This window comes from Barbus barbus (genome assembly GCF_936440315.1).
Source record: "Barbus barbus genome assembly, chromosome: 24".
Classification (NCBI taxonomy): Eukaryota; Metazoa; Chordata; class Actinopteri; order Cypriniformes; family Cyprinidae; genus Barbus; species Barbus barbus.
Genome location: NC_136752.1, coordinates 10,139,626 through 10,211,714, shown reverse-complemented (window position 1 = coordinate 10,211,714; position 72,089 = coordinate 10,139,626). Strand labels below are relative to the sequence as shown.

Here is a 72,089-nt window from a genome sequence, read left to right as displayed (position 1 = left end):
AAATTTAAGCAAAATTTACCTATTATTACTTTTGTGAATGATGCACAAAATATGTTTTATCACATCACTATTATGCATAATATAGATGCACAGCTACTTTCTACACATACATTATGCAAATATAAAATTGGATTGTTAAAAAAAAAAAACATCTGAAAATGTGACAAAAAGCCTTTTGAATAGTAGTGTAAGTACAGCAATGCTGTCATAAATTTAGCTTCTTTATCTTAAAAAACTTTTCATGTGGATTCGTGTATGCAACATTTTAAAGTAAACAAACACAAAAAAGTGATTGATTTTATCTATCTATGCTAAGGGTCTAAAACATCTAACACAATAATGCATTCTTTATTTGCAGTGACTGGCAGCTACACACAACTTACACACTTAAGCACAGAAACCTTTCCAGCCTATCACCTGTCATTTCTAACCCTGCGGCCCGCCATCAAACACAGATTTATGAGCCCAGAGTTATGCAAACTAAGAGCGGCACTCCAGTCACTCAATGCAAACCTGCACAACAACAGCCCAGAGATGGAAAAATCCAACCACTCTTTACTGAGAGATAGTTTGATTGTAGAAGATAAACCTGTTACCTCCCTTGTCCAAAATGTACTTTAGTGCATTTCTAAGGCCCAGACAGACCTTACAGGCCCTTTATACATTTTCCCACACTCAAATTCAAACAAAATGCAGCTGAAAAGATATAAAATCTGGTAAAATCTGATGTAAACCGAGATATAAGTACAAAGCTCTATGTTGAAAGCAATATCAAATGATCGGAAATATTTAATAAACAAACACACAGTGTAGGATGAATCTCAAATTTAGCAAAAAAAAAAAAAAAATCAGCAGTGCTTCAATGCCATGTGGGCCTCCTCATTAGTCTGAACAGTATATTCAATATTGTATCCCCTTCCAGAAAGAGTCTAAGTTGACATGTTTTTAATCAGCTATACAGTATGTGAACATTAAAGGCACACACACAACAACAATGCAATTTCTATTTCCAGCTGCTCTGCCAAGCCGCAGACAGGCTGGTTAATGCTGAGCCCGGCTGCATGGGGCCCACAGCGGCATCAGAGCCGAGAGAGAGAAGAGATCACATCACTAATGCACCACTTAATACAGTCTTAGAATAACACATATGTATCCAAATGCCAAGCACAGCACCAAACACATAGCCTGTCTTCCAGCTGAATGCACACTCAAGCCTTTAATGCCCAAGGGTGATGCCAGGGGCCACTGCAGAGCCACACCTGTCCCTCTCGGCCCCTTATCTATTGTGTTCAGATTAACCCAGACAGACGGCAGACGGACGGTCGGCACATACCGTACACGCACATATACCGCTGTGTTTGTTTGAATTTTGACTTCTATAATGACCAAAAGACTTAGTTGGATTTAGTTGTTTACAATCATTTTCTGAAATTATACAGGTTGTTGCTCCTGTGCCTTTAAGACTTCTAACACACTAAAAATGTTTAAGACTTTAACATTTTAAGACGTGAGACTTAACACAAGTTATATCAAAATTTATAGCTTTGTTCCAATAACAGTGAGATGCTTAAATCCTAAGGACTAAAATAATATACAAGTTTTAAAATAAAAATGTGGTTTATTAAATGAAGTGCTTTGATCAAATTTTAAGATTCACATTTCTGCACACAAATTATGATTACAGGGCATTATTATTGATTAATAAAGACTTATTTTTTATGTGGTTCCTTGCACAATACTAGTCCATGATTTTTAAATAAACACTAGTGCTGGGCAGTGATTAAAAATTTTTATTGCATGATTTTTCTGCGAGTAATCGCATTGTTATGCACTAAATTGGTCCAGGACAAGACTGGATTGGACCCCATTGACTGTCATTCTATGGAGAAAACTATGTTTTAGTAAGTAAGGTTTGGAACAACATGAGGTGAATAAATTATGAAAGGATGCTCATTTTGGGATGAACTATACATTTAGTTCACCCCAAAATAAAAATCTGCTGAAAATGTACCCTCAGGCCATCCAAGATGTAGAGTTTGTTTCTTCATCTGAACAGATTTGGAGAAATTTAGCATTATGTCTGCAGTGTCTCTGCAGTGTATGGGTGCCATCAGAATGAGAGTCCAAACAGCTGATAAAAACATCACAATAATCCACATGACATCAGTCCATCATTTAACATCTTGTGAAGAATCCTATATCTATAATGTTGCTTTCTACAGTAAAAATGTGTTTCGTATGAATCAAGAGAGAAATATGCACAGATCAAACATTGTTTACAAGTGAAAACAATCCAAAATAGATATGGACTATCTGTCGGTGGAATTTGATCTAAGACAACAGTCCTGAATGATGGATTTGTTTCTTAAAAACATGCAGGTTTTCAATTCACAAAATGTAATCTGATGGACTGGAGTCATGTGGATTATTGTGATGTTTTTATCAGCTGTTTGGACTCTCATTCTGACGGCACCCATACACTTCAGAGGATCCATTAGTGAGCAACTGACTAATGTTAAATTTCGCCAGATCTGTTTGATGAAGAAACAAACTCTACATCTTGAATGACCTGAGGGTGAGTAAATTTTAATTGTGCTGAATACAGAATAGACACTGATATGTAAAAGTAAGCAGTCATATGATAACATGTTCAACATGTTGCGATTACTGAAGAGGTCTGTTTCTGCAGTCAGTTTCCATAAATGGTCAAGAGAGGAAGCGTGTTGAATGTGTAAATATGTCTAAATAGTACATATATCATATGGCAAGGGTGTGTAGATGTATTTCTGTGTATGTCTGAGCTTGAACTAACTGACAATAGTTACATAATGTCCAATAAGCCAGCCAACATCACTCCTGTGCAACACACAATAGATGGAATGCATCCAGATCAGGTCTCCGCTAGGTTTCATTGGGTTTCCAAGACACAATTAACAGCACATACAGTAACAACACTGATGAAGTCGAATTCTATAAAAAATAAAATGAAATAAACATTAATATTGTGAAATATTATTATAATTTAAAATAACTGCTTTATATATTAATATATTTTAAAATGTAATTTATTTCTGTGGTGACAAAACTGAATCTCCCATATCATGTGATCCTTTAGAAATCATTCTGATATGCAGAAAACTGTTCAGTTGCTTAATATTTTTGTGGTAACTGTAATACTTTTTCAGGATTATTTGATGAATAGAAAGTTCAAAAGAACAGAATGTATTTGAAATCGTTTTTTTTGTTATAAAAAGTTATAAATGTCTTTATAAATGTCATTTATATATATATTTTATTTTTAATTTATTGAAAATATTATTTATTGAACTTTATTTATGTATTATTTTTTTATTAATTAATTTAGTTTTGTTTTCATTTTTATTTATTTGTATATTTTTATTGTATTTGATTTTTTTGTTTGTTTGTTATTTTTCTGTGGTTACCATTGTAAACAAGATACCAAAATGTATAGGCCTATCTTTCTGTTTATCCCTGTTGCCTACATACAGAAGGACAAAGCTAAGGATTGTTCTTCTGAGAAAGAGGTGAGAGGAGATCATTGTACAAGACTGAGAACTCTCTCAGCGTTTATAGGGACGTCCTCAGCCAGTATGTGTGTCTGTGTGTTGAATAAACGTGTGCTCCTCACCTCAACACTGTTTTCAAGTTCACTTCCACGAGACAAAGACACAATTCTGCCGAGGAGAAGAAAAGAAGGGGGAGTGGAGGAAAGAGGGGCTGAAGAGAAAGACAGTGGAACTTTCCAAATCATTTGAGTTTGGAATTTTGTTAGAAGGTGCTACATAGCTCCAAATATTTGTTGTTTCAGTCAGCATGGCAACCAGTACACAGCCCAGCAGTTTGATAATGAGACTTAACATTGAAACGGCTGCCTCAGATTTTTACACGCACACACACAACGTGAGAGGCTTGATTTTGGGAGGTTTCAAGACTCCTCTTGTACTGTTTCTTTTTCTCTTGTTCTCTGGATTGCTCAGATTTCATTAATGGCATGCTCCGGTGACAAATGTTGATTGACAACATCTCTCAGGTGAAACCAGTAACCAGAAATGGTAAAGAGAACAGAACAAACATCCGTCACTCAATTATTAATCTCTCCCTGTCTCTCTCTCTCTCTCTCTCTCTCTCTCTCTCTGCCTCTGGCTGCTCAGGCACACACACACCCAAAAACATCCAACACTAATCTGTGTTTGAGAGTCTGTCCCTGGAAGTCTAAAGCCACTGAACCATATACATTTCAAGCTAATCATTTAAGGGGCAAGCGGGGCAACAGTTACAATATTCTTATGATTTTGCATAAGATTGCTTAATGTATGAGAGGAGTAGTGTTTATGGACTATTCGTTTTATTTGATCCACAAAACCTGCATGATTTCTTCAAAAATTAAACTGATACAATTCTTGAATTTGATTCCCTGACTTATTGATTAAATTGCAGGTTATTGAATAATTGCAGATTATTCAACCCAGGGTCATTGGAAAAATTTACCTGTTGCAAGATTTCTGCAAAATGTTATTAATTTTCCTCTTTGCATGTTTCAGGACACTTTTAAAGAATCTGCCAAATATTTATTACATTGATTGTTGAATGTATCATGGCAGTTCAGAAAGGAAATGTCAGTGGTACCGAAAGGTTAATATTCTATTGACAACATCCACTCTAAACCCTAAAATTAACAAGCAAAAAGTGCATTTGCAAAGCTTGCTTCTACCAGTCTTTTATGTGACTCATACCAGTGTGCAATGCTGTACCAGGTGCGCTATTAAACAAGTTTACCACGTCAGAAAAGCCAGTTCGTCAGAAAATATGTTCATTTACAAACCATGCACTGTGGTAAAAGTGTTTTGAGGTCATAACATAGTATTATGCAAGAAACCATGTGAAAATAAGTCTGTATTAATCTTCCACTGTAATTATAACTTGTGTGAAAACAAATAAAAGTAATTGGTGTTTTACTGCCACTAGTGCTATTTCAGCTAGAAACTGTAGTGAATTGTAAATAGGTGCATCTTTAGAGCTTTGTAAAAACGCAAATAGAGGCACATTTTCCCAATGAGCCTATGTTGCGATTATCAGTGAAGAAAGACTGATTTCTTTACTGAAAGATATTTTCACAATGCTTACGAGTCTTTTTTGAAGCTTGAAAGCTTCATTCCCCATTAATGTAACTTCATGGAAAATAGCAACCAGCGTATTATTCAAAATGTTTCCTTTTCCTCAATAGAAAGACATATGAGCCATGAGGGTGAATAAATGCTAACTAAACATTTGGGTGAAATTTTAAATACAATTATCACACATAAGCATATCTAGCATATGCTTAATTTCACAGAATGAGGAAAGTAGGGGAAAATACACATAAAGAAAAGGAGAGGTTGAGAGAACAAAAAAAAAAGGAGAAATGTAGATTTGGGAGGTTCTTCTGTTGCCATGCGTGTACGTGTTTATGTATGTTAGAAACAGATACAGTGAAACAGGCATGAAATCTGATCACAGATCAATACTCAGCTCTGCTCCACAGAAACCAGAAAACATCAGATAGTGGCTTATGGGGTGGTGTCTTAATGCACTTGGCTTTGGTACATTGCAGGAGGTGCCCACAAAGGCTCATCCAAGTTCTTAAAAGCATGTTTTATGCTTTGGATGATTGCCAAAATGGTGTGGTCTACTTCTGAAAAACATTTTTTGTATTTTTTATTTTAAAAAAGAATCACAAATAAAAGCAAATGAAGAATGAGAGAGAGAAAACACTAAATAAATGTGAAAAGGCCAAGTTAAAGCTTGGCTCCATATGCAACGTGGCTCACGTCAATTCACCCATCATCTATAGCAGATGACGGACCCAACGTTGTGCACAAAGCCATTTGGGCTAATTACGTCATTAATTATTCATCAGTACTTGACCAGATCGAAGGCAAACCAGAGCTGTACACATTAGACAGAAGAGAGGCATGATTAGCTTTAATCATTGAATGCTTAGTGTCACAGTAAGATATGATGGTGGTCTTTTGTACCAGCCCTCTAAACCAAAATCAATTACATAAGTGGGCACACAGCAATAATTGAGTCACAGGATTCGTTAAATGGCCAAAAGTGTGCATGTGTGTGTGTGTGTTATGGATATGGTGGATGGTTGTGTTATCTGATCACTCAAATAGTAATTTGTGAAAGGATACAGCGTAGGAGAATAATAATCGAAAAATGGTTCTGAAAGTGACACTTTGAGAAAAATGGAAAACATTGTTTCTGTTCTTGGCTAGCTGGAAAATAAGACCAGTTGTGATCATTTCTTTCTAAACCTATGAAACTAAACAAATTTCCCTTGCTAGTCTGGGGGAAAACTGCAAACCAGGAACAAGTATCACCACCGTTTCTGCCATTTGGATTTTGGTGACTGAAAGGTGGTTTGTCCCATAAGCGACCATCCATATTGTGTCCTTGAGAAAGGCACTTACTGTAAAACCAAGCTGTTCCAGAGGGACTGTCCCTGTATTAAGTTGCTTTGTCATTTTGGAATGAAACTGACACCCAAATTACTAAGTAATGTTACAATGTAGTTTCGTTTGAAAGTAGCCTATGTATGTTCATAAGTTTGCAAGAATTTTCAAGAAAGTATGAGCACTTTGAAACCCTTCAGTGAATTAGTTGATCTTCTAGATCACAAAACATATGACTGAATAACGTTTACAAATGAGACCGATCCAATTCAAACACTTAAAACGAACTTGAATCAGGGGTGTAGTTCACTTGTGACTTTCACTTTATCTCCACCTTAATATAATACCCAAATATGTTTGGTTATAATAGAGTACATATTTCAATCATTTTCAAATTTAAACAAACTGGTTTCCCAAACACAGTGTGAATGGAATCTGGACTGAAACTAAAGTGGACTAAAAAGAGACAGGAGTCAATGTCCAAGGTAAAGTGTAAAAGCAAAGATGCCTGGGTTCAGTCTGTTCAGTCGGTTTGACTTCAAAGTTCGGTTTGTTTCATGTGAAAGCTGGTTGAGGAACGTAGTTGCAGAACCTTGGTCTTTAAGAAAATGAGATTGTGATGGTTTACAATTGATACAAAAGCAGTTAAAGGAACTCCAGGTTGGTTCTCAAGTCATGTGAAAACAATAAAGCTGCATTTCCTCAAGTTCACATTTCTTGCATATTTTCTCAAACGCTGTTCTGTGCATCACAAGTTTTGGTAGCAAAACCAAAGGGACGAACACATGAGTAAAAACATGAAGTATAATACGCTTCCCATTTCTGGCGCTTTCCCCTCTTGAGTCATTACTTAGCAACAGCGGTAAACAGCTGCCACTAATGCTCACAGTGAAACTCAAATGCAGCATGATTTGGAGCCAAATAAAAACAATGTGAAAAGAAACCTAAGGGGGAAAGCAAAAGGAAGGGTGTAGAATCGAACTTGCGTACCAACCAAGAGATTGAACAAACTGTCATATTTTCAAGTGTGAAAACGCCCTAATAAACAATGACCCTATTTTTAGGCCGTTGGTTTCTGGAAAATTCTTTACTAAACTCTTTGAAGCAACCCTGAAAGTCTCTTCAAACATCTGTCTGTTTCTCCATCTCGTTTGCTCACCGGATTGAGGACATGCACATCCTTGACGCTCTCGAACCACAGAGAGATATAACCGAAACTCTCTCCTTAGGTCATGCACTTACCCCTCACGTCTTAAAGCCTGTAAATGTTCTAGCAAAAACCACTGAAACTGAGAAACACACTCACTGAGACACAAGCGCGCGAGAGAGATTTTCGCTCTGAGGTGGGGGTCTGTCGAAGGTGCCTGCCACCATACGGGGTTAAATGGTGTGGAACGGGTTTGCCGCAGAGCAACACATTGTTGGGCACCTGTGCAAACAGCACAGCCCATCTGAGCTCAGTGACTCGCTACTGCCTAATAGCTATCGATCATTCTCCTTCACCAGACACACAAACACACACACACCTCTGTTAGAGGCTCTGACACAGGGTGGCAGTTAAAAAAAAATCAAACAGGCCCTCTGAATTATACAGGCGGGAGGGGGGACGCCAGTCTGTCAGATGTCAGATTTAGGCCCAAATGAGCGTCTGGATCTCAGCTGGACTTTTCCAGCGCAGTGGGCCTCTAGTCCAAAGAGAAGGAGGTAATGGGACTGGGGGAGGAGGTCAGGTTGAGAGAAAATTCACCTGTAAGCAGACGAACTGGATGGGGGCCAGTCGCAGAGGTCGTCAGATTCGGATTCGAGCGTTTGGCAGCCTCACAAAGCTCCACATTGTGGCCAAAAGAACCCGTTGTGTGTGTGCGCGCATTTTAAATAGAGCCGTTGAAGTTTAACATGCCGCAAACATAAGGGTGTGGTGGATTTCACATAAATACTAGTGGACACATTCGGTTTCATGAACGAAATTAGCGAGACACATAACAGAGCAACATACAGTCATTTACATTTAGACATTACCCACTTTGGAGTAAAGCTACATGGCAAAAAACAGATGAAATCCAAAGATTAGGCCTCTAATGCAAACAGAGATTTCCACTATTCTGGCAGTAACTGACAGGTATACAGGCCACCAAGCAAAACGGTTTTCAAGGATTTGCACATATTTGTTTTATGAAAATACAGTAAAAACAATAAAATTTTAAAATATTATCATGATTTAAAATAACACTTTTCTATTTTAATATATTTAAAAGTTTTATTTATTCTTGTAATGGCAAAGCTGAATTTTCAGGAGTCATGTGTGAAATGATCCCTCAGAAATCATAAAAACAATTTTAGTTATCAGTATAAAAGCAGATTTTTAGCAGATTTTATGCTAAAAAAAAACTTTTTTTTTTATCATCAAATGTTAAAAGTTGTGCTGCTTAATTTTTAAGGAATCTGTTATACATATTTTATTTTATTTTTTATTTTTTTTCTTCACGTTTTTCAGTTACCATGTTCACTTTAAACCTGTATGACTTTGTTTCACAAAAGAAGATACTTTGAAAAATGTTTCAAAAGCCTTTATCCATATAATGAAAGTAAGTGTGGTCTAAAACAATCGACAATCTTTTGTGTTCCACAGAAGAAAGTCAGAATGTCATACAGGTTTGAAACATAATTATAAGCCTTTAATTCAAAACAGATTCTTAAATGTTCTTATCTTTCAATAGTTTTGCTTCTTAAGTGGATTCATTTTAGGGTATTTATTTATTTCATTAATTATTTTTTCCATGAAAACTGAACAAAAACACTGATTAAGAAAACAATTTGTTGCAGTGTTTGACAGTGACAGTGATGGCTCCATTACCCTGAAGTCTAATTGCCTCTCCACATTTCCTTGAGATCCTGATATCGTAAAACACTTCCCAGCATAAGTTACAGCTCAATGAATGTGTCACTGAACCGAAACGATCAACGAGAAACAGAATTCCACAGTGTAAACCTGAGCCTCGTTTAATCAAGATGTTTTAATGACAATTAATTGACAGCACTAATAAACTCGCTCTCGCTCACCTCCTCCACGCCTCCGGGGAGACTTCGGGGAATCACAGCCTGCTTTATTAATTAAAAAAGCCTGCTGAGATAACTCTCAACATGTCATCAAACAGAGATGAATGGCAGCTTGCAGTCGTTTTTTCTCGACCTGATGGAGAAGGGCGCATGCTGATGGATGAAAAGTCCTGCTGTCAGACAAAACTGATAATGTCTGTGGCTGTAAAGAGACATGAAGGTGACAAGCTGTAGCGCATCCATCCTGGCAATCCACACACACGCCAATGGCCAAATGATTTGACATAATATTTCAACCTTTTATGTCGCACAATGAATCAGAGATAAAAGGCTGAGCTGACGTTTAAATCTGCTTTTTACAATATCTCACTGACATTGAGAATTATAAGTAGAAGTCTCAAGAATCCATTTCAAGATCTAAAATATGATCGGGAACACATGTCCGTGTTTAAAACACTTCATATGTCAGATCATATTTTAACCGGTGAAGAGAAGTCTGCGGGGTCTATAAACCATGAAAAGAAATGTACTCTCAGCTCACTTGATTTTCATTTTAGTGCTTCGGAAAAAAGTCACAGTAAAATAACTCACAGAGCAATAAGGTGCAATCCACTGAGGTAATGCTGACCTTTAGATGTGGCGATTCTGTTCCAGATCTTTCTAAAATGGCACCACCATTAACGCACTATAATTGGTCTGTTTTAAAAGGGTCGGGCGACTCGGAGCAGGACCGCTTGTAAGTTATGCTTCAAGGGTATCATCAAACACTGAAATAAAACAAACAACACAAAGAGGGAATTAAAAAGTCATTTATAGCTAATTTGGTACTTTAGCAGAATGGTTGACAACTTGAGCGCAATCAATGGCCAAATAAGAGTCCTGTTGGTTCAAATGGGAATACTATCATACTAGTCGTTATGTTGTTTATGCTAATGAGACAGGTTTGACATAACCAAGGTTTTTCCAGCACCATGGGTCATTATAATCAGTTCAGGGTCATGGCTGAGGTCAACACAAACGGTCGTTTCAACTGGAGGTGGCACTCGTCACTGTGCGATGAGGAACATTTGTCGCATGTAGCGTAAACAATGGAAGTACTTTGACAAATTGAATCAGTGTGAGTTGAGGTGCTAATTTCAGCCACAGGGTATGCTTAATTCAGCTGTTTATTTGTGCCCCCTTTGCTCAAATGAGTCAATCAGTTTGTCACTCTCTGCTAATTAACACGTATAGAGCTGTCTAGGTTTATGTTACTTGAGGTTGGTGACACAGCTCTGACTGAAACACTGTCACTTTAATAAATTGTGCTTTTTGTAAAGTAGAAGAAACAACAGTGTTAACTAATTTTCCAGTCAAAATGCTGATGAAGGGCCGAAATGGTAAATTAGAATATCTACTGCTGAGCCCGATTACTTACCCATAGAGATAATTTCATTGAAACATCTTGTGTTACTGTGCCAAAACTAAAGAAGGTGATGGACTTATCTTCAAATGCCTGTGCTTTTATGGTACTATAAAAGAGACTAGAAATAACCAGGCAGACAGATAACTAATTTTTCTCCAAATTGTCCCCCTTGTTAAAAAGTGACACTGTCATTTCTATTGAAACTTGTATGTCCTCTAAACTTTAAATATAATATCAAATAACATAATAAAATTACTACATTAACAAAACTAAAATCAAGAACTGTGCATGTGCTTTAGTATGTTAGCACTATATGTCTTAAGAAACAATTGCCATGAAAGTCTACATTTTTACAGTGGCCTATTATTCAGTAATGTTATATTATCTAAAAATGCAGTTTAAATATATATATATATATACACACACACTATATTGCCAAAAGTATTGGGTCACCCCCTTCTAATGAACAGGTTTGACTACTTTAGTAATTTCCATGAGTACAAATCTTAATGTTAAAGCATATATAATGATATTCTAGGGAATTGTGTGCTTCTACTTTTATAGCAACAGTTTGGACAGAAGCCTTTTCTATTCTAACATGACAGTGTCTCTGTGTATAAGACACGGTTCAAAAAGACATGATTGTTTCAATCAGTGTAGAAGAACTTGACTGGTCTGCAGAAAGCCAAGTCCTGATCCCAACTGAACACCTCTGGTGTGACTTTATATGCAGACCTTGAGCCAAAAACTCATCACCAAACACCAATGACAAAAGTGTTGGGACACCCCCTTCTTTAGAACAGAAAAAGGCACTAACAAAACTGTGGCAACAAAGATGGAAACATAATTAATGTATTTAAAAACTGTATTTCCATCTCTGTTGCAACAGTTTTGGACGTGTCTAAAATGACAGTACCCTTATGTACAAGTCATTGGTGTTTGGTCATGAGTTTTTGGCTCAAGGTTTTTGAGCAAGCTGGAACAGCAAAATGTGAATATTAAGATTGCAACTTGGTACAATGTTTTCACAACTGCTTTCCTGTTATTATTTTTGAGTTGTTGATAAAAGCTATGAAAAAAACATACCGTCCACAAGGACACAGCTGGTTGAGAAAACAACCCATAAAGGACCCTGCTTTTTTTTTCCTCCGTCAACAGCTGAAACAACAGCAGTTCTTAGAGGGAAAGCCTTTGTGTTATTGGTAATCATTTTGACACCCGGCCAAGCAAAAGAAACTGAGCCATGCGTCATATAGTCCCAACCTCTCAACCTACACACCAGCGGCCCTCTCCCTCGGCACAAGACCATGAGCCCACAAAGACTCGAGAGAATTCACTTGCTTTGACTAAAAAGAGTCATTGTGCAGTCAAAGATGTTGTTTCTTTATAAAGCCAGACATTTCTCAAAGCATAACCATACTTCTGCAGTTGATTGATTATATTAAGAATTGGGAACATGTTTTTCTATTAAAAGTTCTCTGAATTGTTATGTTTAAATATGCAAATGACTCATTATCTATAAGCACACATTTGCATATTATTCCAGAGCAGAAAACTCAAATCAAGTTCAAAATTCTTCTTTTATTTTGTTGAACGTTTTTATAGAGGGGTCTTTGGATATTTCATTTTGTCACTCCATCAAAGAATACTGCAAGTAAATATATAAGTAAATAAATAAATATCACAGTGCGTTTAGAAATACAGATTTGTATAAAATCAGCTAAATGACATATGAACAAACTTCTCTGTAGAAACCTTCAGATATAATTAGGAATAAAACTGTAAATTGTGGTGTATTTAAGTGCTACTGAATTGGAGATTTCTGGCTCTGTATTTTTTTTTGTTTGTTTTTTTAGAGAAAATCACTTTTAAAGATGTGCATTGTAATTGAAAATCACAGATGTAAATAGACAAATGCACGACAAATACTTAACAGTTTCAGATGTTTCCTTTCCATTAGGCCTGAAACAACATGTTATTAAAATCCAAAATGACTATGGGTCCATTTCCCAAATGTAAATATGGTCACAAACACAGTGTTGGTTACGGTTACTATGGAAATGTAACAAATTACAGATTACAAGCTACCTTACTGAAAATGTAATAAATTAATGTATTAAAGTAATGTAACTGATTACTTACATTTGATTACTTTTCTACATTTCAAACAAATGTTTTCAACTGTTAATCATTTTAACCAGGCAGGGTTAACATTACAGTACACAGTGTTCACATACGAGTGGTCCTGGAGAAGTAGGGCTTCCAAACAATGAGTTATAGACAAGTGTGTGCGTTATTGAGCAAAAAAAGAGTTGGGGGTTGGTGGCGTGTCCTCGCTGTGTGACAGAAAATGCTCAGGATGTTCACTCCTCTCACGTGGGCACTGGGTTTTTCTGGAAAGAACAAACCAACACAATAGAGTTCCATTAAAACTGTTTTCAAGGCAGCGGATTTCCTGCCCTGTAGTTGTAGTAAGGATAGCCATACAGAGATTGTATATGAGCGTGAGTGTGTGCGCAAACAGATAATGAAATTGATACAAGGCAAATGGCGAACAACTAAAAAGACAAACACAACATTTTGTCTTATCAGAGTTAGCCTGAGCATAAACAGGCTCTGTTGATAGGAACAAGAACACAGGATGGCGTAGGTGGCAAAAAGAAGAGGAGAGAGAGGAAGAGAGTCCATATTCTGCACAAACACAATGGCATGGGTCACACCCCCACTTGTGCCGGTTTAATTCAGCTGGGCTGCACAGCTGAACATGAACAAGAAGTGAAAAACATTAGAATAACAGCACAGAATGTGTTTCTACAGTATGAAGGTCAATGACAATTAAGAGTGCCCAGGATAAAGAAAAGGACAAATCTAGTATAAAATATGTGTTCCAAGTTACTTTTTGTATTCAGGTTGGTTTCAAAAAGTTAATTAAAAAAAATAAATTTAATGACTCAAACTGTTACGTGGCAAAACCATAAAGTAAAAGTTTTAAAAAGTATTTTCCTTACACCTATTTAAGTGACAAAACAAAAAAGTATGAATGCATACGGTAGTTTAAGCAATCAAATATTTTATATAATTATTAATGTATAAATATTATATTTTGAGGGTTTGCACCATATGACATTCTACAATCTGAAAGTGAAAAATAAAATAAAATAAATAAAGCCAATTTTTTTTTATATGTGGTATTTTATTATGCTTAATTTGATCATAATTTAAATTTTTATTATTTTATTATGTTTTCTTTGTTTATTTTTTTATTTATTTTTTGGCAGCACATGACTTACTAAAATGTTATTAACATGTTGGCTGTTTATTAGTACTTATAAAGAACATATGTGACCCTGGACCACAAAACCAGTCACAAGGGTCTTTTTTTAAAATAAAATAGGCTGAATAAATAAGCTTTCCATTGATGTGCGGTTTGTTAGGATAGGACAATATTTGGCCGAGAATCTGGAATCTGAGGGTGTACAAAATCAAAATATTGAGGAAAATCGCCTTTAAAGTTGTCCAAATGAAGATCTTAGCAATGCATATTACCAGTGTTGGGGGTAACGCATTACAAGTAACGCGAGTTATGTAATAATATTACTTTTTTCAAGTAACTAGTAAAGTAACACATTACTTTTTAATTTACAAGAAAATATCTGAGTTACTTTTTCAAAAAAGTAACGCCAGTTACTTTTTGGCAGCGGCTATTTGCACTAAGTGTAAATAGCCGCTGCCAAAAAGTAACTGGCGTTACCTTTTTTGAAAAAGTAACTCAGATATTTTCTTGTAAATTAAAAAGTAATGTGTTACTTTACTAGTTACTTGAAAAAAGTAATATTATTACGTAACTCGTAATTTATATATTTACACACACACACATTTATATATTTAGGTTCAGGTTTAAGATACTATTTAGGTTTTTCTTCAACTGAATATGTCAGGATAGTACGAACCTGACATTTTTTACTTGAAGGAACTTTAGCAATTTAAAAAAAGTCACTGTATATATGAATTGCATTTTAATTTATTTATTATGCACATTAACACATATGTGAACCATTTTTCTATTTTTTGTTTTTGAATGAAAGTTGGGCAAGGCACAGTGTAAATACAGAGTTTAGGATTCAGACAACCTCAGTGAAACCACAAAAACCTGGACATCACAAAATAACAACCAAACCGCACATGGCAGAAGTAGATGTTATCATACACCACATTAGCTCAGCTAGTGTCTCAAACCACTGCCAACTCTGTGGTGGGCACAACGACTGCTAGAGTTAAGCTGTGGGTCTGTGCGAGTGTTTTGTCAGTCCCTGGTGAAGAAGAACAATAAATAACCCAAACACATCAATCCCAAGATTTCCAACCACTGTCCACCATATGTCCGCCTGCAGAACAATACATTTTATTTTCCGTAAAGACTGTGCTACACTCCAACTCAAAATAAGCAGTAAAAAAATGTGAGAAATATTTAGAGGAGACATTATACATCATCAATTGGTAGTCAAGATGAAATACTTTTAGGAACTGTTACATTTATTTTATTTGAACTTTTATAAATGTAGTTAAAAATAATTTCATTCGACTGCAGGGAAATTTAAACCAGTTAATAACGGATAAAAGGCGATTAAAAGTTGTAAAAAATAATTGTTTCACTTTCACAGCAGCTAAAATAATAAAAAAAATACATTGATAATTTATATTTAAACATATATTAAAATGTTGAATTTAACTTAAAATCTTTGTATTGAAACATAAAGCTTATGGACATGTTATGGATAAATTACATTTTTATTTTCTAGTGGTAACTGAGTAGTCCATGTTTTCGTGCAAGGCTTTATTGTCTGTTTATTGTTTGTTCGGGTTTATCTCCCTCTTCACCTGCTCCAGTTTGTTGCATTTTTTTCCCCCAAGGAAATGGTTATGAATGAAAAGCCACATGCCTTCACAATCAGCTTGCTTTATCAATCTTTCATTCACTGTAATTCAAAATTAGAGGAGTTTATGAATAGATGAATGAGAAGTTATATCAATATTTCAGTTAGTTTAAAGTCACAGTCATGAACAAACATGCATCTCGAAACATCTCTGCCTTTGTCCCAATGGAATGTGTTATGAAACACGAAAAAAAAAAAACTGAATGAGATTGAGGTAAAATTTAGCCCAAAAATCAAGGAGAGGCTCGACAAAGCAACCCTAGGTGAAAAATTGCTTTCCAAAACTGGTTTAGATTATCAGTCTCTTATCAGCTACTAACTTGGAAATATATAGTGCATATTTGCATTTTATAAAAATTGAGTTTTCAGGTCTCTTGTGATTTGTTCTGTGATAGACAGGTTTGGCTCAAATTTGCTCAGATTCAGAGAAATGGAGTGTGAAAATTGGTATCAAATCAATAACAAACTCAATTAAAAAACTTTTAAAGGCGTCATATGACGTTGCTAAAAAGAACATCATTTGTGTATTTGGTGTAATGCAATGTGTTTATGCGGTTTAAGGTTCAAAAAACACATTATTTTCCACATACTGTACATTATTGTTGCTCCTCTATGCCCCACCTTTCTGAAACGTCACGGTTTTTACAAAGCTCATCGTTCTGAGAATCGAGGTGTGTTCGGATTGGCCAGCTATCCAGTGCATTGTGATTGGCTCAATACTTCAAGTGTGAGACGGAAATGTTACGCCCCTCACCATATTGTGATGCCATGTCCTGGAGCGACGACACAATATAATGTAATATAATAATTACTGATTATAATGACTCATACAGTCTTTTTACGCGTCGCAAACATTACCATGTCTGCATTTGTGATCGGAGAAATGACAAACAACAAGCACTCCTCTACACAGCTCAAAACTCGCGTTTGAATCGTCAGTAGCAGAAACATACTTACAGGTTGTGAGTCAGAAGCGCCAGACTGTCCTTGTAAAGTTGAAATTGCTCCACTTTATAGAAACAGTCTTTGTGCAAGCCAGCATTGTAGGCTACTCTTCCAGGTTCAGGAAATAGTCCTCCATAAAATGCGCTGCACACACTCTAATATTTGGGTTGAACTGTTCTGGAACACTGTTGTAAATACAAATGAACCACTGATTTCTAGTTGTGTCCTCTTTTGGAAGCCCAAACGAAGTAGTTTCGCTTTCACAACGAAACATAGCGTCTCCAGGACATGGCGCCACATACTACAGCGAGAATAATAATCTCAATCAAACTTCAGTTTGGTTATTTTGTGATTAGGTAAAAAAAAAAAACCCTACAAAATACAGCTAACTAAGACAATGAAGCACAATAAAAACATGATAACATAATAAAGTTGTCTGTTTTTGTTAATAAACATTTTTTAGTTGAAAATAATAGGATTGAGGTTGGAAAAATGTGAAAGACCAAAATCACAGGTCCATCCTAAAATGTCCATTATATCATTTTATCATGAAACGTGAAAATCAAAAGTCTTAAATGTAATAGCAAATTTCCACTCAACAAGCTGCAAAATTTAAAGCATCATTCATGTCTGTAGTGCTATCAATTTAGAACAAACCCCTGACCCTAATCATGGGCAATAATGAGGCAAGCATCCCTAAAAATTAGGTTATTACTGAGCTATAATCCATAAAACAGCCTATTCTCTTCCACAAACAACCCTACGACCCCCACAGGCTTACCTGTCCAGTGTGCTCTTTGAATCTGTCCAGCTAGCGCCAGTACTCTGATTTAGTCTCACTCTGAGGCAGGAGACGCCGTTAAGATGGCTGTGGACTCCCGACAATGGCTTGAATATGACAGGATTACTCTGTGACCTTTGCCCAGCCCTCCATTAGGACCCTAGTGATTTCTGACCATGGGCTCGAGGGCAATGAACTACAGAACACTAATTACAGACACATAGTGACAGGCCTGGGACCACAATGGTCTTTTATGAGGGATTGGACAGACTGGCATTAAAACAGAGCAGGGCGCAGCGGGGCGGAGGACATGACCGGGTTAACATGAACTAATAGTTAACATGAACTAATGAACAATACTTCTACAGCATTTATTAGACATAACGTTAATTTAAATATTTACTAATGCATTTTTTTTAATTAAAAGTTGTATTTGTTAACATTAGTTAATGCACCGTGAACTAACATGAATAAAAATGAAAAAATGTATTAACTAACATTGACAAAAGACTATATATATATACATACTGCACAGTGACAAATGGGAAGTCACCAGTTTCTTTTGTAAAACAATATCATATTTCTAAGTAAAAAGTCAATTTAAAAAATGAAGACAATGGATTAAAATACATATATAAAAAATAAAGTGTGCAAATAAAACATTATATCAAGAATGCACTAAGCATTTAATTGCAATACTTTTAATTACAATACTTTAATTACAATAATTGTATTTCCTTAGGCGTGACCAAGAACAGAATGTAACTGGATGTTATATATGGACAAACAAGTTCTAGTAAAACAAAACTTTCCCATTCTACTAATGGTAATGGAAAACACGGCTGATTTAGAAAGTGAAGCGAACACACCCTTTAACAAAACTAAACTCTTTTTAACCTGATTAACAACACAGCAAATTACAGCTGAGAGAACATGTATGTTTGTATGAATCCAGCGCTGTGTGTTCAGTTTTCACAAATTCAGCATGTGGTGGAGGGCAATTACTACAGCACCGTCTCAGAGGAGGGTGACAGGGCCATATTTACACAAGACCCTCCTCATAGACGGACGGACCACTGCTGAGACGACTGGGCGGCCAGAGGCTAAGTTACTGCAAATAACGACAGGACGCATGTCAAAGAAAACACACCATGCACAGTCCATGGATATCTGATATTAACCCAACAGCCTTATTAAAGAGTATATACACTGATGTATGAATAATTGCTTTTTCCATGGGTGCAAGGGTACCCTGTCCACGTACCAGCCTCTACCTGGGTGGCTCAGACACTGAAAGATATAAGTAGTAATAACATAAACATTAAGATTCTTGTAAAATAAAGAAAATTTATATTAGAGTCACTGTCATACACTACAGATGTAACTGCTCTACACTGCAGCCTTAGTACAGTTTATCTTCGGTAAAGCAGGTGATAGTGACAACCTGTCACTTTAAGATGAACAGTATAGACTGGATGACACCGCACTCTTAAAAAGGAAATGTACACCTGGATTTCATAACATACCCTAACACAGAGGTCTTCAACCCTGCTCCTGGGGACCCACTCTCCTCGAAAGTTTATTTCCAACCGGCTTCAGCACACCTGCCTGCAATTTTCAAGCAGTCTTGAGGAGCTGATTAGCCGCTTCAAGTGTGTTTGATTAGGGTTGTATCTAAACTCTTCAGGATAGTGGATCCCCAGGAACAGGGTTGAAGACCTCTGCCCTAACACGTAACAAAGTACACCAGTAAGAAAGGTGACAAGGAAAGCTAAAAAGGGAAAGAAGCAAGCAGAGAGGAACTGGTTTCACAGGCAAGCTGCCGTTTTCTACATTTGGTCTGGGTTGTGCTGCCCAAACAAGTTTCTGTGTAGCACAAAAACAAAGATGACTTCTCTCTGCCGTAACTCTGGACATCCCCTGTTGCCTGCATTAGTGATGCAGACATGTGTGGTGATCAGAAAGAGGATGCAGGATGCTCCGATCTGGTCGTGACCTTTAATTTACAATAAAACCCTCATCTGACCTTTGTGCACTTGAACTATGAATGATAAAAGATTTTTAAAAACCCAATAGAAATTCCAATAAATCTAACAGTAAATATTGCACAATCTATCCAAAAGTCACATATAATTCCTTTGATTCATGAAAACTGAAGTACAAATTGAGATGAGATGTAAATGAAATAAAATAAAAAATCTAAACATTAAATTGAAAAGTATAAATTGGCTCTTTCTTCACTTTGAAATATTGGTTAGTTCATATATTTTGTAATTATTGTATTTATTTATTATATTAGTAGTACAGCAATCATCGTGATCATCATGCATTGCATATTGTTATGACTATACTAATGTTATTTGTATCTTAGATTTGACTGTGGGTATGTTCACTAAAATAAATAATTATATTCTAACTAAAACAAAACAAAACGGATGGTTCCTAAATTGTTTTAATGTTGAATTTGAACAGAAATAATATCAGAGCAATTTAACACTGATGTAACACTGAACGTCATATATTTGGACAAAATAAATATAGCGAGTGTTAAACTAAAGAGAACAAGAATAGTCTGTGTATTAAAGTCCATCATTTGTACCGAGTGACGCTTAATGTCATGTTTACGTGCTCGACCACTTGATCTGTCGCAACGAAGTGAAACGTGCCAGAGACCATCGTCAAGTCCCGGTGATCAATAAAAACGATCTTATCCCTGTTTTATACATGCACTGTTGCTCAGATTGCTTTTGTTATTCGTGGTTTTCCCACATTAAATTGTAGAATCAGAGATACTTTTATGTAACAAAATTATAGCCACAAACATACTAGCAACTACATCTCATTACTAAATGCAAATAAACATCTTTACATAGGCTTAAAACTCATGAAAACCATTTGAAAATATCCCAAAGTTAAATTAATCATTCTTTAATGTCACTTAGCAAATGTCACGTTGAATTCGATTAGTTTGCAGTTGTGGTTTGAACAGTGACGTTTAAGACGGGTGTATGTACTTTTGAGAGGATCTCTAGGGACTGTCACGGCACGCTGTCACTCCACAATAAGACACGCCCCTTTTCAGAACCATTGGCTGACGGAGCAAATGCACTTTGCCATCAAACACCAGACCATTGCCCTGTTTCTTCGCGCCACATGATCGTGTATCTTAACCTATCTAAACAAGTCCCATTTATATCAAAGCTGACAGTTCACGTGGACGGCTGAGTCTTGTGAAACTCACGAGCGAAATTGGCCAACTCTCAAACGCACGCACTCACTTCTTCTCAAACGAGACCTCGTGACATCTATTAAAGTGAAAGTTTGCTTTATAAATGCAGCACGCTATACAGAACTCGGCTTCTTTGTATCCCGCCACTGACACGGTCTAAAACAGCTAAGCGGGTAACCAGATATTCAAAAACAATACGTAATCCCACAATGCACCACTTACAGCATTACCTCATCCCATCAGCCACCGCGAGAAGAAGAATCTTCTGGGTGGTCGTCTAGGCAACGCGCCTTATCTGAAATTGTGGAACGCCCAGTAAATCGCCTCCAGCCAATAAGATACGGCGCGCATGACATCATTGCTATTTTTAGTGGGGCAGCGGTAGCAGATAAGGTTTGCCTCCACGCTGGAGAAGCTCAGAGTATACAGATCTCGCCACAGTGAAACATCTAGGCATTACAGCGTGAGCTAAAATAAACAAGAAAACGTTTCGGCTCAGCGCTGTTTGTCCACTGGCATCTTTGAGCCGCGCGGCGGTGGAAGAAGAAGAAGAAGAAGAGTTCGGACGCTGCGCGATAACTTTTACGCAGTAAGTTTCTCGCGGGACGGGGGAGTTTACGAACTTTGCGATTCTTCTCGCTTTTGTCTCTGAGAGCGCGGCGCTCGTTTCTGAAAGCGGACACTGCTTGAGTTTTTGAAAGACTACTTTTGAACTAAAAAGTTTCGTTTTCTCTTCTATGTCTACCAAGATGGAAACTACTTTCTACGATGACTCTCTAAACAGCGCTTTCTCTCAGAATGACAGCGCTACTTTTGGATACAGCCACAAGGCTCTGAAACACAACATGACGCTGAATCTGACCGACCCAGCCGGCAACCTGAAGCCCCACCTGAGGGCCAAAGCCAACGACATCCTCACCTCCCCTGACGTGGGGCTGCTCAAACTGGCTTCGCCGGAGCTGGAGCGGCTCATCATCCAGTCCAGCAACGGCCTGATCACCACGACGCCGACCCCGACCCAGTTTCTGTGTCCCAAGAACGTGACGGACGAGCAGGAGGGCTTCGCGGAGGGCTTCGTGAGGGCACTGGCCGAGCTGCATCACCAGCACTTGCCCAACGTCACCTCGGCTCCCCAAGCGACCATCAACAACAGCATGGCACCCGTTTCGTCCATGGCAAGCGGCGCGGTGTACAGTTCCTCCATGCGCTCCGACCCTCCAGTGTACGCGGACCTGAACACTTTCAACCCCGCCATCAGCACCGCCAACCCCGCGATGAACTACACCAGCGCCCCGCCGCAGCACGCCGTCCAGCACCCGCGGCTTCAGGCGCTGAAGGAGGAGCCCCAAACGGTGCCCGAGATGCCCGGCGAGACGCCACCTCTCTCCCCCATCGACATGGAGAGCCAGGAGCGGATTAAAGCCGAGAGAAAGCGCATGAGGAACCGGGTCGCCGCGTCCAAATGCCGGAAGAGGAAACTGGAGAGGATCTCCCGGCTGGAGGATAAAGTCAAGACCCTGAAGTCCCAGAACTCCGAGCTGGCGTCCACCGCAAGCATGCTGCGCGAGCAAGTGGCCCAGCTCAAGCAGAAAGTCATGAACCACGTCAACAGCGGCTGCCAGCTCATGTTGACACAACAGCTGCAGACATTCTGAGGAACAACCGAAGGACATTTGAGTTCACTTTAATAGACGCAAGGGACAAAGTTCAGGGGCTAGATGTCTGCGAGCCGGCGCGACTGCTGGCATTAGCCCGCAGGGACCGCGACCGTCCGGCCGGCCGCGTGCCGTAAAAGGATGTCCTGACTGGACTTTTGGGGAGTGCAAAACTTCACGAACTCGGTCCAACAGAGACAGCAACAGAGGGCATGAGACTCACTCTGTTACACGCTTTACTTTCTGACGAGAAAAGAGACTTATTCTTGTTCACTTCGACCAGGTTGTGCATGGACCCATAACGCTTCAAAGCAGCACTCAGTATTATAGGAGTAAATCAGGGGACGTGACTGCCGTACAATAGGGATAGAAATGTCTGGCTCACCAAGCAGGAAGTTGTGTCCGCTAAACTTTTGATAAAAGCTGCCTGACTTCTGAGTTACATGTTGTACTTTTTGTTCTTAAACTGAATGGAATTGACTTTTTCTTTGAGTTAGTCCAACTTCAGCAGTTTCTTTTTTTCTGAAAAAGTTCTTTAATGAGGTTTCACTCATTGTTATTTGTAAATAAGATCAACCAGGAGTACTTAAGTTTACCATTTGTAAAGTACAATATCATTTTTTATGTTTGTTTTCTGAACACCTCAGAAACTAATCAATATTTATGAACTGTAATAAAGTATGTGAAACGAAAAACTGTCTCTGTTGACTTAATGGAAGTCGGATGTGTGTGTGTGTGTGTGTGTGTGTGTGTTCACCAAGACAAACTTGTAATAACATGCTTTGGGAGAGACTGCTTGTTGGGTAAAATCCACATACAGGTTTGAATATACAAACAGAGGATGTAAAAAAACAAAACAACAAATGAACCCATAATGATTATTCAGTAGTAGCCTAATAATGACAGTATGAATTCTGAATATGAACTGGCTGAAATGTCAAATTAAATTATATAAAAAATATTAAAACAGGGAAATGATAAACTTTCAAATGCAATAACACCGCATCTAACAAACAATCATCATCAAACAATGTAGAAGTAAATTGCTGAAACAAAGTATACATTTCTTTAATCGTTGGCACGTTATTGTGTCTACTAGAAAAAATAAAGTTCTGTATAGTTCGTGCATGTTTGCCTATAAAGGTGTTCATCAAACACAATTTCAGCAGCAATCTTTGCATCAGCAGAGGGCGCCGTCAGCTTGCATTCGGTCAATCTGAAGCAGCACCCTTTGTTTTGTTTTTTAATTTATTTATTAATGCCAAGTTACGAAAGATAATAGTACATAAAATATCGACATTATGTACAAAGAGGTGACAATGCATGCAAAGCACCATTTAAACATGTATAGGCTAACAATAAATAAATAATACAAAACGAAAGCTTTAACAAAATAAATTAAAAAGATGAAATAAATTGTTTTAACAGCTTTAAGATTCTTGGAAGATTAAATAGTTTGGATTTACTGTTGAACTTCTTTTTAAAAAACAATAAATAAAGGATTTTGATGAGTGAATTTACTGTGGTGAATGTGAAATTGTGCAAGGAGTAATAATAGCTTAATAACACATTCATTATTTTTTTCATTTTTGTATATTAAAGAAGCCAAACAGTACATCCTTAAAAAGCAAAGAGAACCCCTGGGTTTCTCTGAAGCAGCCCCTTGAATAGACGACGAGTTTCTTTTGTGATTTCAGTTTCTTGGATTCTGCTCAGAGCAGTGATGGGGAAGACTTCTGCCTGACTGAACGCCCAAAGAAACCAGTCTTCTTTGAATAGAATTCAGTACAGAGGGAGAAATATATCAGCATTTATATTCACCTAAAACATCTCAAATAAAGTATATTACATATGCATGCATAAAATTATCATAATCGATGTCTGCGTTAGTCAAATACATTGGCCCTGAAATGTTTTGAATTGGCACTTATGATCGCAAGCCTGTATTGCCTCGTTTTCTTTTTCTTTATTTTTGACGTGTGTAACCACACACAAAGGAGGCAAGTACAACTCTAATTTCATATTCAGGTCACCAACACAGATTAATATTTAGCATCTTCTAGATCCTCTTATTTCACTGCCCAAACTTGGCAAACGATGACATCATCATACCGGAAAATCGGCACCTACCTGTCCATATTAGGCGAGCGCGCGGCCGGAAGACCTACGTCATCTGAGACAGTGGGTGTGTATTACGGGAAGAGGAACTCCTCGGCTCGGACTAATCTACATAGACTGACACAGACCTTTAGTGCACTTTTAGTTTTGGGAACGAGGGGACTGATCATTAATCCAACGCATGATCAAAATACAATAACGCAAATTGAAGCAAGGACTTTCCTAGAATGCATATATTCTGTTAACAAGAAAATATGAGCAAAGTCAATTTGCTGAAAAGCGACCTGCTTTATAGCTACCTATACAATTAGGTTACACGATGTTATGTGGTCATGCACATATATTGAATTAACAAACAAAGGCAGTAAATGTTCTCTTTTAAGACGACAACAACATAAAAAAAACACTTTTAAAAGGAACATATGATAGAAATAAAAAACATATTAAAGAGATATATATATATATATATATATATATATATATATATATATATATATATATATATATATATATATATATATACACATACACACACACACTGCCGCTCAATAGTTTGGGATCAGTAAGATTTTTTATATTTTTTTAAAGAAGTTTCTTCTGCTCATCAAGGCTGTACCTATTTGATAAAAAATACAGAAAAAAACGTTATTTGGTGAAATATCATTGCAATTTAAAATAGCAGTTTTCTATTTTAATATACTTTAAAATATAATTTATGCATGCGACCAAATCTGAATTTTCAGCATCATTACTCCAGTCTTCAGTGTCACATGATCCTTCAGAAATCACTCTATGCTGATTTATAATCAATGTTGGAAATATTTTTGGGGGGGACCTGTGATATGTTTATTTTTTTGGATTGTTTGATTAATAAAAAGTTAAACAGAACAGCATTTATTTAAAAAAATATATTTATGTTGCAATATACAATGCTATTCAAAAGTTTGGGGTCAGTAATTCTTTCTTTTTTTAAAGAAATAAATACTTTTTTATTCAGGAGGGATGTGTTAAATGAATAAATGTCATAGTAAAGACTTATATTGTTAGAAAATATTTATATTTTGAACAAATGCTGTTCTTTTTAACTTTGTATTGATCAAAGAATCAAAGACAAAAGTATCACACGTTCCAAAAAACAATATGTGACCCTGGACCACAAAACCTGAAATCTGAATAAATAAGCTTTCCATTGATGTATGGTTTGTTAGGATCGGACAATATTTTACCGAGATACAACTATTTGAAAATATGGAATCTGAGGGTGCAAAAAAATCTAAATATTGAGAAAATCGCCTTTAAAGTTGTCCAAATGAAGTTCTTATCAATGCGTATTACTAATCAAAAATGAAGTTTTCATATATTTACGGTAAGAAATTTACAAAATATCTTCATGGAACATGATCCTTACTTAATATCCTAATAATTTTTGGCATAAAAGAAAAATTTATCATTTTGACCCATAGAATTTATTTTTTGGCTATTGCTACAAATATACCCCAGCGACTTAAGACTGGGTTTGTGGTCCAAGGTCACAACAAGCAGCACAACAGTTTCAACACTCATAATAAATCAGCATATTAGAATGATTTCTGAAGGATCATGTGACACTGAAGACTGGAGTAATGATGCTGAAAATTCAGCGCGGCGTCACATAAATAAATTCTATTTTAAAGTATATTAAAATAGGAAACCAATATTAGAAATTGTAATAAGATTTCACAATATTACTGTGCGGCAGTGTATACACACACACACACACACACACACACACACACACACATATATATATATATATATATATATATATATATAAAATTTCTATTAAATGCAATTAGCTGAACACTTAAGTAGGTCTATTTGTAGTTACACAATGATGAAGTTGCAATTTAGTACATTTAAAACATTAACTTAGTACACTAAAATTAAAATTATGATAAAGTATTTTACTAGTATTTAAAGTGCTTTTGTTTTTTGGACAACACATCCAAATAAATGCAAAAGTCACAAAAGATGATTTAAAAAAAATAAAAGTGTACTTTAGGTGGCCTCTTATATTTGATTAATATGAAGTATTATTACAAGTGCAAATTAAATACAATTGAGCTCACTTCTTTTTCACAAGGGTGGTAATATCTGAAAAACTGCACTGTTGTTCTAACACTATAAACTCAAACACAAAAGACAATCCATGTCATGGTTACAGTATCCATGTACCAGGTCTCTTGTAATATTAGATAAGGCAGGAAATCTAAACAGAGAAATTGACTGCATTTTATCAAAAAAAATTAAATGTAATTACCAAGATAGGTCACCAATGTGCTTTTTATGACTTTATGGTTTTATACATTAATCATTTGTATCAGGATGTTACAAATCGTAATGTTGATTTTTACTTTTGTTTACTTTATATCGTGTTGCCAAGATACAATTTGTTCTTAGTGATAAAGACGTAGAGAATTAAGTTCTTTCAGGAACAGCTCTGCTTGTCCAAAGCTTACTGCTTTCCTTCAGAGGCTGACATGGGTTCAACCAGCTTTACCAATCCTTACGCGATCGAAGTCATTCGGACGAAGAAGAACGAGCTGGTGAGTGGCATTTCCAATACAGAAGATTTGCTGGATCTCCTCATTTCAAATGGCGTTCTTCTACCCGACAGCCGAGCGCTAATGTCCAGCATCTCTGTGCGAGAGGAAAAGAACTCCAGGATGTTAAACATCTTGATCTCGAGAGGAGAGCGCGCCTGCCGCATATTCTTCTACCCTTGTCTGAAAAGAGTGGAACCTGACCTTTACCAGCACATGAGAACTTATGTAGGTGGGGTTAATGAGGGCATTAGAGATGCACGGAGACAGCTGATAGGATATCTGCTGGAGAAGGACAAGCAAGGTCTTGTCAAATACTCAAAATCCAACAAGGAGCCTGCTCCTGAAAGAGTCCAACCAAAGTCTCTGGCGAATAAGGCTACATCTTCAACAGAACAAATCAAACAAATCTCCAAATCTGAAAGTGAGCATGAGGCCATCCTCAAAGCCGTATCCTCAGGTGACCTATATCTCCTCCAGGAGCTTCTCAGAGGACTGGATGTCAACACTGCTTTCTCATCCACTGATACTCTGCTGCACCTCGCTGCTGAACATGGTAAGGAGGCCATTGTGTACTTTCTGCTCAGACAAGGGGCAAAACTGAACCTGAAGGACAGGGAGGGTCGTACTGCCCTGCACAGAGCTTCAGAACGAGGCCATACTGCTGCTGCTCTGGCCCTTGCGAAGGCTGGTGCAGACATCCATGCTACTGACCTGATGTCAAAGACTCCTTTGCATCTGGCTGCTCAAACTGGACACGAAAGTACAGTCAAAGCTCTAGTGCATGAGGAGAAGAAAAGCCACAAGAATCAGACAACAGTTCTGCACATGGCGGCCACTGAGGATGACGCAACACTGGCAGAGGTTCTTCTGCGAAACAGCGCTTTAGTAGATACTAGAGATGGCCAAAGGAAGACGGCTCTCTATCATGCTGTTCGGCATGGAAATGAGAAAACTGCCGCCGTGCTGTTGAGGGCCGGAGCACAGGTGGACTCGGTGATCGTGGACGCTGCTTTTGAGCTCAACAGGAAGTCTCTGTTGTCTCTGTTTTTGCGGTATGTCCAGAAGTCCATGTCTCAGAATGAGATCACCGCTGCTCTTTTTAAAGCGGTACGGAGGAACTTGGATGGGGTCGTGGCTGCGCTAATTGATCATGGTGCGAATGTTAATAGTTGTAATGAGCTTGGATACACACCTATGCTTCTAGCCGCAGAGCTGGGGAATGCTGAGGCCTTCAAAGTGCTGGTCTCAAAAAAGGCCAGACTGGATGAGAGACTGCCAAACCAGATCTCTGGTCTTCACCTGGCTATCCAAAGCGGCAGTATGCAAATAGCACAGGTAAATGACTTTTTAAAAATTAAATAAATTAACAAACAAATAAATAAATAAATAAATAAATAAGGAAGAAAGGAGTCCACAAGGGTGTTGGGGTTCATGGAAGATTTTAGAGGAAAAACACAATAAGGAGGAAAACAGACAATAATAATTATTTAATTTATTTATATTAATTAAATAATTATTTAATAATTAAAATATTACTAAATAATTAGAATATTTTAATTTTTACTTTATTTTATTTATTCTTTCAGTTGACTGAATTTGATACTTATACTGATGTTTTTATTTATTTTCATTCTGCTTTCTGATCAGATATCAAGAGACTAATTATTATGATTATTTTCTTCTGTTGACAGCCCAGCCCTAGACTTTAATTTAAAAAAAAAAATTAATTAAGTATTAATAAACCATTAAGCACCATTATATATATAATATTATATTATGTAAAATGGCAAAACAAACAAACATAAAATAATGATTTAATTTCATTTAGAAAAACAAAATTATGTTTATAATATCACATATAAATATTTTTCTCATAGAATTTTATTTAAGAAATTATACAGCTGCCTTTACATTTTGGGTCCTTTGCAGGGGTGCATGTAAACATTATCTGAAGCAAATTACAAAAAGAAATACAATTTTATGGTGAAAGCTGATGTCATCATATTTGGGGGCATCATCCTGGGCAATAAAAAGTTTGAAAACCCCTGAAATAGAGAATTGGACAAAAAAAACTGCCTTTTGGGACACTAAACTATATTTATTTTAATCTGAAATCTGAAATTTTCTGTTCTACCGCAGATATTGCTGGATAAGGGCATAGACCCAAACATCAATGGCCCTAAAGATCAGACCCCTCTCCATCTAAGTGCGTTACATAACGAGCCAGCGTTGATGGCACTGTTGTTGCGTGTGGGGGCTCAGATTAACGCCATCACACAGGATGGGTTCACTGCCCTGCACCTCGCCAGCCAGAGCGGCCACACTGAAGCAGTCGCCCAACTGCTGGAGGGCAAGGCTGACATCCATGTCAAAGACAGACAGGGAAGAACAGCCCTGCACTGGGCGGCAGCAAAAGGTGAAGTAGGCGTCATACAGATACTACTCACTTCTGGGAGCAACGCCAATGCCACTGAAAAAGAGAAGAAGACCCCACTGCACCTGGCTGCAATGGAGGGACACACTAAAGCAGTTTCAGCACTGATGGCCGGTAAAGCTAAAGTCGGAGCTAAGGACATGGATGGCTGCTCTCCTCTGCATTATGCTGCTCGATACGGGAAGGAAAGAGCAGCTGGCGTTCTTCTCACATCTGGTAAGAGCAAGATTGTGGATGATAAGAACGTGTGGAGGAGGACTCCTCTGCATTTAGCTGCAGAACAGGGTCATGAGCTGCTGGTGGGCCTTTTACTGGAAAACGGTGCTAAGATCAACTGCCTGGATAACAATAAAGATACACCACTGCACTGCGCTTGCCGTGATGGGCATTCTGGAACAGTACAGAGACTAATAAACTGGACAAATGGAGAACGAGCGAAACTACAGGCAACTAATAATGTGAATAAAACAGCCCTTCAGGTGGCAGAGGCAGAGGACACACAGGCTCACCAAAACATAAGCACCCTGCTAAAGAAGAAGATGTTCCTTGTGAAATAAACATATAACAGGATCATCTTAAATATGTTTGTCAGAAAGCCATGATTAGAAGTCACCTCACTTTCACTTTTTGCATCATCATAATGATTTTATGTTTAAAGTGATACTGTCATAATTAACAATGTATACTAATATTTTCTAAGCGATTTATAACGTTTACTTATCATTTATCCTCCTAATAAAGCAATTCATAGTTTCGTCAGCAGGTGTCACTCAAACACAGCATTTGGGAACTTCGAAATAAACATTATCTTAAAAATATGGGAAAATAAATGCATTTTCTGAGGTTAGATAAACGCACAAAACATTAGAAAATGTAAATATGGTCACACTTTTTACTCTAATACATATTTCTCAATGTATTTTTCTTTTTAGAAGTCAATTTCTGTAAACACAGCCTAACTTAAAGTCTTGCTTACAAAAGCAACTGAACATTAATCCATTGATGCCTAGAAATGTCAGTTTTGGGGACAGAATTCACAAAACTGTTCTACTATTGTTCTATGGTGTTGTTGAATTAAATCACACGTTCGCGTAATCGGACGTTTGGCTCAAAACCTAGTTACTCAAACGGTTCTTGTGACAACTAAACACTACAAACCTAATATAAACGTAATATTTTATACATATGGGGTTAAAAGATCGACGTGGGTTGAAATACCGTGTCACGTGACCGTCTGTCCGTCCTTGTCACGTGACTCCGTGTTGACGGAAATGCTTCAGGAATGGCGAGAAACGAAGAGAAACAGCTTGGAAAACTGAACCGACTGTGGCTCCAGAAAGAGAGAGAGGGTATGAGACGCATTCATAGTTTATTTACACAAAGTTAATTTTCCCTAATGTGAAACAACGGAAAATGCAAATGTCTGCGTAAGCCAGCGTGTTCTCTCACATTCATTTGCACATGGCAATCATAATTTTATTATAATGCATTATAATGCTTCTGTATTTTATTTCCAGAGGGTCGCATCAAAGATGTTCACGTGTCAAGGCCAAAGCTTGTAAGAAATCTCTTTCGTTTCTATGCATCTCTTATCATTTCAACGAGCCTGCTTGCCATAAATGCTAACATTGTGTTATTAATGGACCTTCTGGCACGCAGGCAACGTTAAACTCCGTGGCAGCAGTGAAGAAGTGGATGCCGAGCATCAAGAAGGAAATTGAGTACTATCTGCAGGTACCAGAAAAAGTACAAAAAAAATAAAAATAGGACCATCTGTCGGCGAATACACTAGAGAGGACTAAAACACTCTTCCTTAGGCACAAAATAATAAATAAATAAAACACTACCATGAAACGTCTAAATTATTTAAGACAGAATGTGCTTTACATTAAATAATAACTAATGTCTTAATGTCCGGTATACATATATACATTAATATTTACTGATTAAACTCATACTTGATACAAAATAATTTTAATAAAAATAACTATGAGAATCCTAAATATTTTAAAAGTTATGGTTCCAATTCCTTAAAACAAGTCTGGTTACTTAATATTATTACTAATTATTTTAGTACTTATTGAGAATAAATCTTAGGGGATAAATGCTGTTCTTGTAGTATTTACTGTTGGCAAATATGATTTTAACAGAACAGATTTTTTCAAAATGAGAAATATATTCAATACTTGTAAAAGGTACGATTTTTTAATGGTATCAAAAATGTAATTAATACATTGTATGCTTGTAAATGATAAATGTAAACTCCGATAAAACCCCTGCAGATCTTGCTTAAACCAGCCCAGAGCTTACAGTGCTTTTGGGAAACACTAGTTTGCTGGTCACTGATCCTGGTCAGGTGGGTGTGTTGGCTGTTTGTATTTGGGTGTTTGTTTTTAATATAAAAAGTTCTTCTTTTACAAATGTAAAAGTGCTTTCACACCAAAAGTGAAATGAATATGCCTCAGGAAATGTAAATTCATGTCTGTACAGTAGAGGGCACAGCTCAAACAAATTGCAAGTATATTATGCAGGAGAAGAAAGTTCAACACTGTTCAGCAATAACAAAAATGTAACACAAATGTGTCATTTTTGCCTATCAGTATGGTTGAATTGGACCATCGAAGGTCAGTAGCAAAGACATTGATTAATAAAACGGGATTAAATACATAAATGAAATTTGTCTTATTTAACATGTAATTATTACCAGTTCGTATAATATTCATAGTTTGCATTTGACTGTTTTTATTCATTATGAGGGATACTAAATCTGTTTTTGTGCATGTGAGATGAGTAAATGCATGTTCACAATTAGTCTAGAACTATAGTAGCATCATGTTCACGCAGCTCACACAACGCCTCTGCACTTATTCCTGTTTTCTCTCAACATGGCAACACGAGGACCCTTTGCACAAGACTGTTATGACGCATTTCAACGGTCATCAGCATCGTAAATCCTCCAATGTTTTTTTTTATTTTTTTAAATGTATGTACATTTATAACACTATACTTTGTATTATATCACATTTGTATGAATTTACAAAAAAAAAAAATTATTTTCTTTTGCTATTTGAGCAAATGGGAATGCAAAAAATATATTTATAGTACTCTTCCAATCACTGCTCTCGAAGTTAACCCAACTGTGACGCCTTTCCCTGCTGAGAAACCCAGAAATGTAAAAAAGGTCTATAAATGGAAAAACAAAATAACTGGCATTACTTATTTGAAAAAGTAACTCAGATATTTTCTTCTAAATTAAAAAGTAATGCAGTTAGAGTAGTATTCTAGTTACTTTAAAAAAAGTAGTCTGACTACGTAACTTGCGTTATTTGTAATGCGTTACCCCCAACACTGGATATAATGACCTATGATGGCCAGATAAAAGGCCGGTTTCAAGTCCTGACATGGTAATAAGCTTGAAGACTTACCATTCAATAAGCACAGTACTTCCCATATATTAATACGTTGGTGGGACGCCACAGTTAAATCAAAACTGACCAAACACAACTGTTCCAAAAGGCTTTGACTTCGTTGAATAAACATGAGCACTGCATGTTTCAAAATCAAAACACGGCGCGGTTGTTTTTATATCACTGTATCTCTGAAGGAAACTAACTGTCTTCAAAAAAATGTTGATGTCATTTTCATTTCATTTTGCATGTAATGCCTGACAAAGGAGCATTTGTGAACAGAGTGCTGCTTTGTGTACAGCTGTTACCGGGGGAAACCTCTATTTCTGCTACTCCAAAAGCACCTCCTGCTGGCAGGGAATGAATTTGCATATCTCCCACCAGGGAAGTGCTGCCGCACATAGAGTGTAACTCTGTGGGAAACACTGAAGCAGGATGATTTTAAATGACATTAACTGGGTCAAGCCAGTGTGCATATACTATGTCTGGGTATATGTGTGTACTATGTCAGTTATATTAGATGAACCTTGTGGCTGGATCAGTACAGCATCAGTGTTTGATACTGATCTTGCGCATTCATGCACAACCCTAAAATGGTATATGTGGTTTATCTGATCATGAGTCTCACACACTTGGGTAGGAAAAGACTTTTATCTGTTGATTTGTTGATAGCTGATAATAGTTGCGAATATTTACAGCTTTGCATCTGTATTTTGCAGCAGTCGCAGTTATCTCACTACCCAGAGAGGAAGATAGATGAGTTCCGTCAACATATTGAGGAACTGGAGACCGAATACAAACGCTTCCTAAAGAAACTGCGCTCTCTGGACCCTACCTGTAAACACAAGCCTTGGGAACCTCGAGCATATGCCAAGAGGAGGCAGGATCCAATCAGCAATCAAAACACATGTCAGTTTATGCTATTATAGTACCAGTCTTTGTTTGACAATGCCAACATTGTCTATTTAAAGGAATAGTTCACCCAAAAATGAAACATTTTTGAAAATTTACTCACCCTCAGGCCATCCAAAATGTAGATGAGTTTGTTTCTTCAACAGATTTGGACAAATCACTTGTTTACCAATGGATGCTCTGCAGTGAATGGGTGCCATCAGAATGAGAGTCCAGCTGATAAAAACAATAAACCACAGTAATCCAGTCCATCGATTTACAACTTGTGAAGTGAAAAGCTGTGTGTTTGTAAGAAACAAATCACTAAGGTGTTTTAACTTTAAAGGGGACCTCGGATGCAAAATTAACTTTTACATGTTGTTTGAACTGAAATGTGTGTTGGCAGTGTGTGTACACAACCACCCTATAATGATAAAAATCCACGCAGTGCTTCTTTTTTTTTAGAGGTTGCCTTTATAAAGGTGTTTGTTAATGACTAAGTCATTTACCAATTTATTTAAAATCTTTTTTGAGCAGTTATAACTGCATGAATAAGAATGGTGACTTTAAAGGAAGAGAGGGCTGGAGTGAACAGTAGCTCATTATCATTTAAAGGGACATGCACCAAAATGGGTCGCTGTGAACAGAGCTGTTTTTGACAAGGTAAAAAGGGTGTTGTTTTACGCTACCATTGGGAATTTTTAGCCAAAGCATGTTATAGACTTTTCATAAGACCCTAAAGAATCATATCAACTTGTGGAAAATGTGCATCTAGTGTCCCCTTTAACCTGTTGCTTCTGGCTAAAATGTGAGTCCATAATCCATAATAACACTTCTTCTATAGTGAAAATCCCCAGTTGTCCTCTCACACCAAATCCTCCATCATATTTCTTAATTAGAACAAGTTTTGGAGTGTTTTTGCTTAAATAACAGTGCTTGAGCTGTATATATTTCTCTCCTGATTCAGACGAGACAACCTTTTTTTATCCTGGAGAAAGCAGGATCATGGATAGAGGACTCGTCTGAAATTTAAAAAAGCCCATATGATGTATTTGTTTATTACAAACACCCCCCTTTTCACTTCACAAGCCGTTAACAGATGGACTGGAGTCATGTGGATTACTGTGATGCAAGCTGATGCAACTACTGCACACGTCAGTTGTCAAATAAGCCAATATTTCCTCTGCGGAATCTACAACAAAAGATTTTTGGCTTTTTTTGTCATCCATACAAAGGCTTTGCTTGTAGTATATGTTATAAATTTTAGTATACGTTGCAATATACGTTTTGAAAAATGTGTGGATTACTGTGATGTTTTTATCAGCTGTTTGGACTCTCATTCTGACGGCACCCATTCACTGCAGAGAATCCATTGGTGAGCAAGTGATGCAGTGGTAAATTTCTCCAAATCTGTTCCGATGAAGAAACTAACTCATCTATGTCTTGAATGACCTGAGGGTGAGTAAATCAGCAAATTTTTATTTTTGGGTGGACTATTCCTTTAAAATAAATGTCATGATCTACATTTGTGCTGACATCAATGGTGTTATTAATATATGCTGATTTTATGTATCCAGGGATATTCAAGAAGCTGTGGATAATGTAAAACATGTCAACATCAGAATTAATAAGACCTTAATACAGTATAAACCTAAATAGGAAAATTATTTTCATATAAATGTAGTCATCTTTTTGTTTTGTTTTTCTTAGCTAAAAAACTGTGCCTTCACAGCCTGAGCGGCCCTTGCAGAGAGGAAGAGGATGTTAATGAGGACATCAACCCAGAGGAAGCAGGAAACCGCATATCTCGCACTAATATACAAGAACTACGCACCCCATCAGCTCCTGCTACCACCCAAGCCTCCGACCCCCCAGACCAGGACCTCCCGCTGTGCTTCGATCAGTCCCGACTTGCTGTGGCGGTGGCCAGTTCACGTATGGCTCTCGCCGGGCAGCAGCAGGACACCGGTACACTGACACGAGTGCTGTTCACCGGCCTGCCCAACCTCCACAGCCTCCCGCTAGCACAGAGAGCAGCAAAAGAAGCAACATGTCAGCCTCCCAGTGCTGAACCAGCCCAGAGTAAAACTGAACATTTACTGGGACTCGGCTGCTACTCGTCGTCCTCCGATGAGGAGATATAGTTTAGTGAAATTAAACTTCAGTTTGTGAAATTATTAAATATCATTATGCTCATTAGCTGATGAAGCATAGTTATTTTTTATTATGTTTTCAGTTGAATAAATGGTGCTGCAAATTTAAAGGGATAGTTCACTCATAAATGAAAAGTGTCATTATTTACTCACCCTCATGTCGTTCCAAACCTATTAGACTTTGGATAATCTTCGGAAACACAAATGAGGATATTTTAATGAAATCTGAAAGGTTTGTGTCCCTCCATTGAAAGTCCAGGTAACCAAAATTGGAATCGACCAGCTTAAATACAGTGGGGCAAATAAGTATTTGAAACACTGGCGAGTTTTCAAGTTTTCCCACTTACAAAGAATGGAGAGATCTGTAATTTTCATCGTAGGTACACCTCAACTTTGAGAGACAGAATATAAAAAAAAAATCCAGAAAATCGCATTGTATGATTTTTGAATAATTAACTTCCATTTTATTGCATGAAATAAGTATTTGATCACCTACCAACCAGCAAGAATTCTGGCTCTCACAGACCTGTTATAGTTTGTCTTTAAGAAGCCCTCCTATCCTCCACTCATTACCTGTATTAATTGCACCTGTTTGAACTCGTTACCTGTATAAAAGACACCTGAGACACCTGTTCACACACTCAATCAATCAGACTCCAACCTCTCCATTATGGGCAAGACCAAAGAGCTGTCTAAGGACACTAGGGACAAAAATTGTAGACCTGCACAAGGCTGGGATGAGCTACAGGACAATAGGCAAACAGCTTGGTGAGAAGGCAACAAATGTTGGCGCAATTATTATAAAATGAAAGAAATTCAAGATGCCTGTCAATCTCCCTTGGACTGGGGCACCATGCAAGATCTCGCCTTGTGGAGTAACAATGATCCTGAGAAAGGTGAGGGATCAGCCTAGAACTACACAGGAGGACCTGGTCAATGACCTGAAGAGAGCTGGGACCACAGTCTCAACGGTTACCATTAGTAACACACTACACCGTCATGGATTAAAATCCTGCAGTGCGTGCAAGGTCCCCCTGCTCAAGCCAGCACATGTCCAGGCCCGTCTGAAGTTTGCCAAAGACTATCTGGATGATGCAGAGGAGGCATTGGAGAAGGTCATGTGGTCAGATGAGACCAAAATATAACTTTTTGGTATAAACTCCACTCGCTGTGTTTGGAGGAAGAAGGATGAGTACAATCCCAAAAACACCATCCCAACCGTGAAGCATGGGGGTGGAAACATCATGCTTTGGGTGCTTTTCTGCAAAGGGGACAGGACGACTGCACCGTATTGAGGGGAGGATGGATGGGGCCATGTATCGCAAGATTTTGGGCAACAACCTCCTTCCCTCAGTAAGAGCATTGAAGATTGGTCGTGGCTGGGTCTTCCAGCATGACAATGACCCCAAACACACAGCAAGGGCACCTAAGGAGTGGCTCCGTAAGAAGCATTTCAAGGTCCTGGAGTGGCCTAGCCAGTCTCCAGACCTGAACCCAATAGAAAATCTATGGAGGAAGCTGAAACTCTGTGTTGCCCAGCGACAGCCCCAAATCCTGAAAGATGTGTGTGCACCTGGTCAAGAACTACAGGAAACGTCTGACCTCTGTAATTGTAAACACCGGTTCCTGTACCAAATATTAAGTTATATTTTTCTATTGTATCAAATACTTATTTCATGCAATAAAATGGAAATTAATTATTCAAAAATCATACAATGTGATTTTCTGGATTTTTTTTTTGTTTTATATTCTGTCTCTCAAAGTTGAGGTGCACCTATGATGAAAATTACAGCTCTCTCCATTCTTTGTAAGTGGGAAAACTTGAAAAATCGGCAGTGTATCAAATACTTCAAATACTTATTTGCCCCACTGTATGTATTTTTATGGATGAACAGATTGAATTTGCTCACACAAGAACCAGTGAGGTTTGTTTTTAGCCTGTGACACACAAAAGTCTGTTTATCATATGGGATTTTCTATATGGTTGTGTGTTTTATATGTAAGTAAAAGCCTATATTTACTCTGTTCATCCCTTCAGAAGACTCAATTGATGTGGATTTGTTTTATGATTCCTTAATATGAATCTTTTTATGAATCTGGTCTTTCAATGGAGAGACAGAAACCTCTTAAGTTTCATTAAAAATATTTTAATCTTTGTTCCGAAGATGAATTTATGAGTTTGAGGGTGAGTAATTGATGACAGATTGTCATTTTTCGGTGAACTATCCCTTTAACATTTGATATTCAAAATATATCTGATGCATGAAAGTGAAACTTGAAAGTAAAACATTTTTGAGTGAAACCTGAAAGCTGTAAATCACCTTGTTTGTGTGTTTATACTATTTGTCCTAACCTAGTTTATTCCGGCTATGAATGTGTTAAGCAGTGTTAAGAAGAGAATGGAAATGGTTGAGGTGTGGTTAGGGTAGAATACTGAATGGGATGTAAGTGATTACTTGTCAAAAACAAAATATGAAGTGTTTACTGTTATATAAGTTTATCTGAGGAGTACATCTTCGGCATCCATAAAGTTTCAATTTCAACCACAAAGGTTTTTACAGGTTGATGCCACATTTTAAACATTCTGTTCACATTATATTCACTTGTATGTGACTAAATAAGTCATGTACTGGTGCTTTAAAAAATACAGAAAACAAAACACTGATCTGAAGACCCGTTAATGTAAAGGTTCAAGAACGGCCTTTTTTTAAAAATCATTAAAGCACCATGAAGTCAATTCAAGAATCCTATTCACTGAAAAATGCTCTTTGCTGAACTTAAAAGTGTACAGAAACATTTATGTGAGAGGATTGCTATACTAACCCCAAAGTTTCAGATTGACATGAGTTTGATAATGCTTGCACCACAACAGGCCTGATTCAAAGGATTACGAGACTTTTAAAAGTTCAGTATGTGCAAAGATGCTGAGTCAGAGAGAGACAGAAAGATGTCTGTGTTCACCAAAAAATACATACTTTTTCCTACAGTTTGGTAAGAGAACTAGGGCTTTGCGCTGCGGCCCACGGTCCGACCCCAAAACCCCTCGTACATCATCAGCAAGAATTGCTTAGCAAGTGACACTTCTGGGAAACTGAGCAAGCGCTGAGCGTTGTTACCAAGCAGCAGTGGTGATGTCTTACTCATTCAGAATGCATTTGTGTGACTTCTAGCAACATTGGCTACATTTGCTCACACAGCAGACAGGGTTTCCCTTACCTGTGAGGTGAATTAAGATAACTGATCCAACTACTGCACACGTCAGTTGGCAAATAAGTAAATGTTTCCTCTGTGGAATTTACAACAAAAGATTGTTGGCTTTTTTTGTCATCCATGACATTGCAATTGGTCATGACATGTGTATTTGAATACATGTTGCAATATAATTGAAACATGGTTATTATATCAGACTCATTTGAGTTCAGTATAGATTAATTATAGTTGCTCTTAAAACAGAAAATTTGGTCACACTATTTTTACAGTCCTGTTCCACATGTATGTACTTTTAATTACAAAAACTTGGTTATAACTAGGTACTAACTTTGAACCACCCAAACCTAACCTTAACCCATTTAGCACACACACACACACACACACACATATATATATATATATATATATATATATATTTTTTTTTTATTTTATTTTTTTTTGCTTTGTGTGATTTCTTTGTTGGATTTCTTTTAACATGCCCTTATAATTTTTTGCTTCAGTTTTTATTTGAGTTATTTTAGTGCACCTAGTTAAACTGAAAATGAGGAATGTTGCCTTTGCAGCATTTTCAATATTTTATTATTTTTCAATTAAAGTTTATTTTATTTAAAGCCTTTTTAGGCTAGATATTTAATTAAATATTTTTCTTATAATAATTGTATTACAATATAACAGTTTTTAGTTTAAAATGTTTCACAACATTCAATAACCAAGTGCATTTGTTTGAAGCAAACATCAAACCTCAACATTTATGGTAAGCTCTTTAATTACTGGCTGTTGCAGCGTCACGTCTGCGGTATGATCACAATATTCCATTTGACGATTTTTGTGGAATCTGCGCTGAAATGACTGATCAAATCATAACTTGATCCACTTTTGCTTTTGCTCATGGCAGTAATGCAAATGTATGCCGTTGGGGAGTTTACACTGCAGCAGCTGAAACTCCTCGAATGCAAACAGGCAAGGACAAGGTACATAGTAGGAGGAGGGAGCACTTTTGGGGAAAAGGAGCACAGAAAGGTACATGTTGAGCAATTTATTACAATACTAATGTTTTAACATTTTTCATCATGAATAGCATGAGAAGTGGGCATATGAAAGCGAGGCCTAGCTACTGACGAAAACGGCTGATTTTTCCGGGAAGGCCTAGCAGTGATGACTTGCAAAAGGGTATGCAGCAGGTTGAGGGGTTTAAGGTGATACGCCTTTTCCTGCCTCGCTTGGTTTCAACCACATTATTCACTTCACTGTCATAGCCGTAACCATTCTCATGCAGACCCCTGAGATTGCACGCTGCAAGATCGAAAGCGCACAAACACACTCATATGCGCAGACAGACCGTTTCATGTGGCAGCTCCTGTTCTTTAGTGGTATGTGAGATTGGGTTTACTGAAACTCATTTTCCGCTGCATCACTGTTTACAAACACTCGAGCAAAACTCTTTTAATGGTTAGATAGCATATGAGATGCATTATTTATTTAATAGTTCTAGAGGTATGTTATTATCAGTGTTGGGAAGGTTACTTTGGAAATGTAATAGGTTACAGATTACAAGTTACCCTACTTAAAATGTAATAAGTAGTGTAACCTTTCAATTACTTTATTAAAGTAATGTAACGGATTACTTTTTTGATTACTTTTCTAAATTTCTAATGTTTTCAACTGTTAATCATTTTCAAACATGTAATCCAGGCAGGGTAAACCTTACAGTAGTACTCAACACTGATTACTGTCACACTTTAGAAATCTTTCATCACTTGAATTAAGATTTCTTTTAAAGTAGACATTGGATGCAAAATTCACTTTTACATGGTGTTTGCATATAAATGTATCTTAGCAGTGTGTGGACACATCCACCCTACAATGATAAAAATCCATTCACTCCTTTTTTTAATCCCCCTAAACAATCAAGCCATTTTGATTTTCTAGGCCCCACCCTAACCCGCTAAAGTACTGTCTAATATTAGCATATTTTCGCCCTCAGCCAATTGTACGAAGTCCATCATTTTCTCCACGCTCCAGCAGCAATGGAGGTGTTATGTAGTTTTATGATGTAGAAGAACATAAGAATCTTAATTTTCTCCCAACATCAGAGCCACTGAGGACGCTGTGCATTAGTTTTGTTTTAAATTGTTATGCACCACCGAATACACCTAAATTCATTTATATCTGCGCAAATTCAAGGCAGGTTTTGTTAAATAGTTAAGACTCAAGGATAGATCCATATCCATTGTTTGTGATCCAGCTACACCTCCAGAAAAAGTAAGTCTGACACGTTATATTTTTTATGATTATTTGCAAATCGCCTTTGCTCTTCCAAGAAAGAGATGGGCAGATGAGCAGAGCTCATTAGCATTTAAAGGCGCATGCCCCAAAATGAGTCACTGTGAACAGAGCAAAGTAAGAAGGGTGTTGTTTTACACAATCACTGAGGAATTTTAACCAAAGGATGTTGCAGACCGTTCATGAAGACCCTAAAGAATCATACCAACCTGCGGAAGATCAATGTCCCCTTTGAAGTACAGCCACCACAAAATCAGACTTAATTTGAGATCATTCTGAGGTTAAATACATATTTAAAATCATAACAAGAAATATTTTATTAGCTATGAACAGTTTTTTAAATCAAATCTGTGCGTAGCTATGACAGGAAACACTGGAATCTAACAATGCCTCGGAAAAAACAATTAATCTTTAAAAAATTAAGCATAGCTATACATAAACCCATTTAGGAAATCAAAGAGTTATCGCATAAGCTAAACTCCTGAAACATTGGGGTTTCATATTTTAGAGCAGTCACTGCAATTTATGAAAGAAATCAATTAAATCTGTATGTGGGAGCAAAAAAAAAAAAAACAGATGTAATACCCCCTTTGTAATGGTTAACCTTTTCATAAGTAACTGTAATTTAAAGGTGCAATAGGAGATCTCGGAAAATGCTAACTTTAGCCTGATAGCACTGAAAGCGAACATCCCACCCTCCCTGCAATCGCGGTCCAAAGCCACGCCCCCTGAAGTTCAGGGCCTGAATGAGCAGGATACCAGAGACAACATTAAATTACAGCAAAAGACTACATCAACGGTTTCCAATTCCAGTCCTCAAGCACACAACCCCCACTCTGCACATTTTTATATCTTATCCTATCACGTCCGACTGTTGTTCTGTTTGACCGTAAGTCATAAGTGCCCTGCGAAGTGGACATCACCAGATATTCCGCCATGATTCCAGTTCAAAGCGAGCGTATATGTTCCATACAAAGGGCACTGAAGTGTGCGAGACGTGAATTTAAATTGTATTTATTTACAGAGGTACAGTATATTATGTCACACTTCACACTTCTCTAGTAAGTTTCGTCTGTGTGTGAAGATGCTGCGCATCGCAAGTCCGTGAATGAATGTTCCGTGGTGAAATAAACTTCAACGGATTTTCCCTGCTCAAGGAGTAGGGAGCAATGAACACTGTGTAGGGAGCATGTTAGTCGGAACACAGTTCATGCACTAACGAGCTGTTTATCTGATTCAGGTGTGTTAACTAAAGGCTGGAATACACTACACGACTTTTAATATCTGAGCAGATTTTAAAAACACTAGGCATCATACACTTACCGACTTTGTAAATAGTGACAAAGGAAAACTGGGCATCATACACTACGCGACCAAGGATCATACACTACCAGACTTTAAAGTTGTTCCGATCACAACGAACTCTCGCAGAAACGTGCACCTTGTTGCTAGGAGACGCATGACAAATGAAAACATATGTGTTCTAAAATCGGCTGAAAATATCAAACATGTTGGATATCCTCCGACTGGATAGAATCAAAGTCTGAAGCTAAAAAAATCAGAGTCTGTGACCATCATATACTACGCGATTTTCTGTGGAATCTGTCAGCTGTAATCTGCAGACTGGCTCTGACTTTCCTCAACTAGCGTCAACTTGTTCAGACTGTAAAATCGGGGCAAAAATTGTGTAGTGTAGGCTATTCCAGGCATAAGCGAGACAGGGGGGTGCGAGGACTGGAATTGGGAACTGCTGGGCTACATCATGTGTCATTCACCGGTGAGAAAACTTTATAGCACAGTTAGTAAAAGTACTACAATACCAGGAAGGAAGATCGGGTTGTTGATGTTTGCCTGCAATTCTCGCTCTGTCTGCACAGCATGCAGATCCTGTCTGCGAGAACAGGGTGCGCAGAGGTATGCAAATACATATGTTGACAGGCAGGTAGGAAAGCCAATTAAAACGCTCGGCCCAAGCGTTTTGATTGGACGAACATTTCTTGGTCCTACACCTTCCACAGAATATATAAATACAGATAAATACATTTAGACCACTTAACTAAATGATTGCTATTAGGATGTGAAGAGACTTTAAACCAGAATAACAAAAAATGTTTCTGAAGACAATCACTTATTGCACCTTTAATTACAATTTTTTTTTCTCAGTAACTGTAACTGATTACAGTTACTTTTATTTTGTAATTAAATTAGGTGATTCCGTTACATGTAACTGGTTACTCCCCAACACTGGTTATTATTGAAAGTTAATGGTTCAGCGTGTGGCATATTTTCAATTACGTTTTATTACTACAGAACCTGTAAGGAGGTGTTTACACAACACTGTTTTCGACTAAAAACAGAAAAACCTTTGTGCATTTTGGTCATTCATTTACACCACAATTCCACTTTGGGAGCTTGAAAACAAGCTTTTGAAAATCGGTTTCAAAGTTAAGCTATTCTTTTAGCGTCTCCGTGTAAACGAATTTGGGAATATGGTAACATCATGCATATGCGTATTATTATGTGTTGAGTCTATAGGTTTTTGCACAGGCACGTAGTGTTTCTTTACCAAGTAACCACCAACTACTGCTCTGGCATATATAATACAGCGCTTTTAGTTGTTTTCATGGATTCAAGTGAAAAAAACTTTTGCATGAGAATGAAGAACGCAAAACTTTTGCGAGTGAACACAAAAGCAATAAAATGTCAATTGCATAAGAATGCAACTTTTGTAAGTCAATGCAAAGTTTCTTGGGAGATCGCAGAATTTTTGCAAGCGAACATGAAAACATTGCAATATCATTTTTTTTCCCTCTTATTCTATTATTTTACCATCACCGTCAAAGGATGTAGACGTTTTCGAACAAACACAAAATAGAGTGCAAAACTATTTGTTGGAGAATGCAAAGTTTTATAATACATTTTATAATATTTCCATCACCAGTTCTTGCAAATGCAAAACTTTTGCACAAGAACATGTTTTGCAAGCGAATGCAAAGTTTCTTGTGAAAACACTAATTTATTGAAATATGTGACCTGGGACCACAAAACCAGTCATAGGGGTCAATTTTGTGAAATTGAGAATTATACACCATGCGAAAGCTGAATAAATAAGCTTTTCATTGATGTATGGTTTGTTATGATAGGATAATAATTGGCAGAGATACAACTATGAAAATCTGCAATCGGAGCGTGCAAAAAAATCTAAATACTGAGAAAATTGCCTTTATAATTGCTATAATTGCATATTACTAATCAAAAAAGTTTTGATATATTTACGGTAGGAAATTTACAAAATATCTTCATGGGACATGCTTTACTTAATATTTTAATGATTTTTTGCATGAAACAAAAATCAATAATTTGACCCATACAATGTATTTTTGGCTATTCACTCTCACAAATAAAGGTATAAAAGCTGTCAATGGGGCGGTACCTTTTCAAAAGGTACACTTTTGTACCTATTAAGTTCAAATATGTACACTTTAAGTACTAATATGTACCTTTAAGGTACCAAAATGGACCCTTTAGGTACAAACATGTATCTTTTGAAAAGGTACTGCCCAGTGACAGCTTTTGTACCTTTATTTCTGAGTGTTGCAACAAATATACCCGTGCTACATATGACTGGTTTTGTGTTCCAGGGTGACATAAAATTATTTCCTACCATCTCAATTTTTTAATCCATTTGAGAAAAAAAAAAATTGCAAGTGAACATAAAATGGTGTAGAAAAATGCCATTAGTCACCATTTCTATTAAGTTTAAGCATGTTTAATATCTAATATAAGCAATTAAATAATCCTTAATGAATGAATTCTTAAATGGACAAATGTTAAATATTAAATGGATATAGTTATGCATAACAATAGCAGAATTAGCAAAGTGCTGTGTAAAATAGTTTAAATGCAGTATGTCACACCATCAGACCATGATTCAGTGGTGGGTTTGACACAGCAGGCCATGGCACAAAGTAACCCACCTGACAACTTGCTCTCAAGTTTCTATTCTTAAGTACAAGTTTCAACCTTTGTACATTATGTGATGGCTGACAGGATGCTGGTGGTCTTTAAAAGGACATGTGGCCTTTCTGAAGAACTCTTTCTAGGTCACAGGCAATCCTTCGCCTCATATGCAGATGACATGCCACACTGACCCGTGGAAGAGCCTGATATACTTACAGTAAAGCAAGTTTGATTTGTCTTAATGCATTAATGGATGTGTGATTGAATGCATGAAAAAATGCACTAAAGCTTTTAATCAAGTGCTCAAACCAAACCTTTGCCAAGCAAAGGCACAGTTCACTCCAAAATTACAACTATTAATTATTTCCTTTCTTCTATGGAACAAAAGATTTTAAAGAATCTTCACACAGGCCTTTTTCATACAATATCACAGGGCTGGCTGTGGGCTGGTTCAGATACAAATATTAAAAAGCACCATAAATGTATTCAATTTGTGATTGAATAATTCTGTCCAGTTTATTGAAAAGATCCCATGCATTTACTGATCCTATTATTAATGAATTTTTTTACCAATCAGTTTGTAAAAAAGACAAATATATATATATATACACTCACCTAAAGGATTATTAGGAACACCATACTAATACTGTGTTTGACCCCCTTTCGCCTTCAGAACTGCCTTAATTCTACGTGGCATTGATTCAACAAGGTGCTGAAAGCATTCTTTAGAAATGTTGGCCCATATTGATAGGATAGCATCTTGCAGTTGATGGAGATTTGTGGGATGCACATCCAGGGCACGAAGCTCCCGTTCCACCACATCCCAAAGATGCTCTATTGGGTTGAGATCTGGTGACTGTGGGGGCCATTTTAGTACAGTGAACTCATTGTCATGTTCAAGAAACCAATTTGAAATGATTCGAGCTTTGTGACACGGTGCATTATCCTGCTGGAAGTAGCCATCAGAGGATGGGTACATGGTGGTCATAAAGGGATGGACATGGTCAGAAACAATGCTCAGGTAGGCCGTGGCATTTGAACGATGCCCAATTGGCACTAAGGGGCCTAAAGTGTGCCAAGAAAACATCCCCCACACCATTACACCACCACCACCAGCCTGCACAGTGGTAACAAGGCATGATGGATCCATGTTCTCATTCTGTTTACGCCAAATTCTGACTCTACCATCTGAATGTCTCAACAGAAATCGAGACTCATCAGACCAGGCAACATTTTTCCAGTCTTCAACCGTCCAATTTTGGTGAGCTCGTGCAAATTGTAGCCTCTTTTTCCTATTTGTAGTGGAGATGAGTGGTACCCGGTGGGGTCTTCTGCTGTTGTAGCCCATCCGCCTCAATGTTGTGCGTGTTGTGGCTTCACAAATGCTTTGCTGCATACCTCGGTTGTAACGAGTGGTTATTTCAGTCAAAGTTGCTCTTCTATCAGCTTGAATCAGTCGGCCCATTCTCCTCTGACCTCTAGCATCAACAAGGCATTTTCGCCCACAGGACTGCCGCATACTGGATGTTTTTGTAAACCCTAGAAATGGTTGTGCGTGAAAATCCCAGTAACTGAGCAGATTGTGAAATACTCAGACCGGCCCGTCTGGCACCAACAACCATGCCACGCTCAAAATTGCTTAAATCACCTTTCTTTCCCATTCTGACATTCAGTTTGGAGTTCAGGAGATTGTCTTGACCAGGACCACACCCCTAAATGCATTGAAGCAACTGCCATGTGATTGGTTGATTAGATAATTGCATTAATGAGAAATTGAACAGGTGTTCCTAATAATCCTTTAGGTGAGTGTATATATATATATATATATATATATATATATATATATATATGTATTGTTACACAGAAAAAAAATAAAAAAAGAATTTGAAACAACATGAGGGTGAATGTAAATGACAAAATTGTCATTTTGGGCTAAAGGGTTTCTTTAAGAACTAAATCATAAGTCTTATATTGTAAATCTTTTATTTGTATGCATTTACACGTACTAATAAATGTGAGAGCAGTTATTGCCTGCAAGTGCACAGAAGACTCAAGATGAATGGTTTCCTGTCCATGATGTCACTATTAGACCCATTTCAGATACGACTTTATGCACATTGGTTTGCCACAAATGCATGTGAATGCTAATACATCGACCAAAAAATTAATCATAATCCACCCTATGCATCAGTGTGCATGAGAGAAAGGAACGAAGGGTCAGAGACAGAGAATGAGTGAGATAGACAGACTTCTTGTGTGTGTGTGTGTGTGTGTGTGTGTGTGCGCGCGCGCGTGTGTGTGTGCGCGCAAGTGTGGGTGGGAAGTCTTAACCACACTGCAGGACCTTTTTAAAACTGATGTTCATCAACAGCCTTCTCAAGACATACTCTCTAGTCACTCAAACCTTCACACACACCTCTGAGCTCTGCAGACATGAGCAGTAACTTTGGCCACCCGTCCCAGCCGGTGTTCATGGTGGATTCTGGCGGAGGTCACCCTAAACAACATCGGTATTACCATCAGCAGATGCCCAGACACACAGAGCCACAACTGGTGCCCTGCTGGACGTTCCCCCCTGCCCGAGCTAAGACGAAGAAAAGGGGCTGGGGGAGAATGAATGCTGGGATGGCTTGGGTAGTGATACTGATACTCCTGCTGGTTTTTGCAGCCCTGGGACTGGGAGCCTATCAGATCCTGAGGTTACAGACTGAAGTGCAACGGCTGTCTCAGGTAAGAGCTACTTAACAGTGTATTATATTGTGATTTTAAGATATATATATATATAGAGAGAGAGAGAGAGAGAGAATCAACATTTTATTTAATGACAAAATATTAACTAAGGTGATTTTTTATACATCTATATCTACATACCTGTAATACATCTGATAAAGTAACATTTAATTTCAAGAAAGATGGCAAAAGTGAAACATTTCACAAAAAGAACAAAAACAATAATATTGTAATATATACAAAAACTTTTTTTAAATTTTTATTATTTTGACACTTTTTGGTTCACAAATGTTAATGGATCATGTTCATAGTTAATGTGCTGAACTACACTGTGTCCAGGACACCTGTGTGAAATAAAAGTGTTTAGGAAATGAATTCTCTTTTACTTCAGTGGAATTCAAATTCATTTTAGGTGCTTAAATGCTTTACAGTATACTGACTCGCATATATTTTGACACATCACAATTTTTAAAAGATTTGAAGCCTTGATAGTTACTCATACAAAACCTGGAAAGCCAAGAGCTTTATTATTTATGTAATCTGAATCTCTTTGATGTTCATGGGAGTATAATTTTTCAGTTTCCATTCCATCGCGTGCACGTGACTGAGTAGGACATAATTACAAGTGAGAAAAAAACTTGTGGTCACTGGTCACAAGGCTACAGGAAACTTCAGCTGTAGAGAAGTTTAACACCAGTCTCTCTTTCTCATAACTAATAGTGAATTCACTTTAGATATATCTATGTTTGCCAAAAGACCTGTTTGTATCAGCTTGAGAATATATTTGAATGCACAATATGTATGAACAATTTGTGACCCTTTTTTCTTCCCTCCAATGGCAGGAAATGCCCACACAGATGCAGAGCATCGCTCCACAGAGACAAGTTGGTGAGTTGTGTGACCAAAAGATCAATTATCAGCTTAATCCTGTGCTAAATCTTCTCTGGTTAACATGATGACCTGATTGCTTACTTTATCATTCGACAGGCCTGAATCCTTCTGAGCCGAACAGGAACAAACAAAACTCTGCTGCACACTTGATAGGTAAGATTTGGTCCAAAAGGTTTTCTAAAGAAGCTGCTTACATTTTTTATTTGCTACAAAACAGTATCTTATCAGGATATTTTTTTCAGGTTGTGCAGACCAGAGCACATCATCTGGAATTCTGAAGTGGGAGGCAAAACTCGGCGAGGCCTTCACTGAAGGCGTCAAGTACATCAACGGTGCCCTTCAGGTCAACGAGACCGGGCTGTACTTCGTTTACTCCCGCGTGGAGTTTTTTTCACGGAAGTGCAACCCCAAAGACTTTTACGTTCACAAAATGCGTCTGCAGAGAAACAGCCACAACCGGACAATCATGGAAGATCACCGAGAGGGCTTCTGTTCGGTGGGGAGGGAACAGCCGTGGATGACCGGGAGTCACATAGGCTCACTTCAGCATCTCAAGGAATCCGATAGGCTGTTTGTCAATGTCTCACACCCCCATCTGCTCAGCAAAAATTATCACAGCAACTATTTTGGCCTCTTCAAGATCCACTGATCAGTTAGGGGGTGCTTAGGCATGATTGTGAGTTCAGATGAAGAGGTCAGCAGTCTCTGGACTACCCTGAGATCCTCAGAGCTTCATTGCAATGCAATCTGTCTGCTTGGCATTGTCAAATCACATTTGATTTTGAATGTATCGGTTGCCTGTGGCTGTTAAGTTCTTTTGGAAAGTTGTGCAGAAGAGTTTCAGATTGAATGAACACTAATATGCTTCTGTATCAGGAGAAAGTATATTAAATCCAAATATTTATTTTCTTTAAAGTCTTATTGTATATTAATATGATCATTGGTCATATTGACTGAGTAATATATCAATAATGGTTAATAAATTAGGTCAATAAAAGTTTTAATTGCAAAAAACTGTTGTTGATTTCAACCTTGAATCGAGGGAGGATGTCTCACACTCTTGAGTGTGTCAAGGTGTTTCCATGGCCACTAATATTTGCATGTGATAGTGGGTTGGTTATCACTGGAAATTATGCTGATTTTTGGTTGAACGTTTCCAGAGCTATTTATTCTTAAAAATCAAAATCTAATTGTCATAATCTAAATTAGGGACAGACAAAAGCTCAGAGATGACTGTGACTCAAAAGAGTTTCTAGTCAGCTGTTTTTGAATATCCTCTATGGACCACAAAGGCAACTTTTTGCAAAGTTGTGTCATTTCTGCAAAGACCCTCAGGTTGGCTTCACTGCAGTGTTTGCTGAACCACACATGAAGATTTAGGGGTTTTGTGCAAGCAGTACACTTTGTACTTTTATTCTTGTGCTTCCTTCCTGTGTTTAGTTATAGCGTTAACAGGGGTCAAAAAGCTTTGATGAGAAATAAAAATGAAATATACTTCTATCACTCATTAATTCAATTACTCATGAGATAAAGTGTTAAAAGTTCTCAGTGTCAGTCTTAGTTGCCAATATATTATTTCTAGCCACACAATTTGAGTAGAAAGGTCTCGTCTCAGAGTTTGTGCTTCAGTATTTTGTTGGGTTTGAGCTCCAATGAAACTGTGTGTAATGCAGACCGTGTGTTTTTGTCTTGAATCCATTACACCTCAATATTCCACTTACTATGAGGGTGAGTGGAAACAAGGCCTACTCTTTCAGCACCTCCAACTCTTTTGGACACAGGCAAGCATGCACACACACACACACACACACACACAAACACACACACACAATGCATATACCCCACAGGAAGTGACCACTGGAGAATAGTCACCCACAATTCATCCACTTTCTCAAACTCTGCTTCTAACTAATAAAAACCAAGTGCCATTAATAGCACATAAATTGATATTTCACAATTTAGAATTACGGTCAATGAGATCAGTTCCTACTGTGAGACAGATGTTGATTTCAGTTTCTCACATCAGGTAAGTTTTTAGCTGTATGTAGAGCTAAACATTGCATAGAACCTGGATCTATAGCCTACTGGATAATAATCTGGACAATAATGTATTGTCCACACTCATTGTATCCATTTTTATATATATTATAATATATATGAAAACATCATGATCACCAAGGCTACATTTGTTTGATCAAAAATACAGTAAAACAATAATTTTCTGAAATATTATTGCAATTTAAAATGACTTTTTTATGTTTTTTTATTTTAAAATTAGTAATAGGAATATTTTATATTAATAAAAATACTTTACAACTGAAGGTGGTACATAAATTATCTTAAGTTTCATAATGAATCACTACTGCTCAAAGCCCAGCATCACATGATCAGAAATGGCAAAAAAAAAAAAAAGGTCTGTAGACTACACCAATGGCCTTGTGGGCTTGAGTTTCTCAGTTTAAGTTGGAACAACCCTTCCACTTTCCACGGTGCCCAACAAAGGTGCAAAAGAGGTGTCAGTCTAAATGCTATGAAGCTATTTATTCACCACAATATACTTCAAACATGCACTGTTTCTAGGACGTTTAGTTTCAAAAGATCATATCAATTCTGACCCCAAAGAAAGTGCTGATTTGGCCCAGTAATATAGCCACAGATGTCAGGCCTTTTACATGCCTCTGCTCATGCTATTGCCATTTTATCAAAGGTATTGCAGAAAAAGGAGCCATTTTACACAAATTAATGCTAAATTCTCTTTGACCAAACAATACAAAGAGACTGTGTTGGTTAAAACAATTTTAAGTATTAACATTTTCTTTTTAATGTGTAAAGGACATCCAGAGTCAGGTGAAACGTGAAGTTCATTATAGACAAAAAAAATTATAAAACAAACCCAAACACAGCTTTTTATCGATTAATGTGAGCTTGCTACATACATTATATATTGTGAAAATGTGTACATTTATATATATATATATATATATATATAAATACATTTAATATATAGACATCATATAAGACAATATATATCACATCATATATAGACAATATATATCACAAAAATCTAACCTTTCATTGGAGAATAAGAATTTAAAATGGGACGAAATATCATTATGAAATAAAAAAAATTCTCTAATACACATTGGCCACAATTAACGATACCCTGTTATTCAATACTTTTTGAAACCTCCATTTGCCAAAATAGTATAAGAGTTTTCTCCTATAATGCCTGATGAGGTTAGAGAACAACTGACAAGAGATCAGAGACCATTCCTTCATCCAGAATCACTTCAGACCCTTTAGATTCACAGCTCCATGACTGGAATGGCCAGCAGAAACTTGGTTTTGTGCTCAGTGACCTATTTTTGTGTTTTTAAGGTTTGTGTTTGGATTATTGTCCGGTTGGAAGATCCAAACATGACCCATTATAAGATTTCTAACAGAGTCAGAGTTACTTTTTGATTTTTTTATCTGTTGGTATTTGATAGAATCCATGATGCCATGTGTCTAAACAAGATGTCCAGGACCTCCAGCAGAAATATAGGCCCACAACATCAAAAATACAGCAGTATATTTCATTGTACACATGGGGTACTTTTTATCTCTGTGTTCACCAAACCCATCTTGAGTGTTTGCTGCTAAAAATATCATTTTTTTTAGTTACATCTGACCATAGAAGCCAGTCACATCACATGTAAAGCTCCAGTCGTGTCTGATAACTGAATATGCTGGAGATTGTTTTTTGGTGAAAGCATTTTCTTTTCTTGATTTTTTTCTTGAAGCCCTCCCGAACAACATGTGGTGATGTAGGGGTTGTTTGATATTTTTTAAAGGTTTTCTGACCCCAAAACTCAACCTTTTTCTGCAATTCTCCTGCTGTGGTCCACTTGGAGAGTCTTTAGCCACTCAAACTCTCCTTCTCACCATGCATTAGGACGATATAGACACATGTCCTCTTCCAGGCAGTTTCGTAACATTTTATGTTGATTGGAAATTCGTCATTATTGCCCTGATGGTGGAAATGGGAATTTTCACTGCTCTAGCTGTTTTCTTAAAGTCACTTCACTAATTTGTGAAGCTCAATTATCTTTTGCTGCACATCAGAAATATACTCTTTGGTTTTTCTCATTCTGATGGATGATTAATTTGGAATTTGGGCTTTGTTTTCCCTCCTATTTATATTTCTGTGAAACAGGAAGCCATGGATGGATAATTTCATGTTCATAATCACACTGGAGTGCTCAAAATTATGAATATGAATGGGAATATATTTCAGATATATTTTACTCATAAGAATTTCTAGAGGTACCTGTAATTGTGTCCAACATATCTTTGAGAATAAACATTTATTTCATAATGATATTTCTCCCCATTTTAAATTCTTATTCTCCAATGAAAGCTTAGATTTTTGTGTGAATAAAAGATAAAAAGGCTTAACAATGCAGATTTATTTTCACAGCCTGCTTTGATCATATTTACCAAGGGTACCAACAATTCTGACCATGTGTGTGTGTGTGTGTGTGTGTGTGTGTGTATGTGTGTGTGTGTATATATATATATACATATATATATATATATATATATATATATATATATAGTGTGTGTGTGTATGTGTGTGTGTGTTTATATATATATACATATATATATATATATATATATATATATAGTGTGTGTGTGTGTGTGTGTGTGTGTGTGTGTGTGTGTAAGGTTCATTTATTAAAATTGTTTGTTAAAATTACAAAATGTGTTTCTTAGAAGATATGTAATCAAGTCACTGTAAATATTAATTGATTTTTGAATTTTTTAATACATTTTTAAATTTGGATGAGCACCAGACTATTACCTATATTAAAAAGGAAGAGAGAACTTCACTGAAGGCCTCAATCACACCATGTCTCTCTATTAATATGATACTTACACATCCTGTGTCTGTCTGAAAGCGGTAGCAATGGCTTTCATGTATGTTCAACCTCACAACCTCATGGGAACACCTATTATTCACCACATAGAGGAAACATCATACTTGCATTTAACTAGTAAAAGCCCTGTGGACAGACTAACAGAAATTTGTTCATAAAATAAGGAATTAATGATGATTAAAAGTTAGAAAGACTTTCTAAAATGTGTAAACTTTGATGTATGCAAATTAGGTTCCTATGCTTTCATTTAAGATCAACGTAGATGGTATTATGGGTTAAGGTACAGTGGCCGAGAGACACCGTATATAACACACGTGCTGCAAATTCTCACAACACAACCAAATAAAGAAACACACCGCAAATAGAAAAAAACACCTGCAAATTAAGAAAACAACTTCATCAATTTGACAACACATGTGCTGCAAATGCTCACAACACAGCCAAACAAAGAAATGCGCTGCAAATAAAATTCTTTATTTGGTTGTGTTGTGAGCATTTGCAGCACCTGCTGTCAAATTGATGAAGATGTTTTCTTGATTTGCTGGTGCTTTTTCTATTTGTATGTGTTTTCTGAAGTTGCAGCGCGTTGGGCTCTCTCGGCCACCGTAATAAGGGGTTTATTGATGGAACTTAATGTTTATGAATGTTAAGGTGTAGTGCCATTGCTACAATTGGATAAATTGGCTTTGGTGATTGGCTTTGGTGATTTCATGCCATTGCAAATCCTTATTACTTGTTTGGAAATTTAAGATAATTTGAATAATGTTGTTTACCAAACAGCTGGTTTATTTAGACACAGTCACCCCCTATAGAAAGCATGCAACAATTTCTAGCAACTTTGCCCTGTTAGCAGCAAGTTTACATTTACATTTATGCATTTAGCAGACGCTTTTATCTACCGTATACAATTTTTAATCATCATTAATTCCTTATTTTATGAACAAATTTCTGTTAATCTGTCCACAGGGCTTTTATTAGTTAAATGAAAGTATGATGTTTCCTCTATGTGGTGAATAATAGGTGTTCCCATGAGGTTGTGAGGTTGAACATACATGAAAGCCATTGCTACCGCTTTCAGACAGACACAGGATGTGTAAGTATCATATTAATAGAGAGACATGGTGTGATTGAGGCCTTCAGTGAAGTTCTCTCTTCCTTTTTAATTTTTGTTTGTAAACCTATTTAGCCCACTTATTAATACAATCTAATTTCATTTTACTGAAATGTTTGAAATGCTATTGAAATGTCTATGTATACGTATGCATAAAATGAATGCTACTCAACTCAAAATACATACAATTTCAATCTATAATTAAGGGAGCACAGAACATACATAAATACATATGCATGTATGTGTGTGTGTGTTAAAAAAAAGTTTTTTTTACAGGTAACTGTCTGTATTTTTTTACAAAATTTTCCCATTTTTTTTTTTACAGATATTTTCTGTATTTTAAAGTTCCACCAATATATTTACAGATAATTGCTTGTATTTCGGTACTGTTTTTTTAAATTTTATGCATTTTCACAGAGTAATGCGTAATTTTACATAAAATGCTATTTAATATTACGGATTATTCCTGTAAAAATAGGGGATTTTTTTTACCACAAATCATTCAGTCAAAGAATTTTTGTCACCATTGAAGATGGTTAATCATGTGAAGGTTAAAGTGAGGTTTTTGAGGCTAAATATATTATTTGTACAGACAGTACATGTAGGCTACTGTAAATTATGCCTTGTTTCTTTTACTACTCTTTTAACCTTGTCTTGCAAGTAAATGCTAATTTTAATCATTATTTGGTATTGTTTTCCGTGATGGTAGGTTTAGTGTGTGTGTGTACACGCGCGCGTGCAAGATAAGCCATATTCAAATTTGCTGCCAAATTAGCGGCGCCCACGATGATTGGCTATTCAGCACGATAGCGGAACAGCAAGCCAATGATATGAGAAAATAACGCACTCTTTCTTCAGTGCGAGCCTGTTTCGTCAACTACAACAAATTCTGACGATACTACAGCAAACATCATGCCAACCGACTGAGTTAAGTCTTTCATACAAAATATTTTATATAGTGTGGCTGCACATTTTAAAGAAATCTACATTATGTAATTATGTAAAATATATTAATAAAATTCATAAAGTTATATAAAGTTATATCAATAAACATCTGGGCTCTTCCAGGCTTTATAATGGCAGTGAATGGCTGCCATTACTTTGAAGCTCAAAAAAGTGCATCCATCCATCATTAACATACTCAACATGGCTCCAGTGGGTTTTTTAAAGGCCTTCTGAAGCAAAGCATATTTTACATTTTATAAAGTAAAATACCTAACTTTCAGGTCAAACAGCCATACAGCATAACTTGCTCGATGTAGGATGTAGCTATGTCTACTGTGTTAGATTAACTGGTACTTTGTATATTGCTTTGGATAAAGTCTCATTGTAAATGTATAACGGTATACAGCAATTGCCTTTTACTGTAGGTATTTTTGTATGTTCTAAATTATGTACTAAATGTATTTCCTGTCATTTTTTTATTAATTTAACTTGACAAACAATGCTTCTGTAGAATGACTAAAATGGGGAATGTGCAGCTTCCTTTTAATCGGCACAGAATACATTGTTAATTTTACAGAAATTGGCTGAGAATGTTGCTATTGTTTATTTTTTACATACTTCTAAGTAACTATGCTCACTTCTGTACTGTCCAAACATTTTAAACTGTAATATTTCTGGAAAATGAATGATTAAAATGTATATCTACAGACATCTGTCTTTGTATTATGAATTTACTACATTTTTATACAACATTTCTTGATTATTGTAGTTAATAATATCTGTATTCTAACAAAATTATTCTAGGTAGACATAAAATAACTTCTAAATGCCTTTTAATTTACAGAGATTGGTTGAAGTTGTGAGATTGTTTCTATAAAAAGGATTAATCCTGTAAATATACAAGCTTTAAAAAAAAAAAAAAAAAAAAAACGTGTTTAGTGCATTTATAAAAATTATTTCTTAGTTATTGTACATGGAAAAACTGTACTTTAAAAGTAATTTCCTGTAGATTGACAGAGCAGTTTTATAAAATAACTTGTTGAAACCTTAAATTTATGGCGATTAACCTGAAAGTTAGTTGTTTTTCTATGTAATTTGACATACATTATCTGTTTTTCCATAGTTTAAAAATAATTACCAACAGTAATATACTGTAGTTTAATGAATTTTGACCGTAAAGTCTTTTCTGCATTTTTACAGTTTTTGCTTGTAATTTTGTGAAATGGTTATTTTCTGTAATTTAATGGAATATGTCTGGAAGCCCTGCTGCCAGTCTTTTTACTGTTTTTATTTTTTTTCAGGTTTTTTTTTTACCGTGTGTGTGCAAAATGCAATAGAATCTGTGTATCTGTGATTGCTTAATTTCAATTCTCTTTAAACTTTTTTTAAATTGACAAAAGTACAAAGATCAAAGACTAAATTAATTGTATTTTGAAAATCTAAAAAGTTTGACGTTGATGACTGCAACACTCTTTAAAAAAGTTGAGACAGAGGCATGTTTAACACTATTTCACATCATCTTTTAATTACAATGTTTAATCATTTGATAACTGAGGACACTAATTGTTAAAGTTTTGCTAGCAATTTTTTTTTGCCTAATCTCGCTTGATACAAATCTTCAGCTGCTCATCAGTCCATGGTCATTATTGTCTGATTCTCCTTTTCATGATCGGCCATACATTTTCAACAGGAGACATATCTGCAGGCCAATCAGCCACTTCCGTGTGTTTACAAAACCACGCTGTTGTAGCACATGCAGAATGAGACTTGGCATCATCTTGACCTAATAACCATGGACTTTCCATGAAAGACATCTCGATGGCATTATATGTCTCTTTACAATCCCTATATATGCATCTGTGTCAACGGTACCTTCATACATTTTCCAGTCACCCATGCGGTTTGCACTGATGTACCCATATACCATGACAAACAGCTTTTCCATCTGTCCGTGATTGAAGTCTGGATGCTCTCTTTGGTCTTTGGAACTGAGAACTCGACGTCCATTTTTCCCAGAAACAAGTTGAAATGTGTTGACTTATCTGACCACAGCAGGCAGTCAGTCAGACAGTCATTGTCATTTTGACAATCTGAGATGAGCTCTGGCCCAGAGCATCCCACTGAATCACTGCATAGTGTGTACACTTGGATGGGTTAAATGCAGAGCACAAATTCCGAGTATGGGTCACAATACTTGGACACACACCACTTCCCTTTCCCCTTTCTTTGCGATTTTGCACTGAAAAATTTGATTATTGATTTGCTTGATGCTTGTCTCCTGAAATTTGGCACAAAGTGATGAGCCATGATCCAGCTTTGCTTGCAAAGACTGAGATGCTCTTTCTTACGCAAACATGATCCCTCACCTATTACCAATTCACCTGCTTATTGTGGACCATTTTGAAACTGTTTAATTGGGATATTCTGTAAACTTCTCACTTTTATTTGGTCTCTGTCTTAACTTTTTCAGAGTGTGTTGCAACCATTAAAATTTGTTTATATTTACAAAATGCAATTAAGTTGGCCAGTGAAAACATTGGACATATTTTCTTTGTATTTTTGTCAATTTCTTTTTTTTTTTTTTTGTATTTTGAAATTTTAGATGAATAGTTAAATAACCATTTGTAAACAAAGCAGAAGCTCAATTCATGATCATTTATGTTTTGCTCATACTTTAATCAAAGATATGACATAACAGAAACCCTATATGCAAATTAAATTTTCAATTAAAATGATCTCAATGTTTTAAATGAAAGGAAGCGATATCTGAAATGTACATTATGAACAATTTAAGGAAATACTGAATAATAACAGTGTGGTGCTTTTTTGGTTTTGACAGGAATGAAAACATTCAATTGATTGTACTGTTGTTTCAGAAGCATGCTGGTTGTTCAACTAATAAAACATCTTTCAGAAAAAACTCCCATGCATAATAATAATAATAATAATTATTAGTATTAATGGAAAATAATTGCCCTTAAAGGAAAAGTTTACTTCGCTGCCTGCAAATGACATCTGCAATGCAACAAGCCTGTAAACAATGGAAATGAATAATCAACCGACAATAAAATCATTAACAGCGTTTCAAAAGTGTAAAAATAAGAAAAACAATTTTTTTTTATCAGATCAGACCACTGATAAACAGAGTTGGCTTGTCACTTTGGGGGGCAGCAATGGTAGCGGTGAAACAGTGGAAAATGTTGATTTATATCTCAAATAAATGCAAAACTCCAAAGCTTGCAAGTAAAGTAAATCTGATGCGTTTTAGCAAGCTGACCGCAAACGACAAAACATACAAGTCAGTGAGTGAGATGCATGAAAAAGGTGTTAGAACGGAGGTGATGAGGTAAAACTGAGTGACAGATAACCGAAACCTTTTACACAAATGCAAGGCAACCTTGAAACCATTTTAAAATCAATATGTTACTCTTTAATAATTCAAGCAATACTTCATGCTGAAATAAAGCAAGGGTCTTTGCTTCTTCAGCTGTAAGTAAAGTTCAGCATTAACCACATCATTTTACTAAAGTGTGGTTTATAGATGTCAGAGATGCTTGAGAAACCAGAAATGTTTGATGTTCGAGAAAGCATGCCAGTGCTTGTACAGAGACCATTACGAATACGAAACAGGAAATGTGTCTGACTGAGCTGATATGAGAATTATTACAAGCCAACTGAAGCAGTAAAAGGTCATTACAAAACCACACTAAGGACCACACTAAGGAAACTTTGAATACCCAAATTGCTCACAAAAAGTAGTTTGTAGTAAAGCTGTCAAAGATGGTAATGAAGTGGCAACAGTTACTTGTCCTTGATTTTAATTGGCCAGGTGCAATTCCAAGAGTGCTCATTAGCTAAAATTGCGTAGCATACTACCATATTTCTACCATATCTGAGTATTGTACATGCTATTTCGAGTTCAGCGATACAGTCCCCTCACACAAGAATGCATCAGTGTTTATATCACTCAATTGTAACTTAGCAATTTTTCAGTGAGCCTTCTTACACTGTTACACCAGTAACATGTGACTGTCTTTTTTGATAGAGTCATTGAATTATTCACTCAACCAAATTGTTCAAACACACTGATTCAGAGAGCAACCAAACTCTGCGCATTTTGCGTTGACTTAGATTTTATCTTTTTTTGTTGGAGCAACAGAAAATGATAAAGTAACTAGCAAAATTGTATATTCATTACTGATTTTTTGTTTATTAAACAGACCAAAAGACATGATTGTAAGCATCATATGTGCAGATATTCGGAACAGCACTCTCGTTCCTGTAATATCGCTAAAGTACTAACAATGTTAACTGATAATTCAATCATTACTTTTCATTACATTTAACATTATAATTATCATTCAGTTAATACATGTCTACCTTTGAGTGCTGGTGAGGACACGTTTGAGCTGCATTCGGTGCAGCTGGAGCTGGAGGCAGTGGAGAAGCAGATCCGCGACCTGGTGGAGAAGCAGGCCCAGCTGAGAGAACGGAGAGTTGAGAACTGACACTCACAAGTCCAGGGTAAGTATACAGCACGCTGCTAACACTCCCACCACCTCTACTCCGTGTGTTTCTCTGCACAGATCCTGTGCACCCAGGACGTGATCTTCCCAGATGTCCTTCACTCCGGCACCTGGATGCCACGAGCCCTGGGTGCACCATCAGCGGAAGATGCGAGCCAGGCCCCGGGCGACGACCTCTCCCCCTCCGCCCTTCGAGATCTCCACCCGGAACCGCTTCGCTCCCCTCCGCGAGACGGAACGCGACACTGTGATCGTCGGAGACTCCATCGTCCGGCACGTCCGTGCTACGTTAGCTGAAGGTAAAGTGCACACTCACTGTTTCCCCGGTGCTTGTGTTCTCAATGTTTCTGCGCAGATACCCGCGATCCTGAAGGGCGACGAGAGCATCGGTGCTGTTGTGCTGCACGTGGGGGCTAACGACACCAAGCTGCGGCAGACGGAGACACTGAAGAGGGACTTCAGGAGCCTGATCGAGACGGTACGCAGCACATCACCCGCGACGACGATCATCGTGTCAGGACCGCTTCCCACGTATCGACGAGGAAACGAAAGGTTCAGTAGACTTTTTGCTTTAAACGAATGGTTATTGTCATGGTGTAAAGAACAGAAACTGCTCTTTGTTAATAATTGGAATCTTTTCTGGGAGCGTCCTAGGCTTTTCCGTGCTGATGGCCTGCACCCCAGCAGAGTCGGAGCGGAACTCCTGTCGGACAACATCTCCAGGACGCTACGCTCCATCTGACTAGTAAGCCAATTCTCAAATAACTACTATGATGACTTTTGTTCTACCCACTTAAAAGATAGAAGTACTTGCGTTGTCCAATCTATACAGACTGTGTCTGTTCCCCGAATAGCGAGGTCAAAATATAAATTTAATGCAGGATCTAGAAAAAATCTGATTTTTAAAGCTTGGGCTCCTAAATATTAGATCACTTGCACCCAAAGCAGTTACTATAAATGAAATGATCACAGATAATCATTTTGATGTACTCTGCCTGACTGAAATCTGGCTTAAACCAAATGAATATTTTGGTCTAAATGAGTCTACTCCACCAAGCTACTGTTATAAACATGAGCCCCGTCAGACCGGTCGTGGCGGCGGTGAGGCAACAATATTTAGTGATATTCTCAATGTTACTCAGAAAACAGGATACAGGAGGTTTAACTCATTCGAAATACTTCTGCTTAATGTTACACTGTTAGATATGCAAAATAAATCTCTCCTGTCTCTTGCTCTGGCTACTGTGTATAGACCGCCAGGGCCATATACAGATTTCCTAAAAGAATTTGCAGATTTCCTCTCAGATCTATTGGTTAATGTTGATAAAGTGCTAATTGTGGGAGATTTTAACATTCACGTTGATAATACAAATGATGCGTTAGGACTTGCGTTTACTGACCTAATAAACTCTTTTGGAGTCAAGCAAAACGTCACTGGGCCCACTCATCGTTTTAATCATACGCTAGATTTAATTATATCGCATGGACTTGATCTTACCGATATAGATATCATACCTCAAAGTGATGATGTTACTGATCATTTCCTTGTATCGTGCATGCTGCGTATTACTGATATTAGTTATATGGCTCCACGTTATCATTCGGGCAGAACTATTGTTCCAGCCACCAAGACAGATTCACAAATAACCTGCCTGATTTATCTCAACTGCTCTGTGTACCCATAAATACACATGAACTAGACGAAATGACTAGCAACATGGTCACTATCTTCTCTAATACATTAGAAGCTGTTGCCCCCTCAAATTGAAAAAGGTTAGAGAAAAACGTACTGAGCCATGGTACAACAGTTACACCCATTCTCTCAAGAAAGAAACTCGTAATCTTGAGCGCAAATGGAGAAAAACTAACTTGGATGTTTTTAGAATTGCGTGGAAAAACAGTATGTCCAGCTATAGACAGGCTCTAAAAGCTGCCAGGGCAGAGCATATCCGTAAACTCATAGATAATAACCAAAACAATCCAAGGTTTTTATTTAGCACAGTGGCTAGATTAACAAATAAACACACGCCACCCGATCTAAATATTCCCTCACAGTTTAATAGTAATGACTTTATGAATTTCTTTACTGATAAAATAAATAACATCAGAAATACAATAACAAATGTATATTCTACTGCGTCTAGTATTTCAGCTTCATTCATCGCACCCAAAGAAAAACTGCAGTGCTTTACAACTATAGGACAGGAAGAGCTAAATAAACTTATCAGTGCATCTAAGTCAACAACATGTTTATTAGATCCTGTACCCACTAAACTACTGAAAGAGTTGTTACCTGTAGCAGAAGAAACACTTCTCAATATTATTAACTCATCGTTATCTTTAGGTCACGTCCCAAAACCATTCAAGCTGGCGGTTATTAAGCCTCTTATTAAGAAACCACAACTAGATTCCAATGAACTGGAAAATTACAGACCCATTTCACATCTTCCGTTTATGTCTAAAATTTTAGAGCTCAATTGTGCTCCTTCTTGCAAAAAAAAAAAAGATCTCTATGAAGAATTTCAGTCAGGTTTCAGGCCTCACCATAGCACAGAAACTGCACTTGTTAAAATTACAAATGACTTGCTTCTTGCTTCAGACCAAGGCTGCATCTCATTGCTAGTATTACTTGATCTTAGTGCTGCATTCGACACTATAGACCATGATATACTCATTGATCGATTACAAAACTATACTGGTATTCAAGGGCAGGCTTTAAGATGGTTTAGATCCTACCTGTCCGATCGCTACCACTTTGTTCATTTAAATAGAGTGTCATCACAATTATCACCATTAAAGTATGGAGTACCACAAGGATCTGTCCTAGGTCCTCTGCTATTTTCAATATACATGTTGCCTCTTGGTAATATTATTAGAAAATACGGGATTCGTTTTCATTGTTATGCTGATGATACTCAATTATATATCCCAACAAGACCAGATGAAACTTCTAAACTTTCTAAGCTAATAGATTGTGTAAAAAATGTAAAAGATTGGATGACCAATAATTTCCTCCTATTAAATTCAGATAAGACAGAGATATTACTTATTGGACGAAAAAACAGTACACAAAATCTCTTGGATTACAATTTGCAACTAGAAGGATGCACTGTTACGTCCTCTAAAGTAAAAAATCTGGGTGTTATATTAGACAGCAACTTGTCCTTTGAAAATCATATTTCCCATGTTACAAAATCAGCATTCTTCCATCTTAGAAACATTGCCAAGCTTCGAAACATGCTACCTGTTTCTGATGCAGAAAAGCTAGTTCATGCATTCATGACCTCTAGACTGGACTATTGTAATGCACTGCTAGCTGGTTGTCCTGCATCTTCAATAAACAAGCTACAGATAGTCCAAAATGCAGCGGCTAGAGTTCTTACCAGGTCAAGAAAATATGATCATATTACCCCAATTTTACAGTCTCTGCACTGGCTACCTATTCAGTTCCGTATCATTTACAAAATATTATTACTTGCCTATAAGGCCCTAAATGGTTTAGCTCCTGCGTACCCAACTTGTCTTCTACCACGCTACAATCCAACCCGCTCCCTAAGGTCGCAAAACTCTGGACTTTTGGTAGTACCTAGGATAGCAAAGTCCACTAAAGGAGGTAGAGCTTTTTCACATTTGGCTCCCAAACTCTGGAATAGCCTTCCTGATAACGTTCGGGGTTCAGACACACTCTCTCTGTTTAAATCTAGATTAAAAGACACATCTCTTTAGCCAAGCATTCACATAATGCATCTTATAATCTTGCACTGCTGTTATATCTGATCAAATGTATATTATTATTATTCTTTAGCTTGGGTTGAACAAATCATTTGTGCTTAGATGGAACAGCAGCTACGCTAATTATGTCCCTATTTGTTTCTCTGTTTCTGATTAACATCCCGTGGTAACTAGGAATTACAGAAGCTTCAGTCCGGATCCAACCCTTAAATGATCTGAGATGACCGAACACCTGAGAAAAGATAATGCCAACCCCTCAGAGGACTTCGGAGGATGCCAAAGCTCAGACAACATACAGAATTAACAAATTTTGCCTTAATATATTTAACTTATAATATATTTATAAGTTAAATATATTAAGGTTCAGCATAATATAAATATATTGTGGAAACTTAATTTCCTGTAGAGCTGCTTTGCAACGATTTGTATCGTAAAAAGCGCTATACAAATAAACTTGAATTTAATTTAATTTAATTTAATAAACCCAGAGGTGTATTTGCTGAGATTATTCTAATTTCAGTATCCATTAGCAAGGGTCCAAGTTATGATTACTGCTTTTAGTAGCAAGCACATTAGATATGTCAAATCAACTGTAAATTCTGAGATAGAAGAAGGTGGTTGCAATCACAGATAATCAAAAACAGAGTGGAAAATCCACAGAAACACTGCAAATATTGCATTGACATTCTTTGGTGGTGATGAAAATGTAAATTGGTGAATAAGTAATTCAGTGTTATGTCTACTAAAAATTAAGTAAATTACTAACAAAATTAAGGTGTTCACAAATAATATACACAATAAATAAATAATATGAGAATATTAACAGACTAATATTCTAGAAGAGAACCAAAATGCTACAGTGGTTTTGCTGTTGAAAGCTGTAGGCATATAGATGAATATTCTTTACTACTAAAACAGCGGTTGCAAATGTGTAAAACAGTCATATGGAAAATCAGTCACTAATTATACTGACACAATACATGATTAATTTCATAAAGGAAATCGTTGAAAACAATCAAAAATTTCAGTTGAGTGAGTAAGATTTAGTAACCGCACACGAGGACAAATCAGTTGAGATGGTGAGGTGAGGTACAGTCTTTATCACATTAATATAGATTGTTTTCTACAGTCCATATTCAGTTCTCTTACAACCTTTTAGGCCAGAGAAGCCCAAACCAGGGCCTGAAGGCCAACGTTGGCCTGTGATGACCTTTGATTTGGCCCACCAGAGGGAAAAAAGTCATTTAAGTTAATTGAAACATATCTTGATTTCTTAATTTAATTTAATTTTTAAGATTTTTTTGTTTAATTTCAAAAACAATATAAAGTGAATTTAATTAGAAATAAATTGTCATTTAATTTTTCATTTAAAAATGTTAATATATTTAATACATTTTAACATTATACAGATGGATATAATGCAACATGTACTTCTGGGCAATGGCTCTTTATCATATCTAAATCAACTGATTTAGGTATAAGCATATATGTGAAATGGCACAACTTTCATGTATGTTTCAATGGCACAAATATGAAGGTGTGTAGCAAACTCTTAATATAATAACTCGTGTTCATCATAAATTATCTGATGTTCGTTATGTGCAGCTTTAGCAATATCAAAAAAAAAATGCTAGCAAGTTTTTTAATCAATTAGGATATCTTGGTATCAGTTTTTGTCCTCAAACAAAATGTATAAAGATCGCCACCTTGTGGTAGTGTATGGGATGAAATTAGTTTTAAGACGTATTTAAACAACCAACAGCCCTGTCTTATGTCTCCCTCTGTCGCAATCTTGGAGCTACAACATAGGCCTATTTGTGAATTTAATTGATGTACAGGGGGTTAGACAGAATAATGTGAAGACCGGCTGGTAAATATTTCTTTATGGAGGTGTTTTATCATCATTTGCCTGTAATACAGTTTGGAATAAATTCATAGAACTTCAGAATTTCAAAAACAAACTAACCCCCTTAAGCCCCTAAAGGCTTACATTTTCTTCCATATAAAAATTAAAAATCATATGTTAAACACAAGCCAATCCACAAGAGTATTACCAAAAACTGCACAAAATATATAAAGCTCTTTGATCAGTAGAGGGTGCTGCTGGACTGCAACTTCAAAAAGCCATGCAAACGTACCATTACAGGTTGGAGCACTGAATGATCTTTTGTAAGAGATAATATACAGTCTCAAAGTAATTATCACAAATAAATCCTGAAAATCACTGAAACATGGATATGAATATCACCTTGAAGGAGTTTGTTGATAAAATGAACAGAACAGGCTATATAATCCCACACATGCATCTACATTATACAGTATAGACCTAAATACATAAGCCAAATTCCTTTAATTATCCATCACAATGAGTAAAAGATGGGTTTGGTGAACACAAGGATAAAAAGCAGCCCATGTGTACAATGAAATATACTGCTGTGTCTTTAATGTTTTGGGCCTATTTCTCTGCCTGAAGTCCTGGACACCTTGTTCAGATGCATGGCATCATGGAATCGAACAAATAACAACAGAGAAAAAAAAAAATCAAAACCTGAAAGATTCTGCTAGAAATCTTATAATGGGGATAAAGTGTGGATTTTCTGACAGGACAATGATCCAAAACCTCAAAACCAACACAAAAATGTGTCACTGAGCACAAAACCAAGCTTCTGCTATGGCCATTCCAGTAATCTGACCTGAAGCCTGTAGACAATGAGTGAGGTGAACTGAAGAGAAGAAGCACCAACATGGAGCTGTGACTCTGAAGGATCTGGAGAGATTCTGGCTGAAAGAATGGTCTCTGATCTCTTGTCAGGTGTTCTCCAAACTCATCAGACACTCATCAGAAAATTCAGAGCTGTTATTTTGGCAAATGTAGGTTTCAAAAAGTATTGAATAATAGGGTGTCAATAATTGTGTACAACTTGTATTTGAGAAAAAATTAATAATGAGATTTTCCACCATTTTCAATTATTTTAGGTTAGATTTTTGTTTATGTCATAGAGTAGATTTAAGGATACATTTTTGTGATTTTTTTTAAATTAAAGATCAAAAGGATTAACAATGCATCTTTATTTTTACATGCTCTTTTGTTCACATTTACCAAGGGTGTCAATTATTTTGTCCAGTAACTGTTTTTATTACGTGATTACTATTGCTTTGTCTGTTATTACAGATTGTTTGATATGCACTGACTCTGTATTTATGCGTTTTAAACCTAAATCACAGCAGTGTCCATTTGTGAAGGTCTTGATAACATTATAAGTGGACCTCTTAGATTTAGTACAATACAAAATAATACAAAAGGCAGTTCACAACGCCTTTAACTTGTTATAACTAATTGCGACATTTTTTTCCAACAATGATTTAAAGTATTTGAGCTTCAAAGTTGTTCTCATAATTTTTGTGGTCATGAAAAAAAGTTCTAAAACTACACAGAAAGGGTTAGTAAGCTCTTGGATATTGTTTGTAACAGTGCTGTCAGTTAAGCAGCAAAAACCCAAAGCTTACTAATGCAAACATCTGGTAAGCCATGACATCTTTAGGAACCTGGGGGTCATACAGCATAGAAAGAAATGGAACTGCTCAACATATAAACAGTATGAATTTGACCTAACATGCGAAAAGAGACTGGGCCAGGCCTATGATACCATCTCATGACTCACTTGATTACTTGATTCAGCAACACTCTCATCTCATTCAAATTTCTTGCCATCTATAATGCGACTATGTGAATTTTGTCCACTACTGTACAGTGTGTGTGTGTGTGTGTGTATACATTATTCATTATTCTACATAGAAATGTGAGAAGAAAGTAACCATGAAGACAAAAGAGACACTATATATGAATTCAGTGGCTTGAGATAACGGTCAGTTATACAAGTCACTGATCATTATAAAAATAAAACAAAATGCTGCCACTGCTCCTGATATGCTATGAAATAGCATAAGTTGATTAGCCAATAATTAGCACTTTATACAAGAATTTGCGTCTAAGTTCACTGCATTGATCAGATACAACACAATTCATATTTAAACAATATTAACAACAGAAAAAAAATGAGAACCAATTTTTTAAAAAAAAATGTCTCAGGTTACGTATGTAACCATGGTTCCCTGAGTAGTAACTAACGAGACACTGCGTCCTCATCGCTATGGAGAACGCCATCAGTGTGACCCGTGTCTGAAGCATACATACAAAAACACCACCTGTTGGCCGGCGACAGCCTATGACGTCACTACCGGCACGACCACAGTATAAAGGGGCGCCGGGAAAATACGTCATTCACTTCTTCGTCTGGATCTTGCGTCCGAAGCATGGCACCAAGCCTAGAGGACACAGTGTCTCGATCCCTACTCAGGGAAGCATGGTTACATACGTAACCTGAGATGTTCCCTTTTGAGGGAACTTCGAACTGCGTCCTCTAGGGGTCGCTATGGAGAATGGAATACACACGCCACCATGCTGAGAGGAGTGCAAGCCAAGCACAAAAGATGAGCACTAAGTACCAACTCTACCGGGCTAAGGGAGTTGCCCCTGGGACGGTTAGATGGCTGTCAGTGACAAAGACCCGAGCTGCATACCCTAAAAATCTTATTCTGTTAAGGGCCGGGACTCCTGGACATAGGGTAGAGCTCGAAGGCTTAGAATCATAAGAAAAGATTCCTTTAAGGGGATACGGCCAAGTGCCTAGGATAGGAGCTAGGTCCTGGCCTGTCACCCAGGGGCTACCGCTTGTTCTGCATGAGCTTGCTGAAGGAACTGTCTCAACAAACCCTTGGTAATAACCCACTGTTCAAGCCCAGAAACATTGGGAGAAATAAGTAGAGTGCGGCCCAATTCAAAACCGGGGCCTAACCAACCCAAAGAAAGGGCACGAAGCCGCAGCGCGTAACCAATACCGTACAGGATTTTCGAGAGAACGCAAAACACTTGATGTGCGATCTTAACACAACGTGGCTTTCAGAAAGTGCACAGAGACTTGCGTGCACACTTACCATAACATGGATTTATAAACACCGTTCTAGGGAGCAAAGAGAGCAACTTAACAGGGAGGTGAATATGTGACCCTCTAAGTGAGGGGAGCAATGCTAGCTCGACCAACAAGGAGAGCAAGATAAGAGGGAACTCAGACACTCAAAAGGGAGCAGCATGCTCATAAGGGACCCTCTAAGTGAGGGGAGCAATGCTAGCTCGACCAACAAGGAGAGCAACCTAACAGGGAGGCAAAGAGAGGCCTAGCAACCTGAGGCTACTGAATGACCGAGCTCTGGGGAGTGGAGAACTCAACTCTCAGCATGAGAGGGAACTTAGACGCTCAGAAGGGAGCGGCATGCTCATAGGTGACCCTCTATGGTGAGGGGAGCAATGCTATCTCTACCAACAAGGAGAGCAACCTAACAGGGCCACAGAGCTCTGGGGAGCGGATAACTCAACTCTCAGGATGAGAGGGAAACTCCAACGCTCAGGGAGGAGCACCGTGCTCGTAAGAGACCCTTGGAGTGAGGGGAACACTGCCGAACTCACCATAAGATCAGCCTAAAGCCGGGCTCACACTGTGCGATTTTTAATAGTCTTTTGCGATTGTTGCTTGTCACACTGTACGAACATGATCCCCATGTCAGACTATAGGATCTCAGTTGTCTTAATGTCAGACTGTACGACAGTCAAGAAGCGACAAAAACGGACGTACTCAAGAAGACTTGTCCGGAGTTTTACGTCATCAATACGTGACCCGCGTTCTCTCGCTATAATGGTAGCTAGCAAACAACAGCAACGTGTAGCGTTAGTTTTATTAATTACATGCCTTGACGTTAAAAACCCCCCCCGAAAAAGACGACGTGTGTGGAGCAAGTCATGGCTGGGCAAAAGAGGACTTTATGGACTTCCAGTTCTACAGAGCGAACTTGAGGTAATTTTGTTATTCGAGTTTAAACATCCTGCCCCTTAATAAATAAACTTTAAGTAAACTTTACTTTGTACATATATTGTTTTTACAAATAATGAAGTTGAAGTTTGAAGTTGTCGCGCTAATTGCGTCATCAAGTTCAGTGCTCCTATTGGTTCTTGGTTTGACGGTCGTCGTAGGAGATGTCACACTGCAGGAAAGTGTCTGAAATCTTCTGACACTGCCAAAATTTAATCGGAGAAAAAAAATTGATCGCAACGGCCATTAATCGGCTGTCGGTGAACATGTCAAACCAGCGATCTAGACAACCGATTTTTAACAACTTTGGGTGAGGAGAGTACTGCCAGGCTCAGCCCACTCAGATGACACATCAGAGAAACAGCAAGCAGACGGCTGTCTAATGATGCTGTCATGGAACTCAAACAGTAAAGAGAATGGTACTGGCCCAGGGGCAGGTTCCTTCTGCTTACACCCTCTATCAGCAGGTGATAGCACACAAGAGGTGAAAACACACAAAACGACAGGTCCCAGAATGCTGCAAAGAATGGCTACACAATACCAGTGAAATGTATAACTGGATCGTACTCACCCATCCATGGTTCCTGCGCATGAGATCAGTCCCGGAGGCGAAGTCCGAAGAGTCGGGTCCGGACCATCAGTAAGGTAGTTTCTATGAAACATAGAACTTAACCAAAACATCCTAAGTCCAGCATAGAGACTGCAATGTTTTTCAAGCGCAGGTTTCTAGGTTCCCACCTAACCTCGGTCAGGTGGAATTAACGGTGGTTACAGGGGAATTAGAGAGGGGAAGATGAGGGCAGATGACAGGGAAGGGAGTAGATGTTCAAGTCTTACTCTGGTCCGGACGAGAGCGCTGAGAACGCCTCATCTGGATCACCTCCCTCAGGTCTTCCCTACTTCTCTTTGACCCGTGCCTCCCTCTGTTTAGTGGCACGGAGAGCCAAATCCGTGGTGCGGCGCAGCTCAGCTAACTTCATCAGGTGACAAGCCCTGACCCTTATCCAGGTCTTTCAGCAGATCAGCCTGGTATGCCTGAAGCACTGCCATCATGCGCAACGAAGCTTGACCTGCTGCTGCGTATGCTCTGCCATTTAAGCGAGATATCTCCTGAAGGGGCTTAGATGGCAAGGAGGGAGCCTTGAGAGAGGATGTCTTGCCCACAGAGAGATAGCTGTCTAGCGTCTCTTCCACAGGGGGCATCCCCTCATAGCCGTTTTCACGCATCCCCTCAATGTTAGCATAACTAGTATGCTGGAACCTATGAATGCGAGAGGAAAGTGGCATCCTCATCATCCAGCAACTCACTCTCGTTCACGGGCGAGAAGGAAAGCCCCCTCTCTAACTCATCAGCCAGATCCGCCTGCGAGCCCCACGAGCTCATTCTCCTCCGTGCTTCGGCAACAGTGGGTCTTGAACCGCATGAAGCAGATGGCTGTCCCTCCTTCCTCGAAAAGAGAGACAGACGATAGTGGAGCTTTCTCATAGAAAAAAGCTCACAGTGTACGCAGATTGCCCCCTCGAGGACATCGCGTGTGTGCTCCTCGCCCAAACAAAAATTGCAAAGATCGTGTGTGTTATCAGGTGTCAAATAACAAGGACACGGATGCACACATCTCTTAAACGCCTTGCTAGTGCTCGCCATGGTAACAGTATAAAATCGTTCTTACCAGTAGAATGCACGCTTCAAACAAAACAGTCACTGAAGACAAAGAAGAGGATGACGTATTTTCCCGGCGCCCCTTTATACTCTGGTCGCGCCGGTAGTGACGTTATAGGCTGTCGCCGGCCAACAGGTGGTGTTTT

At 37.5% G+C, this 72,089-nt stretch overlaps 4 protein-coding genes across 4 annotated transcripts; all 4 read left to right on the top strand.

Annotated features, from left to right (window-relative positions):
* The first annotated feature begins 21,227 nt into the window (after positions 1 to 21,227).
* On the top strand, positions 21,228 to 23,411 carry LOC306844329 (transcription factor Jun-like). Its single transcript, XM_079376371.1, has 2 exons — positions 21,228 to 21,398; positions 21,559 to 23,411. The coding sequence occupies exon 2, from the start codon at positions 21,559 to 21,561 to the stop codon at positions 22,462 to 22,464; it is 906 nt and encodes a 301-aa protein (XP_079232497.1). The 5' UTR covers positions 21,228 to 21,398; the 3' UTR covers positions 22,465 to 23,411.
* A 3,690-nt stretch (positions 23,412 to 27,101) lies between these two features.
* LOC306843683 (CARD- and ANK-domain containing inflammasome adapter protein-like) lies at positions 27,102 to 30,158 on the top strand (the record flags this gene model as incomplete). The annotated part of the gene is made up of 2 exons (XM_079375299.1): positions 27,102 to 28,502; positions 29,307 to 30,158. 2 exons carry the CDS (start codon positions 27,102 to 27,104, stop codon positions 30,156 to 30,158), a joined length of 2,253 nt encoding a protein of 750 aa, XP_079231425.1.
* A 683-nt stretch (positions 30,159 to 30,841) lies between these two features.
* LOC306843477 (uncharacterized protein) lies at positions 30,842 to 38,366 on the top strand. Its single transcript, XM_079375003.1, has 5 exons — positions 30,842 to 30,950; positions 31,119 to 31,159; positions 31,261 to 31,335; positions 33,728 to 33,917; positions 35,610 to 38,366. Exons 1-5 carry the CDS (start codon positions 30,884 to 30,886, stop codon positions 36,041 to 36,043), a joined length of 807 nt encoding a protein of 268 aa, XP_079231129.1. The 5' UTR covers positions 30,842 to 30,883; the 3' UTR covers positions 36,044 to 38,366.
* A 9,517-nt stretch (positions 38,367 to 47,883) lies between these two features.
* LOC306843589 (tumor necrosis factor ligand superfamily member 6-like) lies at positions 47,884 to 50,134 on the top strand. Its single transcript, XM_079375128.1, has 4 exons — positions 47,884 to 48,235; positions 49,078 to 49,123; positions 49,223 to 49,279; positions 49,369 to 50,134. The coding sequence occupies exons 1-4, from the start codon at positions 47,939 to 47,941 to the stop codon at positions 49,773 to 49,775; spliced, it is 807 nt and encodes a 268-aa protein (XP_079231254.1). The 5' UTR covers positions 47,884 to 47,938; the 3' UTR covers positions 49,776 to 50,134.
* Positions 50,135 to 72,089: the final 21,955 nt, after the last annotated feature.

Bases quoted from the DNA above. Each gene is read 5' to 3' on its own strand.
- LOC306844329 (XM_079376371.1), top strand. From the start codon at position 21,559: ATGGAAACTACTTTCTACGATGACTCTCTAAACAGCGCTTTCTCTCAG.
- LOC306843477 (XM_079375003.1), top strand. From the start codon at position 30,884: ATGGCGAGAAACGAAGAGAAACAGCTTGGAAAACTGAACCGACTGTGG. The intron at 30,951-31,118 runs GTATGAGACGCA...TTTTATTTCCAG, and splicing joins GCTCCAGAAAGAGAGAGAGG to AGGGTCGCATCAAAGATGTT. The intron at 31,336-33,727 runs GTACCAGAAAAA...TGTATTTTGCAG, and splicing joins AAATTGAGTACTATCTGCAG to CAGTCGCAGTTATCTCACTA.
- LOC306843589 (XM_079375128.1), top strand. From the start codon at position 47,939: ATGAGCAGTAACTTTGGCCACCCGTCCCAGCCGGTGTTCATGGTGGAT. The intron at 49,124-49,222 runs GTGAGTTGTGTG...ATCATTCGACAG, and splicing joins CGCTCCACAGAGACAAGTTG to GCCTGAATCCTTCTGAGCCG. The intron at 49,280-49,368 runs GTAAGATTTGGT...TATTTTTTTCAG, and splicing joins CTCTGCTGCACACTTGATAG to GTTGTGCAGACCAGAGCACA.